The sequence below is a fragment of the Physcomitrium patens genome, chromosome 7 (assembly GCF_059467195.1).
Source record: "Physcomitrium patens ecotype Gransden chromosome 7, ASM5946719v1, whole genome shotgun sequence".
Lineage (NCBI taxonomy): Eukaryota > Viridiplantae > Streptophyta > Bryopsida > Funariales > Funariaceae > Physcomitrium > Physcomitrium patens.
In genome coordinates, this window is record NC_143416.1 from 9618933 (window position 1) to 9672458 (window position 53526).

The following is a 53526-nucleotide window of genomic DNA, read 5'->3' on the forward strand; positions in this document are numbered from 1 at the left end:
GCACGGCGCCGTCTCCACTGTGCACTGCATCATCACTTGCCAGCTCGTCGCCACAAGTCATGTCGACCACCTCACCCACCTCCCCGCCGTCTCCATGGCTGCCTTGCGTTTCAGCCACAGCGGCTTCAAGCAAGCTATTCACTGTCGCGACGAAGACCCCTAAAGGCACGGCGTCATCATCATCCGCATCACATGAGTAACTGAGCTCATGTGCTAGAAGGAACAACTCATCATACGCCCGAGGGAGACAGACACTCTCCTCTAGCGAATTCACCTCGAAATCGGCGAGATTAGGGTTGACGAACACATCCACTGCAAACCTCTTGCACTTGCCTCTGCGATTCGGCAGCGACTTCTCCACCGGGGCTTCACGACAGCTTCTACATCGGGTTTTGCCAGCTCTGCACCTCCCGGTCACTCGGCTCCTGCTGGTGGGCTTGCCTCGAACACGCCCCTCCCGCCTCATGGCACCAAGCTATGCCTCAATCCAGACACCCTAAGCAACAAAAAGCACACTTGGGGCGATGAACTCACACGACGAGAAGCTCTAGACCCACGAATTGCTACCACTGCCGCTGCTGCTCCACGAGACTGAGGAGGCACGGAGACAAAATGGAAGTTAAGTAGATGGAGGGGGGTTTATGTTGCTTGCGGGGCACTTCTCGACGCGCGTTGTTGCTGTTCTGCAGAGTCTGCGTGTGTGTGATGCCCAAGCAACGAATTCTGGGGCGAGCCTCGATTCTGCAGACACGGCGCCATTCACTGGAATTCTTTCCCAGTCGACGCTTTCTCGATGTCTCACTCGCTCTCGTTTCGGACGCGGACGACAGGTGACGGACGCCGACGGAATTCGCTCCTTCGCTTCTTTCTTCAATCTTCCTGCTCTTAAGAGCCACCGACGGGATAAGATTGTTAGTTGTTGCTACTTAATGTGATATCCTTTGAGCAATTATACACATGGGTCTTTATATGGTTTTACTTCTTCTTGTAAGCTATGCATACGCTCCTGATGAAGCTTTCAAATGTTGTGAAAAATGAAAAAAAAATAAGATGGAGATGAATGCATCACATTTATGTGCAACAATGCTGAATATTTTTAACAAACATTTGACGGTTCTTTTGAGAAAGCAATGTGTTATTCTCTAATGATTTCACTGTAATTTTTGAATGAAACAAAATTTAATCTCGGTACAGATGAAAATCTTACTCCTTTACAGCTTTCTCATAATATGCACTTGACTTGAACATGCATAACAATTCATGAATTTATTTTATCAACTTAATATTTTAATTCAATAAGTGATTCATACGTTTGCTTTACTTAAAACCATTGAAATTGGCCTCTATTGCTTCTATGGCTTTGTTTTTTTAACACATATATTCCAAAGAACTCAGTAGATAGGATGATTATATATATATATATATATATATATATAAATGTATAGGGAAATGTTAAAATGACCAACTCATTTACTGTATCACGCTATCATAACCATCATTAGGAAAATGGATCAACTCCAAAAATAATTGTTACAATCACCCCCTCCATTCCCCTCCCCACTCTCTCCGTTCTTAATCTTCATTCGATCCCCTTCGTTCCCAACCACCATTCCGTAACTGAGGAAGGCGGGAGACTTGAGGTTTGCAATGTAATTTGCGTTTGTTGCCCAATACTGGGGACGGCGAGGGCCGTCAGGAGTTGCAAGATGACATCAAGTTTGCGTTCATAGACGATGCTCGGAAGGTGTCATTGTTAAACCTCTGCAGTAGTTGACGTGGCATGAATTTCGACTGAATTCACATATCAATCTGGCGAGGTGCCGCTGAAGTTAACCCTGGTTTGAGAAATGGACTGCAAGGATGTACACGTAAGTAATAGATTTGTTGCCAAGTTGCACTTGGAACATGATCATGGCTTCTACCTCAGTTTGCGACCCTATCGAGGACTCTTCGCAGGAGAATTGTTACCCAAATGTTCACATTACGCCTTAAGGATTCTATACTACAAACACTAATCATGAGCACATATTTAAGCATTGGTGAGAGATAATTGTGAATATACATTGAGATGTCGTGACGCTGGAGCAGAAGCTGACTACAGGATGGAGGAAGTGGAGGCGTCGCCTATGGAGGAGGACGAGGTACTGGGAGTTCGACATTCGTTTGAATGTGATGTGGGATTTTGTGGTGGTTGGTAGAATGTGAATCACATTCACAGCCAAAAATGCAGGGCCAGTACTAGTGAATTGGATAGAGTTGATAGTCCTTCAGGTAGCAACGATGGTAAGCTGGACTCTACAACCATCTCTCTTGGACACTTTTAGTTGTTTTGCTGCCAATATCCGATTCACTGTTTTTAATTTTGGGTCTTGTGACATTCACGACTACGTTCTCGATAAACAGGTGGGTGGATGTATTTGTTCTTCTCACATATTTGATCATGCTCAACTTTTTCATAAATTTACAGGTACTATTGAGTGTGTGTGTCGTTCCAATTTGAATTCATGAGTAAGATGTATTCAACTTAGTAAGTCTGCGATTTAAGTTTGATCGAGTTTTTGTATTTTCACCTGTGCAAAAGTTTGCAGCCGCACAGCCGAATGTTTTGAAGGCACCGATGGTTGTGTTGCAAAAGCTAGTGGGAGGGATATTCCTGCGAAGCTTTATTACTCCCGAACCGTTGTTGGTGACGACGATGGTATGCCACTTCAGATTGCGAAGTATAACACTGGCCACGAATGTCGCCTCACCTCGGATTGCCAAGTATAACAATGGCTTCAGCATTACCTTCACACTTAATCAAAAACCTCTGTATCTGCCTACAACGACGGCACTCCTGAGAGCAAAAATGTACAGGATTAGACCTGCACTCCAGATGTCGGATTTGGGTCCACACTTCCTTCTCAATACCTCTGGTGCAACATAGAATGCACGTCCTACCACATCTTTGCACACTACACCAGGTTTGAAAAACGTCGACAACCCGAAGATTGTTGCCTTCAGAGGTGAATTATCCCAGAAGAAATTCTCAAAGGAAATTCTCAAGCTTCAAATCGCAATGTGTGACACCCAAAATGTGGCAAGTTTCTATCACGCTGACGATGGTTCTCATCGCAGAAGCTGCCTCACTGTAATGCCCCTTCTCAGTGATGCAAGTGAAGAGTTAGATATCAACGCATAACTTCATGACGAAGTGCACAGAACAGGGGAAGCGGGGGTCCATATGAGGGCTAGGAACGATGGTTGGGAATGAGGGGTCTGATGAAGACTGGGAATGGAGAGAGCAGGGTTGGGAATGATGGGGATCAAATGAAGACTAGGAATGGAGAGAGCAGGCCTGGGAATGTATTCGTAGTTTTTTTTACATTTTTTTCATATTAATACTTATTTTCAGAATAAACATATTGGGGATATATGAATTATAGCTCATTGGATTAGTATAATATGGGCGCCATTGATTTTTTTAACATACTTGTAGATCTAAAATTGCTGAATATAAATTGATATACATCCCATTAATCAAATTGTAAACACATAAACATATATATATATATATATATATACATACATACATATATAACATGTCTAGATTATAAATTTTTTAATTTGTTCAAAATTGTGAACCAAAAATAAAATTATCATGATAAAAAAACAGTATTGGAAGTTTAGAAATTAAAATTTAATGATTATAAACATTTTTCAGATTTCTCAAAAAAACATGAAATACTAATATATATGTATATATGTATATATGTATATATATATAACAAAAAAATAATGAAGAAATCAAAAAATCTAATTAAAAAAGACTACAAATATTTATAATAAAATTGTAATAGTTTTTTATTTTTATTTTTTATTATTAACTATATACTATGCCGAAGATGAAATATTTTTTAAAAAATAATCAAAAATATTTTCATAGTAAACATGTAGTGAAAATTGAGCTTTTCAACATGGTTGTGTTTTTTAAATTTATTGTTATAAATTCATGAACCTCATTTTCATATTCATGAATTTCTCCATATCAAAATCCTTCTCAACAATGGCTCTACAAAACTGCACATGCCAACAAAGACCAACTCAAAATCCAAGTTCGCTCACTGACTAGTCTTAGCAACGAGGCATTCCTACTACAGTGCAGTGGAGATTAACAAAAACAAACCATTACAAGTACAGCGTCATTAAACATGATACCCATGCTCAACAACCGATAAAAATACACATTTGAAGCAATTTTGAAGATCCACTAACGAACTTGTATCAACTGGAAAAATCCTTCAAATGTATACTTCTTTTGATAATAAGATCCATTGGTGCAAAAACAAATGATTCTCAAGCACCATAAAACAACAACCCTGCAAACAATTTCTTCACTACCTCCGCTCCATAAAGTTCAGTGTTTAATGCAACATAGAGTGTGTGTAAAGGACAAGGACGAAGTTACTGCAAGCTCAACATTCGTAAAAGAACAAACACGACAACAAAACAAATCATAATTCCCTTGCTCAGCCAATGAAGCAAAACGGCAGTGATTCATGAATTGCCAACCCAACCGACGTTTAATGAGATCTCACCAAAGTATCCACCAAAGAAAAATAGGAAAAACATGAACAGAAAAAGCACAAGTTGATAGAAATCCCTCCAGGTTTTAGGGTTCAGTTGTGTAAAGAAGTAGAGTTTGGATGAAATGGGCGAAAAGGTGAAGTGCAATTAGAGAATGTGACGAGGTGCAGGGTGTAAGGAAATTGATACAGTGCGGCGTTAACGAGACAATGAACACAATGCAGTCAAGAAGCGCAGCAAGAAGAGGGTAGAGCATCTGTATTTTATGTGGACAAACGAAGAACTAGCAACAGAAAGGGAAGAAGAGGACAAAAGGAGCTTAATCAACAAGTGTAGAATCATTGTGAAAAGAAAATTTAAAACGAGCAGTGACAGTGCAAGCTGAAAAGTACAGTAAGTGAGGAGGTTGGTGATATAAACAAAACAGGTGAATGTGGCAGCAACGCAGTAGGATCTAAACAAGTGGTGCAAAGTGAGTGTTGGGCAGCAACAAAGAGTGACTTGGTGGTAGAATCGGAGGCAGTGGTGGAGATCAACAGCTACTGCCGGAAAGGGGAGTGTGCACAATATCAACAACAGCAGCGTTGGAAGAACAGTGGCAAAATAGAAGTGTAGTACAAAGAAAGGTGAGAGTGAAGCCATATGGGTGTTTAAAAGGCCGAGGCGGGACATAGATCTGAAGTGAGAAACATCACTAGAATTGAGGTACATGGCAACAATGCATTTAAGAAAAGAGGAGGTTTTGAGCAATTGATCCAGAAGGACGAAGAAATAAAACAAGAAGTGTCGAGATGGGGAATTAGATGAGACCGCAAAAGGATGGAACTGCAGTTCATTGTTTTGGTAAGAGACAAAACAATCAACATCGTGTGAGGGCAAAAGAACAAGCCAGTATCATTAGGTTTAGGGTAAAGTGAATAATCAATGCAACTAGGTATTGTATTGCATAGAAAGGATCCACCACTAGAACAAGTGAGGAGAATCAAATAATTTGTAGCAAGGAAGAAGTAATTTCAAAGGAGTGCTTTCATTGTGAGAGTCAGTGAAGCCTATTGAAGCCTAAATAGCAAGAAGAAGCATTTGCATCAATAGAATTCCAGAAAAATAATTTAATGGCACTAAATTATCTAATTTAGAAAATTTTCTTTCTTTGTCCTATATAGGAGTATTAATTCTTGCCATTAGAATATAAAATAAAGATCTATTTTAAATCAAATAAGTTACTAATCCATTATAATTAAATGTTGTATTATTAAAGCATCAAAATATTGAAATATATTACATTATCAAAATTAAGATTATTTAAGATTATATATATGTATATATATATATATATATATATATATATTCTAATTGATGTTAAATTTAGATATTAAACATTATCAAGAAAATATTTTAAGATGTATTTGGAGTTTTTATTTTTATTTTTATCTTAAAATTTTTGATTTCTATTACATATATGGATATAAAGATTTTTTTATTTTATTTAAGTTTTTTGATAAATTAATATATATTTTTTTTTCATAGATTATATTTTTTGAACTTATAAAAATTAAATAAAATATATAATCAATAAATGATTGAATAATAGTACATATTTTATCTTACAGTTTAAAATATTTTCTTTAGATAGGTAACAAATTTATATAAAATCTATCTAATACAATTAAAAATCCATCATTTTTATTCCTATTTAGATTAATCACAAATATTGAACCCACTACTAGATAGTTATATCTTGTAAAAACAAATAATTTTCTTGAAAGCATCTTGTCTTTGTACTACAAAATTTAAATTATATCAATATTAATGTATTGCATCTAAGTTACAAATAACAAATATAATTCTTAAAATTAATAATTTTTCTATGGTCATTTAAACTTCTAACATTATAAGATAATACATATACTTTTATTGATTTTTTTTAGAAATTAAATTATTAATATAGTATCTTTGAGTTATTAAATTGATACCTCAAAAAATATTTTAGTAGCTTCTATCTCTCTCTCCTTCAATCCTTTAGTACCTTCTTTCAATAATTGAATAATACATCATATGAGATGTAGTTTTATTTTTTTAGAAGATAAAAATGGAATTTATTACAAGTTATCACGAACATATATATTTACCTCAATAGTTACTTATATGATTAAGTAGAAGTAGGTAAATATAAAATAATTTCATAAAGTCTTCTAAAGAAGCTTTCTAGAAGCTTCATTGATGCGATTTTGACTTTAGATGTGTTTGTAGGTTAGAAACTTGGCCAAAAAGCTAAGCATGTATTAGTAGCTTGTGGAACAAGTTATCTCTGTGTAATAGCTTGTGGAACAAGCCAACTATGTGGCACATACATAGATAACTTGCCTTGCAAGATAAGACATTTGGCTAGCAAAGTCAACACATGTTAGAGGTCCTATAGGACATTGTCACGTAGCTCTTAGTTAGATAGTATATATGGAGGCAAGAGTGAAGCCTTTTTCACTCTTGTCAACGCCTTTCTAGTCTTAGTCTTGTTTCAAGACTTTCTAGTCTTCTTGTTTTTGGCAATAGCCATTCTAGTTAATATTACATCATCTTTTGAGAGACTTTCTTGTTTTCTTTAGTGATAGAAGAGTGTATTGAGGATTCTCTTTCTTCAAGATTCATGTCCTTGATAGTTTGACAAGAGTGCTAACATATTGTTTCTGTCTTGTTCTAGAAGTGAGTAGATTACCCCACTTCTATTGTTGTATTTTGAAGGTTGGGGACTACCCACCTTTAAACAAAAAATCTTGTTTTCCAACACTGATCTTTTCTTTAAAAAGAGTGGATGCTACTCTCAACGGAAGTGATAATAGATTTGTAACTATGGCAAATCTTCATGAGCTTGTTAACACTCTAAGAGTAAAAATCTCATTTATTTCCAACGTGAATCATGGAAGTACTATGCCTATGCCTATAGAAGAAGTTCAGAGTCTGCACCAAGAAGTTGTGCAGTTGAAAGAAGCAAGTAGATCAACGTCACAATCAAATCCTTAGAGTTTTGCTTCTACAAGTATGACAGGGACAAGGATTAGTATGCTTGAGAAGTTTGATGGAATAAGATCAAAATTTCGAGGATTTTTACAACAAATCAAGCTCTATCTAAAGTTGCATCTTTTTCAATATTCCGATGGATTTACCCAAGTTGGATTCATAGGCCCACTACTATCAGGAAGTGCTCTCTCTTGGTTTGCACCTTTAATGGAAAAAGATTCATGACTCTTTTATGATTTGAATTCATTCCTAGAAGTGTTTATGGCTACATTCAAAGAAAGTGATCGAGAATGAGTAGCAAAGACCAAGCTTATGGCAAAAATCAAGATCAGCCACTATATATAGTACCAAATTCAAAAACCTTGCTTGTAACATGGACTGGAACGACAAAGCACTTATAAACCAATTTTGATATAGGTTGAAGGATAGCATCAAAGATTTGTTATTAACAATGCCAAAAGTAAAATCTTTAGAATAATTTATTATTGAAGTCATTCCATATGACAATTGTTTATTTGAAAGGCATCAAGAACAAAGATTTGATTAGAGAGGAATAAGTCAAGTAATGGCGGCAGCTCCTAAGTTTTCTAAAACATATTTGTCATAGCTAGAACCAATGCAAATTCATATGATACATTTTAAACTTGTCACAAAGCATGAAAAGACTTGACGTCACTAAGAGAGGTTGTATTTATATTGTGGAGAAGCTAAGCACACTACTCAATATTGTCCAAAGAAGTAACGCAATTACAAAATGAGGAGCACAATTACCAAAGAAGATAATGTATTAGAAAACGAGTTTTTCTAGCTACAATAGGAACCGTGTGGCTAGAATCATGTGCAACACCTAATAAAGGTCTTATCCTCTCTTTAGACCCCTTACCTTGTTTTATAATAGAAGTATATTTAGGACCTAATAATCACAAAGTCTTTGTCTTGTTAGATTCAGGAGTCTCAGCATGTTTTATAGACGAAGATTTTGCCAAAAATCAAAAAATACCTTTAGTAAAGAAAGTTAAATCCGTACATGTAGAAGTCATAGATGGTCGTTTGTTGTCTTTTGGAAATGTTACCTATGAAACTATTCCTTTAGATGTAGCAATTAAAGATCATAACAATGTAGTAGTATTTAATGTAATAAAATCTCTCTCTAATCTAGTTATTTTAGGATTATCATGGCTAAAAAAATATAACCTTTAAATAGATTAGATTTCTGGTAACCTTAACTTTTCTAATAATATAATCCAAGTTCGCGTTAGTAAAGTAGAAGTACGTAAGTTGAGTACATCCAAACCTTTAATAGTAGGTACAAAAGCTTTCATGCATGCTGCAAAAGAAGGATCATCTTTTACTATATATGCTACATCTATTTCTAATGGTGAAATAACGTCGAGTGGTATTCCTAATCAATATCAAGAATTCCAAGATATTTTTGAAAAGAAGAATACAAATATTCTCTCCAAGCATCGACCTTATGATTGTTCAATTGATCTGCAAGAAGGAGCTCAACTACCATTTGGACCAATCTATAGCTTATTGTAGAATGAGTTGGTTGCATTTTACGAGTATATTGATGAGAATTTGGCAAAGAACTTCATATGCCATTTTAAATCTCTAGCCAAGGCTCCTATCTTATTTATAAAGAAGAAAGATGGATCTTTGTGAATGTGTGTGGATTATCGAGGACTTAACAAGATCACTATCAAAAATAAGTATTCATTGCCTTTGATTTCAGGACTTCTTGACCCACTCAATTAAGCAAAGATTTATATCAAAATAGATCTACGAGGAGCATATAACTTAGTTTGTATCAAAGAAGGAGATGAATGGAAGACTGCTATTCGAATTAGGTATGGACATTTTGAATATAATGTCATGCCTTTTAGACTCATGAATACACTGATCACTTTTCAACATCTTATGAATGATATTTTTTATGAGTTTTTAGATGATTTTGTTGTTTTTTTATTTAGATGATATTTTAATCTACTCTAAGAACACAAAAAAACATGAATTTTATATTCGTCGCGTGTTACAAAAACTTAAAGATGCAAGATTATATGCCAAGTTGAAAAAGTATATATTCCACATTATTCAAGTTAACTTTTTAGGATACATCATTTCCAACAAAGGCCTTATGATGGATCCTAAGAAAGTTCAAACTATTATAGATTGGAAGATTCCTAAAACAATACAAGATATGAAATATTTTTTGAACTTTGTTAATTACTATCGAATCTTCATGAAGAATTTTTCAAGTTACAGCTTCACTTCCATGTTTGACTTGTAAAGACAAACTTGAGTGGAATAAAGAAGCAAAAGCATCATTTGATGCCTTAAAGAAGGAATTTACTTCTGTACCAATGTTATATTGCATTGACTTCTCAAGGCATTTTTTACGGAAACAGATGCATCAGATTTTGCTATAAGTACCATGTTGTCACAAATGAGAATAGATGAAAAACTCCACTCAATAGCTTTCCATTCAAAGAAATTTTCAACAGCCGAGATTAATTATGAGTTCCATGACAAAGAGCTCCTTGCAATCATGGATTCATTTCAAAAATGGCATCATTATCTAGAAGGCTTCTCAAGTCCAATTACCGTATATACAGACTACAAGAACCTCAAGTATTTCATGTTAGCACGTGTCTTGAATCGTCGTCAAGCCTGTTAGAGCATGTCTTTATCTAGATTCAATTTCAAGATCACTTATCGACTCAAAAAATAACAAGGTCTATCGGACGCTCTTTCTAGATGTTCTTATCTTGCACCAAAAGAAGGAGATGCATCTTTTCATCAACAAAGATCAATTCTCTTGAAGCCCAAGAATTTTCATCTTTGAGCTATAAAATCAACATTGATTCTTAATTCAACATTTGTGAAGCAAATTCAATCAAGCATGTCTTTTGATCCTCTTATTCACGATATCAATGATACTTCCTCTAAGTCCTATAATACTTCCGAATTTGAATTCAAGAATAATCTATTATATTTCAAAGGATGCCTATATGTTCCAAAAGGTGAAGCTCAATTACGTGTTTTTTAAGCTCGTCATGACTTTCTAGCAGCATGACATTTTGGATACAATAAGACTTTGGAACTAATATGTAGGGATTTTTGGTGGCCCCAAATGTGGAAGGCAGTCAAAGATTTTGTACAAACTTGTGATGTTTGCTCAAGATCAAAAACTCTTCATCAACAACTTTACGGACTTCTTCAACTGTTATCCATTCCAAAACAACCATGGTCTTTTGTTTCTATGGATTTCATCATGGATCTTTCAATCTTAGGTTCTTATAACTCTATATTTGTGATAGTAGATCGTTTTGCAAAGATGGCACATTTTGTACCATGTATAAAATCTATCACATGTGAAGAAACAACTAAGCTTTTTATTGACAATATCTATTGTTATTATGGATTGCCAAAGGATATTATATCGGATAAGGGGACTCAATTTGTATCAAGATTTTAAAGGTGGATATAAAGCTTTCTTCAGCTTTTCATCCTCAAACTGAATAGATAAATCACGTTCTGCAGTAGTATTTGAGATATACCATCAACTATCATCAAGATGATTAGACAACTCTTTTACCATTGGTACAATTTGCATATAATACTTTAGTACATTCTTCAACTCAACAAACACATTTCTTTGCCAATTAAGGTTATCATCCACATCTTGATACTTTTGACTTTTCAAAAGTTGATAATCCTCTGGCAAAAGATTTAACAAATTATTTGTCAGAGCTACATACAAGAATGAAGATACAATTAAAAGAAGCTCAAAAATGATAAAAGACCAATGGAGATGCCTATTGCAAGAAGCAACCACAATATAATATGGGTGATAAGGTATGGTTACTTTGTCGTAATATCAAGACTACTTGTCTTTGTGATAAATTAGATTATCATAGGCTGGGACCTTTTCTTATTTGTGAACAAATCAATCATATTTCCTATCGATTACATCTATCAGAGTCTATAAAGATCCACTCTATCTTTCACGTATCTCTTTTGGAGCCGTATAAGATAGTGAATATCTTGGGAAGAAGACAAATGCCACCTCTTCCTATAGAAGTGGATAATAACTAAGAGTTTGAGGTAGAAGAAGTCTTAGACTCAAGGTGGTGCCAAAATAGGTTGGAATATCTTGTTCATTGGCATGGATATGATATTAGTGAATACATATAGGAGCTATCAAAGAATCTTGCAAATGTAGCAAAGAAAGTTGAAGTCTTTCATTAATGATATCCATCAAAACTAAGATGAAGAATAGCAAACCTTTGCTATAAAAGAAAAAAGATCAAGAAAAAATAACATTCTACTTTCTGTCTTTCATTGTAGCTTCTCTGTATTTGTGATGCGATGGAGTATCAACAACCAACAGATTCAATTCAAGAGCTTTCATTTGTGGACTTATCAGATGAGACATTGCGATTGTCATAACCTTCAAGATGACAAAATTGAGATGAAGATCCTTAAGAACGACATGTCCTTCTTTGAATAGATAGCGAGATACAACGTATTTGGTATCACAACCTTGGAAGAGACTCCTAATGTTTAGTGATTTTATTAGAAGATAGTCTTCTCGCCTTGGTATGGGACACTATAGATGGTTGAGAGGACCTATCAACCATCTTCAAAGAGAGCAAAGATTTGACTATGTAGCAAATACAATTTGCTGCATCTTAGACTTCCTCAACATATGAAGACCACTCCTCGTAGAACTCGTCCCTAGAAGGGGGGGTAATGTCACGGACATATATATTTACTTCAATAGTTACTTATATGATTAAGTAGAAGTAGGTAAATATAAAATAATTTCATAAAGTCTTCTAAAGAAGCTTCATAGAAACTTTATAGATGCGGTTTTGACTTTAGATGTATTTGTAGATTAGAAACTTGGCCAAAAAGCTAACCATGTATTAGTAGCTTGTGGAACAAGTTATCTTTGTGTAATAGCTTGTGGAACAAGCCAACTATGTGGCTCATATATATATATATATATATATATATATATATATAACTTGTCTTGTAAGATAAGACAAGTGGCTAGCAAAGTCAATACATGTTGGAGGTCCTATAGGACATCGCCACGTATTAGATAGTATATATGGAGGCGAGAGTGAAGCCTTCTTCACTCTTGTCAACGCCTTTCTAGTCTTAGTCTTGTTTCAAGACTTTCTAGTCTTCTTGTTTCTGGCAATAGCCATTCTAGTTAATATTATATCACCTTTTGAGTGACTTTCTAGTTTTCTTCAGTGATAGAAGAGTATATTGAGGATTCTCTTTCTTCGAGATTCATGTCCTTGACACAAGTATATCACATATATATTTTAACAAGTGATGATGTAAGATACATGTCTATGTTTTTTTTGAAGAGAAGAACAATTTAAGAGTATGAAGAGAAGTTTATTAAGGATATGAATCACAAACCATCAAAGAATCAATACACTCTTGTATCACTAAAAAAGAAAAAATATTGTCTTAGTGATAGTTATAGTATAAAAACTACAATGGTTATTATCAAATTTGAAAAGACCAATGACTTTTGAAATAAGGCTAAGAAGATCTTCCGGATCTTGGTAAAACTGAGACAGTTCATGTATGTCCAATACTATCACAGTGATGTTCTCTACATGTGCTAGAATGCTTCTATTCAGGACTGTGCCATTCTGGCTAGCATGTCGCTGCTCGGCATCGAAATATGTGAACTCATAGCCTTTCCTGGACTATGCTGTTGATGAAGAATTTGGAGGTCCTTCAGGTTGCATTGGATGGTAGTAGTAGGTCTCCAATATAGTATGTATTTTACTTTGATTCAGTTTGCTCACCCTATTCGAGCTCGTGCTGATGATGCAATGACATTGTGACTTTTGAGATGAAAATTATGTGTTGTATCTTGCTTGTTGGTCCCTGTATTATCATATGTTCGTTTGGGTTAGTGGTGTGAGTAACTTGTGATTCGAGATATCACTGATTTTTTTGTTTATGCCGTTACTGTATATTCTTGTTTTGTGACTTGGATCGATACGCTTGTTGCTGCACCGTTTTTGCACTTATCAACCGAGCAGGAATCCAATCAATTGATGACATTGATAAAGGGTTACATTCATTGACTTGTGATGGGATCGCCGTTTCTAAAGACGGTGTTGTTTCTTGATGTAAGTGCTTTTGAAGGAGACATCAAACCAAGGATATTGTTCACACCAGTTGTTAGTCTTAATGCTGAGACATCGCTTGATTGATCGTGTAAGATTGTTCCACCTCCATGTCTCCGTGGAGTTGATTTTTCCAAGTTGATTATTTGGTACATGCAAGACAAAGATGGATGAAGGCTCCAAAGTGTAGATCTGCATGTCACACATTTCTTTGTCCCCTATGTGTTCCTTTGTCTCTGGTATTGTTACTTGTCTTTCTTATGACCATGCGTTGATATCTTTAGCTGTTTCTTGTGCTCCTTTCAACAACTACGAGAAGAAGAAAAAAAGTACTGCGGGAAGGAGTGAAGACAGTTTTCCAGTTACGTATCAATCATGACCACAGAGTAGACGATTGGAACTTTCATCCTGGAGCCTGGCTGGAACGTGGATGCACCTCCTGCTTGTCTAGAGTTGCATCTAGTCTGGTTGGTTCCAATCCAATTGCTGGGAGTACTTCGGAAACGCGGTGCAGAGAATCTTAGACATGAATTACGGTTGGGATTGTAGAGCTTTTGAACGTGTCTCAAATGGGACTCTCAATGATCCAGAGTGCGTTGTAGATTGTTCATCCTTCTACTTGTTTCGGAAATGATCATTGGGGCTGAAAAGCTAGTGGTGATGATGCCCAGATTTTACGCCTCAGGACACGTTGCATAACATGTTACCTTTCTTTTCGTCAACTCAGCTAATGTTGATGTTTTGTATTTGTCGATAACCGGTATGGGGGAAGAGTTTCGGAGGCCACTGGTTGCTCCTGTGTAGCGATTTTACACATCAGTGCAGCGTCTGAAAGGAGCTCCAGCGGCAGCTGAGCTGGCTCCTAATGTGGCCCGACCACCGCCAGCATTTCTAGCCGGAGCTCCAGGCACTTCGATGCTGCGCCATCCTAAGCAGATGGTTCTGTTGGCAGACCGAGCAAAGTGCATCTAGATTTTTTCTTTTTTCTTTTTCTATGGATACACCAGAACGTCTTCCTTGTCACAGATCTGAAGATTCAACTTATCGTTCACGAAAATATTGTCTGCTTGCAGTCACTGAATCATGGTCGGTTAAATTTGTGAAAGTAACCAGCTGATGCAAAATCTGGGTACCATCAGGTGGTGACGGAGCTTTACGGTCATATTGTCTACCATGCACATCATGATTGTGGTCCCTCCCTCTTGTTTGCAGTGGTTCGATAAGTATTGTCTGGCAGTTTCAAGCTTTGAGGATAATTTCTTCAAGGCTATCCCCAAACTCAATACGTTAGTATCATTATTTTTATTAATAATTACTTTGTGAAGACCTCAAATAGACTTGCGGCGGGTAGATTATTGTTTGAAATATGAGGAGGTTGGTCATTCTCTAGCTTCTGCAATGTTTTTTTTAGTTCCCATGTCAGAGTTCAAGATTTTGGTATTTGGGTCGTAGCCTATGTTTTGGGAGTTGGATGAGCAGAATCAAGGTCTTCTACACATAATCAATATCGAACAGGGTAAGTTGCTTACTGGTATCAATTAAATCTGTGGTGGAGAGTAAGCTACAGGGGTCACACTTCTGCAGTACATACTTTTGGTGTGAAAACGAGAGTAACAATGTTGGTGACCCTCAGCTTTGATCTTGAACGATAAGAGCCCCAAAGTTTCACAACATTAGGTTATTGTGGAGTGTAAACCCAATGAACAACCAGTTGGCTTCTGTCTTATATATTGTTCTGAACCTGATGTTAAAATACTTCGAGAATTTTACGCAAAAATCAAACGTAGTCTTCAACTAGTTAACGTGATGGTCTGCTAAGAACTGGCAAAATTATTGCGTCGAATTAGATCGTTAGCGTTGTGCTTGGCATTGAATGTAACAACTGCTGAGATATCATAGAGTAACTTGTATCAACAGTGCCGCAATCCAGAAAATTTCAAACAAGAAGGAGACGCTGTTGGAGCGGGCCTGTAATGCTGTGTTCAACAGAATAACTTTGATTCTCAATCTCCGAGGTGACTTGGTCGGTGCTCAGGGAAGAAGGAATTAGCCCCTAACCTGTGCTGTAACAGCATAATGTCAGTGTAGGCACCATGTGGTCTGTACGAAGCCACAAAGTCTGTTACCTCAGCGGATCTAAGAGGCTTCAGTGAGCGATTATTCTGCGTTAGATAGTGATAACTAGCTGCCGGTTTATCTGATGATTCACTACAGTTGTTTCAGAATAAACTTTCATACCCCTGCACCCAATTACCAATTTCAATCTGGAATCATCTGGAATAACATAGAATCTTACAGTTTTCCAACAACCTTTGAAGTGATCAGTACACTTTCGGATCCATGGTTGGTGTGGCACTATCAGTTTGGATGGAACGGACTCGGTAGATGTTCAGCATCAATTCCGAGCTCCTCTATCTAAACCATTGCTCTAGATTATATACATATCTAAAAGGGTGACATCTTATCAGATAGCACTACATCCCGAGGATACTAGTCCACCAGAATGACAGAAACGAAGCTGGAAAGTCTAGAGGAGTTCCATCATTGGGGGTAAGGGCCCTACGATCGAGACCAAAACATACACACAACCATTTCTTCAACTGGAAATCGTAAAAATCCCCCAATCTATCATTCAACATGTCTGCACCCAAAATCGGGACCGCGGATTATCTCACTTGGGTACATCATAGAAACACGGTGCATTATTGTCAACACGATCATGAACGAAGTAGATGGGGGAAAACTCCGTGCGATCTGGTCCGTTGGACCAGAGAACGAGGCCAACGAATTCGTATTACTGATATCGATGGATAAACACTCTTGGCTGCAGACTGATAACACTGGCAAGACTTGTTCGGCAGACTTTCTAAGTAAGGCAATCACGGTGCGCCTGCTTTGGGGACATGCGGTGCATGAGTGATTGAGGCTGCGCTGCCCCACTTTCTAAATCCGCGAAACTTCCAAATCGCTGCATCCTAGGCGCCACGCAAACCCAGCAGGGAACACCTTTTAGTCGACTTTTCTTTTTGATGCCGCAAATTTAGAGTAAATCACGGAATGGGAATGTATTAGTTTCTACATGTGTTAGTCTAAAATTACTCTTTTTTTAGGTTTTACTTTCTAAGGAAGTTATTGAACTGTAAAAGAAGAATGTACGGGTGATTATGTGCGTGTGTTATTTCTGCACTTGTTTTTCAACAGGTTGTTATTTATGAGCATTGTTTATGTTCCTGGTGGCCAAGGGTAGGGTGACTGTTCGTTTTGAAAGATAATACCCTTGTGTGTGAAGCATTAGGAATTTTTATCACAAAAGACATAAAATTCTATGTTTTATATTTTGTAATTTTAAAAAAACAACATGGTATTTTTTTTCTCTGTAATTTGCTTCTAATACATCTTTCTATTTACAACAATAAAAAAATGGACATAATTCAATGTGAAACATATAATGAAATTTAAAAAATGTAATGTAGAGGTGAGAAATATAAAGTTTTTATTGTGGAAGATTTTATTCTTTTGATGGGTGTCGCAGCACAAAAATTCATGCTATTCTATTTATGTCCTTAAAATCTTTTATCCCATAATATTAGAATATCATATTAAAAATGGTACAATAAATTAATTTTTCAAAGAACTTGTAAAAATTCCTAATGTGTAGATTATGTACATATATACTTGTTTCATAGTATTTTTTTTATTTAAATGTAGAACAAAGAATAGCCCCAATATTTTAAAAAGATGCTGACTCAATAAATATATATATATATATATATATATATATATAAAGCTGATTAAGGTTATTTTGATTTTTTTAAGTAATAACTAGTGTTATCTATTAAATTAGTTATAACTATTATTTCTACTTGCATTGTATGCAAATAGAAGAATCTCATGACATCTATTTTGCAAGTTGTATTTTTCTTCAAAGTATCTTTAAAATTACGTAATTAATACTATTAAATGTGTTTTTTATTTACAAAAAAAATACATAATATAATGCATAATTTAAGTTAATTGAATTCAATATTTAGCTACACATTCATCTTGTTACATCAAATCAATCTTGACAATTTATTTCAAAAAGATCTATTCATGTTTCATATTTCTATGTGTATAAAAATTTATGATTTCTTATACAATTTACACATGCATGCACAGAGATACTTCCATGATCCATGTGCTTTTTCTTCTTTTGACAAATGAGTGTGAGTTTTGGGGGAATATTTTTATACTTGATTATTCTCATAAAAACATCTAAACTCCAAAAATCATATAAGAAATTTTTTCTTCTACAACTTTTTGACTAGACTATAAAACAATAGTAAAGAACAAACCTCAAAAAGCTCTATTTTATTTTTTCTTCTACCTGTTCTTTGGGTGCTTATTGTGAACATATTGAACAACCTTTTAAAGTTCTATCAATTTTATAATGAAAGTTTTTTTTTTTTTTTTTTTTTTTTTTTTGTTATGGAGGAAAGTGGTCCTTCTCCACTCATCTTATGTAAAGGTCAGAATATCCCTTTGAGTTGCCTCTTACTTGCATCTTTTGATAGATTTTTGTAGAGATAATTCAAGTTGAATTTAAAGTTTGTTGGATTGAATTTTCAGGGTTGGAACACAACGATTGGTGGAAAGTCATTGCAATGATCCTGGTTGTCGTCATTTGGTAGGCCACTGCACAAAAAAATGGTGCTTATCCAGTTGCACATATTATATTTTAGTTTTAAAAATTAACAGAAGTGAGTGCACAATAGCTTGAAGATGATCCAAATTCTTCAATAGTTGAATACACTAAAACGAACTTTTGCAACATGCGGTATTTCTTCCATCCCACTTTATTTATGAATAAATTAAATGCAGCTGAAATCAATCTTATGGAGTCAAGTTAAATTGACTTCAAGAAGAATCATATGGTTTTGACTTATTAGTCACATTTCATGATACTTTAGGAGATTTAAATTATTAATAAAATTACTATTATTACCATTCATGACTCAAAGTACTTCTAAATTGAATGAATATCCTCATTATTAATTGGATTAATAATTTTATGGTGCTTCTAATGCTGCTTCTTCAATTATATATATATATATATATATCTATATACATACATGCATATGTATATTAGTCAAAATAATATATATATATATATATATATACATACATATGTATGTATATTAGTCAAAACAATAAGGATTTTGGCAATATCTCAAGATCCGTAATGAATTTGCAGTTGAAATTTGTTTTAGTAGTTGTTGAAAGTATATTAGTACGTTATGTAAAATTTTAGTTTGTTTGAATGGTTAGATCATGAGATATGAACTATTGAAGTTTGGAAAAAAAATCTCATAAAGATATATAAGGTTTTAAGATATTTTATCATATATTTGGGTATTGTTTTATACTTAACCTTATGTTTTGATGTAATTTCCCTAAAGGGAAAATATTGTATATATAAACTTGGAACTTTAATATTTTAGACATGATTTAGCATTTGGTGGCAACCAAAAATCCATCACTTTCTTAAAGCAAACTCTCTCTATCCCAATAGCAGTGTTTTGATATAACATGGCTAATAGGTTAAAGAATAAAGAAAATATTATATTTTAGAAGATCTTATCTCAAAATATTATAGCAAATTATCTTAGAAATATAGATAATAGTCAAAGGATATTAAATTAAAAGTAAAAATACTATCTTTTTGCAAAGTAGGCTCTATTTACTTTATAGGAGGGAATTATGAGTTGATTTTAGCAAACATTATCTCAAGAAGACAAAAATTGATACCTAGAAAAGACTGATTGTTAATCTAAGTTGAAATCTGATCCCAAGGCACAAAACTGCATACCTATGAGGATTCTAAGGATTTTTTGTAAATCAAAAAAATGATTTGGAAGAAGATTTTATATAATTTTTTAGAACATTGATTTTAAGTAATTTGATTTTGTAATGACTTTGTAAGAGCTTCGCAAAGTTAAGGTTGTTTTGGATGATTCTGGATTTTATAAAATAAAATGGGATTTATAATTTGGATAATTTTGTAAGTTTTGGTAGAGATCTATAAGTGAAGTTTTGTAGAATTATGAGTATAGTTTTGTCAAATGTGTGTTGTAAATTTGAGCTTAATTAGACAATTGGATTGGAGGTTATAGAAATTCAAGTGGGTTAAGATCTTGGAAATTGGATATTTAGGTCTAATAGGATTATCTAAGATTTGCAATAATGTACCAATTGGATTGAGATGATTTTTAAAACAACTAATAGTTGACTTAACTTCCAACTCTTATGCATAATTTGAGAGTAAGTTAATAGTTCAATTAGGAATTATTTTTACTAGAAGATCAATATTAAGATCAATGATAGAGGCTAATCTACACTTGAGTCAATTATGACATTTTTTTTCCATTTTTTAATTTAAATTCTCTTCAAATTTGTTATACTTATTGTTAACTAAGAAATTAAGAAGTGTGTAAAATTTTAAAGAAGATCAATGATTTAATCAATAGATATTGAGGTTTTGAGACTGCCCTAAAGTTAGTTTAAATTGGTTAGGATTTGTTTTAAGATTGATTAAGATTTGATTTAGGATTTAGGATCTGATTAGCATTGATTTATGATTTAGGATTTAATTAAAGTTGATTTAGAGTTTAGGATTTCTTAAGGATTTCTTTAAGATTCTTATGGATTTTTTTTTTTAGATTTCTTTAGGCTTTCATAAGGATTTCATTTGGATTTCTTTAGGACTTTTTTATTATTTTTTATGATTTTTTTAGAAGTTCTTTATGATTTTTTTATATTTCTTTTATAATTAATTTGAAAATTTAATTGGACTTGCTCAATGTTTGATTATGTTTGTTAAGCTTTAATTGCAATTTATATATGATTCTATTAGAGTTTTTAAGACTTCTTGTTGCAAATTTCTTTTACCTTCCATAGCCAAGTGTTTGGATTATTCTCAAGTAGAACTTCATGTAATACAACAACAATTGTGTTTAGCATGGAGTTTTTGTTGTTGGTAGAGGTGCAAGGCAAGCTGAGCTAGGTTGAGCTTATCCTGTGCATCTTGATAATTCTAGTTGGTCTGTAAGGCCAATTCAACTTCAAAGATTGGTGCAAATTATGTCTTGAATGTGTCATGATGTTGGACTTTGCAAGCTGAAATCTTCACATCACTATATTGTTTAATTGCCTTTAGAACCTCCACAAAGTGGACATTCCAAGATTTGGAGGAATTTTCCTCTATCAACTTTTGTCATTTGGTCAATAGAAGTTTTTCTATGTTGGTTGTAAGTAGTCCAACATCTACCACCATTCTTGTAGTTAATCCAATGTCGCACTTAGTCAGATTCAAAGCCATATCCAAGCATGCATGCATGAATGCTTCATCACTCTGCTCCCAAGCTTGATTCGCTGGAGCTACAGTGGAATCAAGGCATGCGAATCTCACAACATGACCAAGGCCCTGCAGAAGATAACTCTGTTCGTTTATTAGTTCATCCAAATTCAAATCCATCGAGCCAGTCATCCATCCATTCCGGCCCAAGTGCAGGTATTGGGGCTGTGCGGCTTCCGGTAGGGTGAACCCAGGTGGGTCGCAAGCACCGCTTGAGGGGCAGATAATATTCTAGAGTTGGATGCTAGTCCAGCACATAACTGGAGATTAGAGCCAGATACACTCTCTCTCTCCCTCGCACACAGTAAGAGAGGCAGGCAGCTAGATGGCCCCTCTGTAACGTCACTGAAACGTCTTCACCGGGCAACGACTTAGCCCCCAGATGCGGCTTTTCTCCCCCACGCTTCCGGATGAGAGAGAGAGTGTATTGTAGCAGCAGTAGCTGCCGGTTCTAGGGTGGGAATCTCTAGGTGCCTTAACCTGGCGATCGATCGATCGCCGGATGGCCCATATAAGCAGGAGGACATGCTGCAGTGCTCCTCCAGTGCTCATCTCTGCCAGTGTTCCTCCGCTCCCCTTCGTCACACCCTCGCTGCTTCTATTCCGTTTCTGGCCTTGGTCCACGATTCCTGCGTCCTGCACACCAGGCACCGGTAGTGAGTGCGCGTTGGGAGCCTAATTAACAGACCGATTAGTCTCCGAAGTAGAGGATAGCATGTACCCTTGTGTGTCGATCCTCTGTAAGAGGTTGGAGGTGTCCTGGATGGGAGAGGAGGGAGGGAGAGAAAGAGAAAAAAAGAACCTGTCCTGTGAGCATGGTGGACTTTCTACGCAGGTCTGTGGTTGCGATGCGGATTTCGTGATCAAGTCTGCTGCTCACGGTGCTCGGTTCATGATGACCTGTAGATCCATTGTACTGATTCCGAAGGAGAAGACAGTCTCTGACTTCTCGCAGAGTGAGCCTGTTTCTGCAGTACTGGAACGATTGGTTGAGACCACTGGCACTAGGCAAAAACCTTGTTTCTGGTGACTTGGTCTGGGATCGTACAGAGCTGCAGAACGCTTGACATGCGGGAAATCAGAGACAGTCGCTTCCTTTGGTTTCTAATTGTCACCATCAGGCTACGAAGTAACTCGATCAGCTGGTATTCGGAGCTTGACAACCAATTGAAATTATTGTAAGACACGGATGGTGATGGCTTTTTCTGGTTGGCTCTCGCCGTGATGCACAAACTGCAGAGTTGTTGAACTCTGGATTTGTTGAACACCTCGCCCCTGAGATTAGATTTGAGTTAGTAGTCAGGATGCTGGTTAATTTTGCATTGCTCGCTGTCAGACAGGAAGTCCACACACAGATTGTATCCACGAAGCGTCAGCATTTCAAAACAAATTATTCTCATACTGATCTCCTTTTGTGTGACTTTACGATTAATTGCACACAGGTATTTTGTACTTTCTTCGTGCAACTCACTCAGGCCGTTCCAATCTACGCAGGTTTTTCTGACCCACGAATAATTGTTAGGTTTGGTAGGTGAGCAACAGTAAAAATGAATGGAGATAGGTTAATACCGTACCGCTGGCAACCACCACTTCAGGCTTATTCGATTCAGATATGGTGTGGCTGGCTTGCTAAGTACGCCAGCTTGCGGTTTGTTTTGATCAGCCATGGACTTCGTCACACGTATCAATTTAACATCGTGCGGGAAGCAGCTTTTACCGCAAATTAGGAAGAAGAAAATGTTAGGTTTATCGAAACTATCTAGTTGTAGAGTCATGAATGTTCTGCTGCTGAAAGAATAAATTTTCAGGGAACTTTTTTCATACCTAAGAATCATTCCTGTGTTGTGTGGTCTGAACAAGAGTATTTCTGAAAGTACGCTGCCTTCCGAATGTCACATTGATGGATTGCAAACTACCGAATCTGTCAGTTGCAAGTCTTAAATTCACAGAAAAAAACACTGCTGATATATTTTAGTGCCTCCTCAAATTATCGCCTAAATTTCTGATATCTGATGACGTACTGGGACTGGTAATATCATTTCCAAATTGTAGATTATCAGCAGATTGTCGGAATATAGTGTGATCATCTGTCCTCCGTACTACCTCGTATGGCCTTGCAATGTTCCTGATTCAATAAGACTCATCATGATTCTTGCTGTGATCATGGTTTCAGATCTCTCTGGCGATTAGTACCCAACATGTCGAAAAAAATTCATGTGCTGATAACAGTCATCCTTTCGGGGTCCAAATAGCACACAAGGGAAAAACCCTCCACACGCAAGCAAAGGATCTCGTCCAATCATAATCATCATTTGACCTCGAGGAGGCCCAGCTACAACTATCTAGTTAAACCTACTCTGATGGGGAGGTGCTCTCAGTTAAGCAGGAGAGCCAGTGGTGTCCCTCTTCGACAGTAGTCATCGTCACAAGTAGTTTGTGAAAAGATGGAATATGACTGTTCCCCGATGTAACAGTTTTCGCTTCGTCCAGCTAGAGAAGTTCTGAAGCTGAGTTGGCTTCTCACATCAAAGAGGACAATAGTAGCCATACTAGTGGGCTGATACAGTACCAGGAAAGTCATAACAAACGTTGAATGCACACCACATGCAGATTCTGCTGCCTAACAGTTAACACTCAACAACTAGACGAGTACTGACACAACTTTTAACCCTTTTGGATTTTCAATTGCAAGAGATAAAAATTCCTATTTCACTGTTGTGCATGCAAAACAGTTGTGTAAGAAATGGGATACGCAGACACTTATCACTATTGTTGTGGAAGCTGTATTCTTAGCTACTGACGGTAAGTAAAGAATATTTGTTCCAACAAGCCACGCCATTCAAGCTACTGAATATTGTGCTTGTCAATAGATTTCTATTTGAAGAATTAAATTGGCTAGTTCCTACAGCAGCTCATCAAACTTGATTGATCAGCATTTTACTAAACCCGATGAAAGAGAAATGGGAAAGGTTCACCATTCTTTGTCGAAATTTTTTACTGGTATTAAAATAGTATTTTATTTCCACCGACAAATTCCGACTGACGAACTTAACACACCAGCGTACTGTTTGTCGTAGATTTCTTCAAACTTTCTTTTGAATAGTATAGAAAGCCTTGTAAAGTAACGTTGCTTCTGATGAACCTCGAATTGGAGTCACCTAAGTTTGTCCTCCTTGAAGTAACTAAAATGGATACTTCCAGGAATGGTTTGACAAAGACGACACTCCACAACCCAATAAGAGAACAATTCAAGGAATCTTAGTGGCACAAGGAAAATCCAGGTCCACACCTGCGGCGTGGCAAAGCCACGCACCGTGGATGCACACAAGCGGCTCGAGACCATCACGAGATCTACATCGGGAGGAAACGTGCACTTGAGTTCAGTCCTGACATGAGTGACTTGACGGAATTCCAATGATCGCTGTTTCTAGAAAGGAGAGCAGAGTTTGATTAGGCACCAGTTTGCGATGCGAATCCCCCTTCAATCTGACGACAACGGTAACGGAAACGCATCGGCACAACTTCCCAGAGCGTTGAGGACGCGCTACGCTGCACATATTCAATCAATGTTTTGCATCAGCGTAAAACATAAAACGAGGTTTGCATCAGCTACAATAATTCGTGGCGACACGACGATCGGAGCTACAAATAAGTTACTTCAATGCATAAATTCAAGCACATTAGTCGGCTCTATCGCAGTTCTGATAGTTACAATATCGTCTGGACTCCGCAGTCCTCACGACATAGGAGAAGTTACAATCATGCAGACATTTTGAAATTGTTCTTGAAAACTGATAAACTCGCAACTTGTGGAATAGCACAGTAGAATGAGCCTCGGCGCTACAAACTGTGTTTGCCAGTTTGATGCCAATTACAGTGCACGCACCGCTTGGTGTATGTGTCATATTTGGGCACCACGCACCTGAGCAACCTCGAGCATAATGCCCATCTCAGACTAATTGCTATAGCCCGCTGGTGCTCTAAAGAAATAACCTTCACCTCACAGTTTTTCCATGTACAAAGCAAAACCTTTAATCTTCTCTAATTGGAGGTCATTCTTCTCTCCTTTGCCATGCTGCTACAAATTTGCAGATTGAAAATTAGACAAATTGTTGCAATGAAAGTTTTACACTGAGCTTTATCTAAGTATGCATTCTTTTAAGATTGCATTCTTTTCAATACCTTGATGGATTTAGTCAAGTAGGATTCATAAGTACAATTCTATCTAGAAGTACTTTCTCTTGGTTTGTGCCTTTGATGGAAAAAGATTCATGACTTTTTTATGATTTGATTTCATTTTAAAAAGTGTTTATGGTTACATTCAAAAAAAGTGATTGAAAAAGAGTAGCAAAGATAAAGTTTTTATCTTTACAATAAAGATCATGGTTAACCACTATATATGTTAGTAAATTCCAAAATCTTATTTAAAACATAAACTAAAATTACAAAGTCTTTATCAATCAATTTTGATATAATTTAAAGATAACATCAAATATTTGTTATTGATAATGTTGAAAGCAAAATCTTTAGAATAATTTACTATTCAAGCCATTGCATGGAATAATTGATTATTTAAAAAGCATCAAGAACAAAGATTTGGTTATAGAAGAATAAGTCAAGTAATGACAACAACTTCTAAGTTTTCAAAAACTTATTTATTAAGGCTAAAACTAATGCAAATTGATATGGTACGTTTTAAAACATTTACTAAGCAAAAAAAGATTCATTATCATCAAAAAGATTTATGCCTATATTATGGAGAATCCAAATACATTGCTCAATATTTTCTAATAAAACAATGTAATTACAAAATGAAAAGCATAGTTGCCAAAAAAGATGATGTATTGGAAAACAAGTTTCTCCAACTAGAATAGAAATTATGCAGCTATAATCATATGCAACACCTAGTAAAGATGTTATTTTCTCCTTATATCATACTTTTTTAGTAGGTCTAAAATCTCGTTAGATAAGTAAAAATATATAAGATTAATGCATCCAAATCCTTATTAGTAGATATGAGAGCTTTTATGCATGCTGCAAAAGAAGGGTCATATTTTGTTATATATGACAAGCCCATTTCTGATTGTAGAAAGATACTAAGTAGTATTCTTAGCCAATATCAAGATTTTTAAGATATTTTTTTTATAAAAAAATGTAGATATTCTTCTAAAGCATCGACCTTATGATTATTCAATTGATTTATAAGAAAGAATTCAACTACCATTTAGATTAATATATAACTTATTACAAAATAAATTGACTCCACTAAAAGAATATATTCACAAGAATTTAGCTAAAAACTTCATACGCCATTCTTAATTTCTTACAAGAGCTATTATTTTATTTGTGAAGAAAAAAAATAATTTTTGTAAATATATATAGATTATTAGAAACTTAAAAAGATTACTATCAAAAATAAGTATCTCCTACCTTTGACTTTAGGACTTTTTGGCCAAAGCAATGAAGCAAATATCTACACAAAAATAGATCTACAAGAAGCATACAACTTAGTCTGCATCAAAAAAAGAGATAAGTAGAAGATTACTTTTTAAGTTAGGTATAGATATTTTGAATATAATGTCATGCCTTTTGGACTCACAAATGCATCAACTATTTTTCAACATTCTATGAATAATATTTTTTGTGAATTTCTTGATAATTTTCTTATTTTTTTATTTATATGATATTCTAATCTATTCTAAAAATATAAAAGAATATGAACTTCATATTCATTGTGTATTACAAAAACTTAAAAATACACAATTGTATACTAAGATGAAAAAATATATATTCTATACTTCTCAAATTGACTTTTTAGGATACATTATTTCCAACAAAGGGCTAATAATGGATCTAAAGAAAGTCCAGACTATCATAGATTGGAAGATTCTAAAAATAATTAGAGATGTATAATATTTTTTAAAATTTACCAATTTATACTAGATCTTCATCATGAATTTTTTTAAAATTGTGACTCTTCTTATATGCTTGACATATAAAAACAAACTTAAGTAGAACAAAGAAGTTGAAGCATTTTTTGAAATCTTAAAGATAGCATTTATTTTTATACCAATCTTATATTGTGTTGACTTTTTAAAGGTATTTTTTGTGAAAATAGATGCATCAAACTTTAACATGGATGTTGTTTGTCACAAATAAGAACAAATGATAAGCTTTATTTGATAGCTTTTCATTCTAAGAAATTTTGGTTCTCTTATAAATTTTGGTCTTCTTATTTATGATATCAAGAATAATTCTTCTAAATCTCATGATACTTCTAAATTCAAATTTAAGAATAATCTATTCTATTTTAAAGAATAATTAAATTTTTTAAAAAGCAAAGCACAATTACATGTTCTTCAAGCTTTTGATGAGTATCAAATACTCAAATATTTTAGATACAATAAGATTTAGGAACTAATATTAAAAAAAAAATTGGTGATCTCAAATGTGAAAGGAAATTAAAGACTTTGTACAATCATGTGATATTTATTCAAGATCAAAAATTCCTTGTCATCAACCTTATAGACTTCTTCAGCCATTACCTATTTCGAAACAATCATAGTCTTCTCTTTCTAAAGATTTTATTATGCATCTTTCAATCTTATATTTGTATGATTCTAAATTTGTGATAGTAGATTGTTTTATCAAGATGGTATATTTTTTACTATACAAAAAATCTATCTCAAGTCAAAAAATAGCTAAGCTTTTTTTTGATAACATCTATTGTTATTATGGATTGCCTAAAGATATTATATTAAATAAAATATTTTAATTTACATCAAGATTTTAGAAAATTATTTTTAAGATTCTAAAGGTAGATACAAAGCTTTTTTTGACTTTCTATCTTTAAATTAATAGGCAAATGGAATACGTAAATCATATTTTGGAGAAATATTTAAGGTGTACCATCAATTATCATTAAGATAATTAGACAATTCTTTTGGTAGAATTTGTGTATAATAATTTGATATATTTTTTACTTAATAAATATCTTTTTTTATTAATTATAATTATCATCTATGACTTGATATTTTTGACTTTCAAAAAGTGATAATCTTATAACAAAAAATTTAGCAAATTATTTATGAAAGCTATATGTAACAATGAAAGTGTAATTAAAGGAAGCTCAAAAATAACAAAAGTTCAATGTGAATGCTTATTGCAAGAAACAACCATAATTCAATGAAGCTCAAAATTTATAGCCACTTTGTTGTAATATCAAGATTACTTGTCTTTATGATAAGTTTAACTATCATAGGCTTAGACCAATTTCTATTTTCAAATACGTCAATTTTGTTGCTTATTAATTACATCTAGCAGAATTTATGAAGATTCATTTTGTATCTTATGTATTTTTTCTTAAGCCATATAAGATAATGAATATCTCGAAAAGAAAGCAAATGCTACCTCTTTTTATAAAACTAGATAATAATCAAGAGTTTAAGGCAAAAGAAGTTTTAGATTTAAGGCAACACTAAAATAGGTTAGAATATTTTATTCATTAATTTAGATATGATATTAGTAAATACACATAAAAGCCAACAAAGAATCTTGCAAATGCAGCAAAGAAGGTTGAGGCTTATCATTGATGACATCCATCAAAATTAAGATAAAGAATAACAAGTCTTTGATATAAAAGAAACAAGATCCAAAGAAAATAGCATTCTATCTTCTATTCTTATTTCTAACTTTTGTATCTTTGTGATGCTAAAGAAATGGAGAACTAAAAACTAATAGATTTAATTCAAGACCTATCAGTTGCTCATTTATCAAATAAGATATTACGATTGTCACAACTTTCAAGATGACATAATCGAGATGAAGATTATCAAGAATAATATGTCTTTCTTTAAATAGATGGTAAGATACAATATATTTGGTATCATGACCTTGGAAGAAACTTCCAATGTTTGGTGATTTTATTAAAAATAAGAACAACTCTTGATAGTATTTCAAATATTTTATTTGAATGGAGCTATGAAGGCCTGAACAAAAATCAAATAATAGGGTGGTCTTTTCATTCTAATATGGATTACTACCAATGACTAAGAAGATCTATCAACCATCTTCAAAGAAAACAAAGATTAGAGTATGTGACAAGCACAATTTATGACATCTTGAATTTCTTCAACATATGATGACTGCTCTTCATGGAACTTGTTCTTAGAATGGGAGGTAATATCACAAATATACATATTTTCTTTAATATTTATCTATATAATTAAGTAGAAATAGATAAAAATAAATTTATTTTATAATATTTTTTTATATATAATATTTTATAATATTTTTATATATTTTATAATATAGATGTACATAAAGCAAAGATGGCATATAACAACAATTTATCACTTTTATAAAAATTATGAGGACTATCTTCCTATTTAGCAATCAAAGAAAATAATGGAAATATTTTGGGTAACAACAAATCATTTTCTAGCAACAAGACACTTGATCTAATTAATGTATCTAGCGATGTTGTATTATGTGAAGCCTTGCTTGAAAATACATTGAATATCTAGTTGTAGAAGGTAGAAGGAGTATTGCAACAACAAGATTCTAATTCTAATAGAATCTTAAAGAACTCTAATTAAACCTTAACAATACTAATCAAGCTTTAATAAAATCCAAAGAATCTTTAAAAAATTATGAAAGAAGTATGAAGAAATCCTAAAGAATTTCAAAGTATTAAAGTAAAATCCAAAATATATCTTAAATAAATTTCAATCAAATCTAAATTTGATCTTAGTTGAAATCCTAATAGTTTTTATTTTAATCCTAAGTCAAAATCTAATTAGATCTTAAAAAAATCCTAAATCTCAACCAATTCCTAAATCCTAAATCAAACCTTAATAAAATTAACTTAATCTTGGAGCTGTTTAGAACCTCAATATTTATTGATTATACCATTGATCTTTCTTAAGATTTTATACATCCTTCAAAAACTAAATTAACAATAAGCATATAAAATTTGAAGAAGTTCAAACTTACCAAATAGAAGATCAAACCTCAATTCTACTTGGGTACTCATTGATCTCTTATTCCAACCTGAATGTTAAACTTCTGGTACCAATATCTCCTTCTTGAACTATTGAATTACCTCCAAAATATATTTAAATTGTAGAAAATCAAATCTAATCTTCATGTAAAAAGTTCACTTCAATCTAATTAATAAATTACTAAAGATCTTAAAAATACTCACTAACCCTCAAATTCCAATTTTAAAAACTTCAATCTGCAAAAACCTTCACATATTTCAATCTAATTGTTTGATTGACTTCAAAAATATTTTCTACACTAATACCTAGAACAAAAACACATTTCCCAAAATTTATCCATACAAATACCACAAAACTCAAGAAATCTTGAATTTTATAAACATAATTTTATTTTTCAAAATCTAATCCAACGAAGAACATCACTAACTTTGAAAATCTCCCAAAACCTATTTATTAACTTTATTGACATAAAACCAATGCTAAAAAATCTCTTTTCAAGTTTTCTCTCAAATTTCATTCTTTGAGCTCTCAAAAAAGCCCTAGAGTTGCTGTAGGTATGTAGTTTTGTGACTCTGAATCTGATTTCGATCTATGTTGAGAATTGGTCCTATTAAGGTATCAATATTTAGTAATTTGAGGTAATTTTTGCTTGAACCTGTTGGTGACTCCCTTTTAAATCTGTCTATATTAATTACTTATTTCATTTACTTTAATTTGAAGCATTTATGCCTTTACAAAGCAAATAGAAGTCTCCTCTCTAAAACATAGTATTAAGACTAAATTTTTTATTACCTTCCTATTATTTATCCTTGTTTTTTTACCACACCTTCCTACTAGGATCTTCTATAATAATATCCATGTTTTCATTCTTCATGATATAGTCGTATTACTATACAACAGTTCTTCATAAAAAAAACCTTACTTATTAAAAACATCCGAGAATAAGATTTTAGAAATATTCTTAAAATATTCTATTAGATTTTAGAAGATTCTAAAAGATTTTTAAAATATTCTTATAAAGTTCTAAAAGGTTTTTAAAATATTCCAATAAATACTAAAAAATTATAAGAAATTAAAGAAGTTATTCAAGAAGATTTTTAAGCTTGCTTTGTCTTCAAGCAATATATAAAATTTTCAAGAAGCTTCCTAATACCTAATATATATTGGAATCAAGGTTGAATAATCTTCAATTTTGACAATACATCCCTTGAAGCTCTAGCTTGCCTCTTTTGGTGTTAATCTTGTATTCATTTGATTTAATTAAGCTCTTATTAGTTTTTTTATTGAAACTCTTCTATTCAACTTTTTTTTTGGCCTCTTATATATTGTATATGTGATATTTTGTTGAAATTTCCTTCTTATCAATACTAGAGCTTAATTTTTCTTGATAGAGAGTGGATTATTTCTCTTTTTAAAAAAACCTAAGTACTTTAGAGGTTATAGAGTATCTTCTTTTAAATAGATATTATTTAAAATAAAATAAAAAAATCTTTTAGGATGGATGGAAGTAAAATTTTTAGTATGGTTGAGTCTTTTGAGTCCAAGTTAGATGTTATTGTAAATAAATTAAATTCTTTATCTTATAGAACTGATGAAATTGAGAAATTTTTAGTAAGATTTCATAGTGATGGAAGACTTGGAAAAATTTAGCTTGTGATGCAATGACTTTTTTAAGCTTCTATATCCAACAAGATAGTGGGACGTGTACTTTAACAAAAAAATTAACCTATTCAACAATGTAAGGAGCCTCAAATAAGACTTCTAAAATTATTTGATAATACATACTCTAAGTTTCAAATTTTTATTAACTAAATTTGATGGATGACTTTTCTACAATCTAAGCACTATCAAACAAAGAAATTGTGACTTGGTTTAGTTAAAATCTTGCTTATAAGATAAGCATTATATTAGTTTGTTCCTTTATTTGAGAATAGATCTTTAATCTTGAGCAAGTTTGAAGCTTTTTTAGAAGCATTTGCAGAGGCATTTGGAGAACATGATAAGGCTTGATGTACAACAATAAAAAATTTCTCATTATATCTAAGATCTTCATCTGCATCAATTTATATATTTAATTTTAAGCAATTGGTTTGTGACATCATATAGAATGAACAAACTCTTTTAAGCCATTTCTATTAAAAACCAAAAAAATAAAGTAAAAGACCTATTATTATTATTATTACTTGATTGTCAGACATTCAATGAATCTATCAATATAGTTATGGAGGGCAATAATCAATTATTTCAATGCCATCAAGTTCAACATTCATAAACTTTGACAAAACAATACATTAGAATTTTGTACTCTATTGGTTCAACAAATATTTTACTTCTATATTTCGAAGCTGAAGATATGCAAATTGATGTTGTATGATTTAAACTTCTTATAGCAAAAAAAAAGAAGTATTGATTTGAATAAAGTCTATACTTGTATTGTGGTAAAAAATTCTACAACTCTTATAATTATCCAAAGAAACAACATTCAATCAAGATTAGGAGTACAATCATTTAAAAAAATGAAAAAACTTAGTCACAATAGGAACCATGCAATTGGACATTTCAACACTTCAAATTCATCAAGATCTCTCTTTTTTGTCCAACATACCCATTATTTTATTATATCTTTATTTCTTGATCTATAAAAAATTTTAAAAAATGCCTTATTAGATTCAAGAGCATCTACTTATTTTTTAGATGAAGAATTTTTTAACTTTATGAAATTTCTTTAAATCAAAAGTCAAAACTTATATATGTAGAAATAATAGATGGTCAACCTTATCTTTATGTAATATTATTCATGAAACTATATTACTAAAAATATTATTTGAGAGCTATAATAATAAAATAATAGTAAATATTATTAGATCTTTATCTAATCTTATCATTTTAAAACTTTTATGGTTGAAAAGTTATAATCCATCTATAGACTGGAGGTTTTATAAAGCTCAATTTTTCATAGAATTCTTTTGGATAAAATCTATCAAGTAGTCATTAATAGTAAAGTCTTTATTTCTTAGAGCAAGGTCTTTTATGAAAACAACTAAGAAAGAAATACCATCTATCATTTATGCAACTCCAACTTATGAAGAAATAAGCTTATTAGTAAGTATCCTAAAACAATATGAGGAGTTTCAAGTTGTTTTCAAAAAAAAATATTAATATATTGCCAGAGCATCAATTGCATGATTATGCCATCGATCTTCAAAAAAGGGCTCAACCACCATTTGGTACAATCTACAACCTATTACAAAATGAGATTTTGGCATTGAAGAATTACATCAATAAAAATCTTGTAAAGAACTTTATTTGGTATTCCAAATTTCTAGAAGTGCACCAATATTTTTTGTGAAGAAAAAAGATGAAACTTTATAAATGTGTATTAATTATCATGGCCTCAATAAAATAACATTGAAGAATTGTTATCCATTACTATTGATATTAAGGCTTTTGGAGCAACACAATCAAGGTAAGATCTATATTAAAATAGATCTCCATAGAGCGTATAATTTGATATAAATTAAAAAAGAGGATGAATGAAAGACAAAATTTTTATTGAAATATGGACATTTTGAATATAATGTCATGCCTTTTGGATTGCAAAATGCTCTAGCTATATTTCAACATTTGATGAATGATATTTTTTATAATTTATAGACAAGTTTATTGTTTATTAACTTGATGATATTTTAATCTATTCTAAGATTCTTGAAGAATATCAAGAATATATAAGATTAATCTTACAACAATTATGAAATATATGATTATATGCCAAATTTAAAAAATATTTATTCTATCAACCAAAGTAGAATTTTTTGGATATATTATATCTAATGAAAGCTTTTGATAGACTAAAAGAAAGTTGAAGTTGTAATAGAATAGACAATTCTAAAGACAATATAAGATGTACAATATTTTCTTAGATTTGATAATTTTTATCAAATATTTATCAAAAATTATTCTTAAGTTGTTGCTTTTTTCATTCAATTGACATCCAAAGACAAATTAAAATAGAGATCTTATACACAAAAGATTTTTCAAAATTTGAAAGTATTTTTTATTATAGCTCTAATTTTAATGCATCTAGATTTCACAAAAGTCTTTTATTTGAAAATTGATGTTTTTGACTTTGTATTAGAAGATGTACTATCACAAATAAGAAAGGATGAAAAGTTCTATCTAATTGCATTCTATTCTAAAAAGTTTTCAACTACAGAGATTAATTATGAGATTTACAATAAAAAACTTAGTATGATTATAGATACTTTTCAAAAATGACATTATTTGCTAGAAGGCACTACATATCCTATGATTATATATATAAATTATAAAAACTTAGAATATTTCATGTCAAATTGAATTTTGAATTATTGCCAACCTTATTGGAATATGTCATTATTTTATTTTGATTTTGTAATTACATATCAACTAAAGAAGCAACAAGGACTATCATACATTTTATTAAAGAGATCATATCTTGCTCCAAAGATCAAAGAAGCAGCATTTTATCAACAATATACCACTCTCTTGAAGCCAGAATAATTTTATCTTTATGCTACTTCTATAATTACACTTATTGATTTAAGTTTTCTTGAATAAATTCTTACAGTGTCAACAAAGGAATCATTAGTTTGTAATATTAAAGAGTGCCTTGACAACAACAAGTTTAAGTTTGTGAAAGATCTTTTATATTACAAAGATTGTTTATATATTCAAAAAGAGCTAATGAATTCATGTTCTTCAATCTCATCATGATTTTTCAGCTACAAAATATTTTGGGTTTAAAAAAAAATTAACACTTATCTCTTAAGATTTTTAGTGACCTCAAATGTAGAAGACTGTAAAAGACTTTGTCATCTCGTGTGATATATATTGAAGAACCAAGAATTCTTGTCATAGTCTTTATAGACTTTTACAACCATTGCCAATTTCAAAGTAACCATGGTCTTTAGTATCAATGGATTTCATCAATAATTTGCTCCCATCAATTACATTTGATACCATCTATATTGTTGTGAATTGACTTAAAAAGATGGCACATTTTGTCTCATACAAAAGAATAATTTTTGGAGAAGAAACAGCAAGGCTTTTTTTTTATAATATATATATATATATATATATATATATATATATATATATATATTATGACCTACTTAATGACATCATTTTTGATTGAGGATCTCAATTCATATCAAAGTTTTAAAAATTCTTTTTTGAAATATTGAAGGTAGATATCAAACTTTTTTTTGCCTTCCACCTTCAAATCAATGGTCAAACAAAAGAAGTCAATCAATTTTTGAAGCAATATTTGTGATGTACTATCAACTATCAATAAGATGATTGGACTTCATATTTATTTTTAATAAAGTTTACTCATAATAATATTCTTTATGCTTCAATTCAATAAACACTATTTTAAACCAATTATGGTTACCATTTAAAGCTTTATTTGTTAAATATACTTTAGGATGAAAATCGAGTAGTTGAAGATCTTGCAAAATAATAGTCACAACTCTAGATAACTTTGAAGCTCTATTTACAAGTAGCTCAAGATTCTTACAAAACATCTTCAGATAAATTTAGAAAAGAATTTCTTATTTTTTAAGTTGGAAATAAAGTATGGTTTCTTTGACAAAATATTAAGATTAATCAACCTTGCAATAAGTTAGACTACCAAAGATAGGAGCCATTTTATATTAAAAAGTAAATCAATCTAGTAGCATATTAGTTGGAACTACCCACATCCATAAAAGTACATCTAGTCTTTCATGTTTCTCTCTTAGAAGTTTATTTAGAATGAACTATTGTAAGAAGAATCCAACCATCACTACCTTACATTGAAATACATAATCATGTAGAAGATGAAGTAGAAAAGGTCAATGATTCTTGGCAAAGAAGAAGCAAATTGGAATATTTTTTTTCTTGGTGCAGCTATGATATCAATGAGTATACATGGGAATTAGCAACAAATCTAGTTAATACACTACAAAAGATTCAAGAGTTTTATCAACACTATTCTCAAAAATCTAAACCTATTTTAAGATGACTTCTCTATGAAGCTATTATTAGAATATTATATATAACAAAGAGAATAAGTATTGCTCATAGCAATCTTAGAGTTTAGTGTATCCAATTTATGATCCAATATGTTGAATTAGAAAGTGTTTAGACAATCTTTAGATTATGAATCTCAAAATAGAATTAGAATTGGAACTTTTCATATCACTACTATCAGATCAACCTTTTCAACTCTTACAACATTTGCAAGATTATCCTTAAGATAAAATTGGACCCTCTCAAAGAAGAAAATGTCCATGCTACAGTCAACTCAAACAAGAAAACCTTGAAGATGATGCTTGAGCTTTGGTCATTCCATTGCAAATATGAAATTGATGCTCTTTATAGAGCTTAGAATTAAAAAGGGAATTGATGTTATAGACATCTAATAAGAAGATTTTTAAAATATCCTTAAAATATCTTAATAAGTTTTAAAAGATTCTAAAAGATTTCTAAAATATTCTAATAGATTCTAGAAAATTCTTGGAGAATTAAGGAAGTTGTCTAAGAAGCTTTTTAGAGTTGCTTCATCTTCAAGCAACTTTCTAAGATTGCTTTGTCTTCAAGCAACATAGAAACTTCTTAAGAATCTTTCTAAAGTTGCTTCATCTTCAAGCAACATGGAAACTTCTCGAGGAGCTTTCTAATACCTAGTATATATTAGAGCCAAGGTTGAAGAGATCTTCAATCTCAACAATATATGTTTTAGAGCTTTAGTTTACTTTTCTTAGTATTAATCTTGTACTCATCTAATTTAATCAAGTTCTTGTTAGTTTTTTTGTTGAAATTCTTCTATTCAAATTCTTGTTTGGTCTCCTATACAATGTATCCTTGACAATACCATTCTAGTAGATAAAATATTAACTACACATTATGTATATTATGGAAATATCACCATATTGTGTTAAATCTAGCATAAAAACATAGCCAATGTTACATATTTCTACTAGTATATATATATATATATATATATATATATATATATATATATATATATATATATAAGTATAAATATATATATATATATATATATATATATATAAGTATAAATATATTCATATTTAAAATAGATAAAAATTATTTTTAAAAGTTTAAAATATTAAAATAAAATCTATCAAAATGAAATGATATTAATCATTTTAAATATAAAAATTAATCAATTTTTTATAGTAATTATTTTAAAATGTTGTAAATGACTTGCATATATAATTAAAATAAGCAATCAAATAATAAATGATAAATAATAAAAAATAAAAATAAAAATAAAAATTTAGAATAAAATAATTTAAATTAAAAAATTAAATATAAATATTTTAAAAAATCACCAAATATGATATTTTTAAGGATTTTTTTATTCCAAATTAGATATTTGAATTTCAAAGATTTTATAAAAACAAAAAAAAACGAATTATATCTATAATAATTTTAAAGAAAAATCTCAAAAGAAATTCATGGTTTGTTTGTCAAAGTATCTAGTACATTCTTTTCTAATTTAAATATTTCTTTCTAACTTAGATATTAAATATTATCACTAACATCATTTCTTATCAAAAAGCTCCAAATACTCCAAATCCAATATTTCTTTCACTTAGGAAAGCATCAAAGAGAATAAATGGATGAAAAGAACTAACTTTAAAACCTGCTACAAGTAAGAAGAAAATTGCTCTAAAATCTTCATAAAATGCAACCAAGTAATGTGCTAGGAGGAAAAAAAAAAAAAAAAAAAAAAAAAAACTTAAAAAAAGACAATTAAATCTCATGCAAGAAATGGCCGTATTACATTCATTTTCACAAATAGGAGGATTATAAATAAAGCTACAAAATTCAATCTAGGTGAACAAAATGTAGAAGAGTAACCCACCGTATCCCTCAAACTATGGTTTTCTATTTACTTTTGTATACCTAAAACACAAAAAAAAAATATATATATACAAAAGTGGGGGGACATACATTCAGGATAACTCACAGACACATGCAAACCTCGCAATGTGGGTGGATTTGGTGGATTCCTCAGGATTGAAGCCACAAGAAGGAGCAATCCACCTCCACAAGATCTGCAACGCGAGAGGCGCTGGCTGGTGGGAGAGAGCGGGATTCCGGCGCTTGTAAGTGTGATTGCGGAGCGACCCAGTTGAGAAATTGCTGGCTTTTGGTGATTGTTGGAGCTGTTTCTGTGCAATTCGAGGTACCCAATTTTGCAAAAGCTTGATTGGTTGAGAGGGGAAATGGGTGCAGGAGTGGGTGGAAAGGGTTGCAGCAGCAGCAGCAGGAGCAGCGATGATGGCCAGAGCGGAGAGCGTCGCAGTGCAAGCTCTGCGAAATGTGATGCAGCGCGTGAGTCAAGCCAGCGAGCGTGCTAATCGGCCCGCCTCCCAGGTGCCGTCTCGTTACTGCGCGAGATTGCCCTCCTGCTTCTCTGAATTCCAACGGCAACCCCAAGTGTGACGGTTAGTTTTGCTCTGTAACGACCTCGTGTTCCAGTGCAGGTGCGACTTGTGGCGGTGAGCAAAACGAAGCCGGTGGAACTGGTTCAGGAGGTTTACGATGCTGGGCATCGACACTTCGGAGAGAATTATGTGCAAGAACTTATTGACAAAGCCCCTCAGGTATTCTTGGTTTGGGACCTCTTCGTAAATTTCGCTGATTTCTGTTCTTATTTTTACGATCTCTTCATGGGTTGTGCCTGTAAATAAGTTTAGGTTTCACTATCCCGCTAGACCTAATTGATTCTTCGGCATGGTGTGGTGCATTTCTCCGTGGAAAATCCGTGTGACTCAATAATAACCTTGCATGCGCAATCCCCGTGGAAAATTGTTGCGAATCGTGTTCTGGACATTGTTCTGCTGGTTAGGATTTCTGATATCTTTACTATTGAGCCTGAAGTTGGAAAGTATGTGTCTGTGTATGTGTATGTGTGTTGTATAAGTTTTCTAGGTTGGTTTAGAGATTATGAACGTTCTGATCACATATTGAACTCACGGTTGTTGGTCTGAGTAGTTACCCCAGGACATCAAGTGGCACTTCATCGGACATCTTCAAAGTAACAAAGCGAAAGCTCTTATCAGTAAGATCCTCTTTCTACATTCAGCGAAGGGTTTCATGATCCCCAGAGGGGCATTCTCTACATTTCCAATGCATACTATTGAAGGACAACGCGCATGTCACCGATTGTGCACATTGTTTAGCAAAGTCTCTCTTTCCAGTGGTTGTGTGTCTTAGAAAGCATGATTAGCGGTGAAATATTTTCCCAGAATACAGTGGCTTTTCTCAGGTTGCTGATTCGCACTTTTGAGGCTGATGTTTCTGTTCCTGAACTTCAGCCAGCGTTCCGAACCTGTACATGGTAGAAGGCGTTGACAGCCAGAAGGTACGTTTTTGCCTCTTAAATTATTTGTTTATCATTTATTATCGATTTGACTTTTATTTAACTTCAAATGGTAAAGAGATCCGAGAATCGTTCATACTAAGACCAAAGCACCGGATAAGACATATTTACACATGAATGTATGTGCTGTGAAGTTTAGTGTTGAACAAACTGTCATATGCTTGATACGATGTATATGTGAACTACATTTTTGCAGGTAGCAAATCACTTGAATCGAGCGGTGAGTGGACTTGGAAGACCACCTTTGAGTGTCCTTGTGCAAGTGAACACCAGTAGGGAGGAATGTAAGCATCATCATTTTCCTCGTTTTTTCTTGGGAATCCTCAGAAAGATCAGGTTCTAAGATGGCGTATTTGTCTGACAGTGTTACAACTTTGGTTCCAAAATTTAACTAGGTTCAAAAAAAAAACTAATTAGCGTCGTAAGAGAGGGCTGTTTCTAAGATGGCGTGTTTGTCTGACAGTGTTGATTGTTCTTGTTTGTGACGGCAGCTAAATCAGGAGTGAATCCTTCGGAGTGTGTGGATCTGGCAAAACACTTGAAGGAAGAGTGCCCAAATCTGAGATTCTCAGGATTGATGACCATCGGCATGCTTGGTTACTCATCCACTGCTGAATTTTTCAAGGTAGTTGTTCGCTTGCACTTGAAAAACATTTGGTGATTACATTTGTTTCTTGCTGAAGCCCTACATGCCTGCATTTTTGTAAATCTGAAGTTGTCATTTCTGAGTCCCCTTTTCCAAGAAGCCCCTGTCTGATTGGCCTACTACCAGGGTCATGTCTAAGTAATTTCGTGCTGGACACAGACTCTGGTGAATTGCAGGGAAAAAGTGTGTAAAGAGCTTGAGATTCCAGTGGAGGAATGTGAGCTATCCATGGGCATGTCGGGGGACTTTGAACTTGCCGTAAGTCCTCTTACAAAACCTGGCTCTCTCATTCATCTTAAGCTGTTGCACCTGGCAAGGTCAGAACCGTCATTCACACTGCCGATAACATGTCCGTGGCTGCGTTTAGCTTACTACTGTTACTTGGATTTCAGATTGAGATGGGAAGTACGAACGTGAGAGTTGGATCTACTATATTTGGAGCACGATCATATCCAGGGAGACAGTAATCCTGAGCTCGACCGCTACTAGCACTATTGGCAATTTTGTTTGCCCAATATTGTTTCTGGATAAGATTCTTATCATCAGATTCTTATCATATTAAACATTATCAAGCGTTCATTTTCTCACCGTACCCAAAAAGTATTTGAAAATAAAATTTGGAATTCCGGACATATCTTTTGATTTTTTGAAATCCGATTCTGCCAATTGAATGGGAGAAAGTGCTTTTCTTGATTAGCACTCTACTTGATGTAGCATTGGCTGTGAATTTTCTTAATGAATCCATGCCGAGGCTTCAATAAGCTCATTGCTAAGCTCTGGTAGCAATTCTCCGACACCATTGGAATAAATGCTTAGCTTTCTAGGCAAGAGTAACCGCTGCTATTTGTGCGTCGTTGGGGGCAACAGATTCGACTGATGATCCCCATGGTTGGTACCTCAGTGGCGAAATTCATTCCCAAGCCAGGCTCGACGCAAACCATCTTATATTGTTTGTATCATGCCCATTTCCTCGCAAGTGCTTCGTATCTGACCTGCTTATAAACGGCTACCGGTGCTAAGAATGTGTGTATTCTGATGTTGCGTGGGTGCTTGCACCAACACAGTGAATTGATCACTAAGCAAAGCATCCTAGATCAGTAAAGAAAATCGCTTGGAAAATTAGAGTTTTATCGTCGCTGGAGCCTCATACGACCAACTGGGAAAAAATAAAAGAAACAAAGTTGGGCCAGGCAGTTCGGTGACAGCAAATTGGGGGCTCAACTGATTCGGAATCCAGTTATTTTCTTGATTGCAGCGACAGAATCAACAACTAGAATTCGAGTGTCGGCAGCTCTGATCAAGGAATCACTACTTGTCTTATTCCTTTCTGTAGAGTTTGGAAAACACTTCAATTTGTACAAGAACTGAAACTTGTTGCAATTTAAGAAGAACAATGATTCTTTGTAAAAGTATTGGATTTTTGTTTGATTGTACATTTATTCATTTTTGTTGTTGTTGGATGTGGTTAGTATCCAAGTTGTATTGTGGATTTTAAAGACTTTCTAGTTAAGATATAGTTTTATCTTTATTTTTTAAATTTGGAAAAGTGTTGTAGTATTTGGGTACAACACTTGTAATAAAAAGTGTCACAAAAATCTAGGCTATTAAGATAAATAAAAGTAGGTAGGAACATCATGTGAAAGATTATATGTTTCTCAAGAAACATCATGTGAGCTTTTAAGATGTAGATTAGATTTTAAGATAGCCTTGGAGGTAACATGAAATTTTAGAAACTTTGAGGAGGAGTTATCTGCAATTTTGACACTTGGCACATCCTTAGGAAGCTTCTATATGGCCTTCTAAATAGCAAGAGGCATGATTTAGGCTTTCCTTAATCTTCTTGACAATTTTTTGATCTTCTCTTTAAATTTAAGTTTTTCTAGTTTCTTTGTATTTAGAAAATACTACTCTAATACCTTACAAAATATATATATATATATATATATATATATATTTGCTTTATATATAAACATATTATACCACATAAAATCTATCTAGACTTATGTCTTTGACAAATAATGTCTACTATAGATAGATATTTTTTATTCAAAAATTTTATTTTTATTTTTAGATATTATGTCTTTTCTATCTAAATTACTTAAGCAATTTTTAATTTAAGTATTATATTTATTTTTGGACTCCAATTTATATATAATTAAATTTTATAATAGTGATACATTAAATATATCATTGGTTCATTTAAAAAGTTTGAAACGAAATAAATAGTGTCTATTTATTTCACGAATTTAAGTAAAACAAAATTTAAGTAAAACTTAACAAAAAAAAAAAAAAAAAAAAAAAAAAAAAAAGAATTACCATTGCTACTTTTTTAGACATAGTAAATTCTTCAATTATATGTGTTTATATATATATATATATATATATATATAGATCTTTATATAACCTCTTAAATCCTTCAGATTCTCTAATAACCTCTTAAACCCATCTATATTCATTTATGACCATCTAAAAGTGTGTAAAATTTTATCAAATTTTCTTATTTAAATTAAAAATTTATATATATTCCAACTTTCAAAATCTCCTCTAGAAGATTCTATAGAATATATATATAGTAAGATAAGAAATATCTTAAGCTTACTAGTATAAGTTTTAGAACAATTAAAGTGGTAAGTTATTTGAAGCCTTCTATATAGTTTTGTTTATAACCTAATCTTTTATTTTTTATTCTACCCCTTGATTTCTTGGTTTTCTATTCTTCAAATTTTGAAAATGATGATATTATTACTAAAAATGCTATATCTTCTTAAAACAAATGGATCTTCTTATTTCTTAAAAGATAATAATCTATTTTAAAGAATATAAATTAATTACTTTTAGAGTATATTTTTTCTTTTAAAATTATATATTTAGAATATATATATATATATATATATATATATATATATATACATATATAGTTAAAAAAATTACTTAAATCTTTAAAAATTATTCTTTCTATATAAAAATTCTTGAATTAATAATATAAAAATAAAAAATTATTTTCTTAAAAACACTAGAATATTGTAAAAGAACAAGATTTTTGTTAAATAATATTTTTAAAAGAGTTTAATATTTATAATACTTTATTCATATTTATCAAAATAGAAATATCTTAAAATTATTTGTAGTATTACATAACATATAAATATTAATAAAAAAAAATTGAAATATCCAATTTCATATTCTTTGATAAAAGCTATTCAATGTGTTGTAAATAGGATAAAAAGATAATTTTAAAATCCTTCATCAAATATCAAAAGAAGAAGATTTGAAATATATATATATATATATGTGTGTGTGTGTATGTGTGTGTGTGTGTGTATAATATTAAAGTTTTTTTCTTACAAAAAAAATATCAAAAAATACTATTTTATATACTATTAATACCATATAAAATTTAAAAGATCTTTTAATAAGATAATTTAATTATTTCTTCTATTATTTAAGCTAATTTAGTAAATATAAATCATATATAAATTTTTTACTTGCACAATTTTAGCTTGAATTTTATCATATTAAAAATCTTCTTAATATATATATTAAGAAGACTAAAATGTCCAAAATTATGTATATTTAAAATTACCTAATGAAACTTTATTTTCATGTATTCTTATTATTATAAAAAGCTATCTAGATTTTTTGTTTCAGACTTGGTAGTATATTACAAGATAAATATTCTTAAAAAAGCTATTGTCAAAGACAAGAACTTAATAAAAATAAATAAACACGTGAGACTTCTCTCAAAGAAAGATGAAAAAATAGAAATAACTCAATATATATATTAAGAAAGAAACTGTAATGGCTATTGCCAAAAGACAAGAAAACTAGAAATCCTTGAAAGTAGACTAGAAGCAAGAAAGGAATTGACAAGAGTGAAGAAGACTTCACTCTTGTCTCTATATATACTATCTAATTAGGAGCTACATGGCAATGTTCTATAGGACCTCCAATATATATTGACTTTGTAGGACACATGCCTTGACTTACAAGGCAAGTTTTTCTATGTGGGGGCCATATAGTTAGCTTGGTCTTCAAGCTAACATGTGTAGCACATGCCCAACTTGTTGACCACGTTTCTAATCCAAAAAATCAATTAAAGACACCTATAAAGTCAAAGCAGTGTCTAGGAAGCTTCTAAAAAGCTTTCATAGCAAATATTATAGAATTAACTTACTTTTACCTACTTTTACTTACTTCAACCTATTTATACATGTAATTACTGGCTTACATGCGTATGTCTATAATAGCTATCTACCAACAACTTAATTTTTAAAAATTCATATCTATATATATATATATATCTATATATATATATATATATATATATATATATATATTAAAGCTTATAAAATCATTTATATATAATTTAAATGTTTATATTTATAATTTTATAGTTGTAATATTATATATATATATATATATATATATATTTATATTCACTCACATTATTTTTACTAAATATATAGTCTATTATATAATCTAATCAACACACTAATAGAAGTTTGTGAATAATTTAACATCTTTATAAATCAAAAAATATGTATCTGTAGAAAAGTAAATGTCATATTATTCAAATGAATTGTCTTTAAATTAAAGCCTTCTATTATGACGTGTATAAGAAGGATATATATCCGTACATATTGTCACGGACATACTTAAGTAAGCTAGTAATTACATATACAAATAGATAAAAGTAAGTAAAAGTAGATAAAAGTAAGTTAATTCTATAATATTTGATATGGAAGCTTTTTAGAAGCTTTATAGATGCTGCTTTGACTTCATAGATGTCTTTAATTGACTTTTTGGATTAGAAACGTGGTCAACAAGTTGGCCATGTACCACACATGTTAGCTTGAAGACCAAGCTAACTATGTGGCCCACACATAGAAAAACTTACCTTGTAAGTCAAGGCATGTGTCCTACAAAGTCAACACATATTGGAGGTCCTATAGAACGTCGCCACATAGCCTCTAGTTAGATAGTATATATAGAGACAAGAGGGAAGCCTTCTTCACTCTGGTCAACTCCTTTCTTGCTTCCAGTCTAGTTTCAAGGGTCTCTAGTTTTCTTGTCTTTTGGCAATAGCCATTCCAATTTCTCTTTCAATATACATACTTGTTTATTTATATTTTGCTACCTTTCTTTGAGTGAAGGCTCACTTGTCTGAATTGCTTTTTCATCGAGTTCTTGTCCTTGAAAGATTGATAAGAGTACACCTATAATATCTGAGCTTTGTCTAATCTTGATTAAGAATGGATTACCTCTTTTTTTTTATAAGATATAAGCATATTAGAAGTTGCGGATTACCCTCTTCTAAACTGGTATTGTTTTTAGTATTTTCTTTGTTCTCAAGTCCTCTCCTCCATTTGTCTTGAGTGATAATAGATATCTTCTCTTTTTTAAGTGTTATCATGGCAGAACTTGTTGAAATCAAGAGTGCAATGGCACAAATGCAAGAGCAATTGAGGGAGTTAATGCTTGTGATGTATCAACTCAATTTACCACCACAAGGAGCAACAAGATTGGCAGGTGTCAAGGACAAGAACTCGATGAAAAAATAGTTCAGACAAGTAAGCCTTCACTCAAAGAAAAGTAACAAAATATGAATAATAAGTATATATATTGAAAAGAGAAACTAGAATGGCTATTGCCAAAAGACAAGAAAACTAGAGACCCTTGAAACTAGACTAGAAGCAAGAAAGGAGTTGACAAGAGTGAAGAAGCCTTCACTCTTGTCTCTATATATACTATCTAACAAGAGGCTACGTGGCGACGTTCTATAGGACCTCCAATATGTGTTGACTTTGTAGGACACATGCCTTGACTTACAAGGCAAGTTTTTCTACGTGTAGGCCACATAGTTAGCTTGATCTTCAAGCTAACAACATGTGTGGCACATGGCCAACTTGTTGACCACGTTTCTAATTCAAAAAGTCAATTAAAGACACCTATGAAGTCAAAGCAGCGTCTAGGAAGTTTTTAGGAAGCTTCTATATTAAATATTATAGAATTAACTTACTTTTATCTACTTTTACTTACTTCTACCTATTTCTATATGTAATTATTAGCTTACATGATTATGGCCGTGACATTACCCCCCCTTCTAGAGACGAGTTCCACGAGGAGCGGTCATCATATGTTGAGGAAATCTATGATGCAACGAATTGTATTCGCCACATACTCTGATCTCTGTTCTCTTCGAAGATGATTGATAGGGCCTCTCAACCATCGGTAGTGTCCCATACCAGGGCAGGAAGACCACGCAGTTATTTGATCATTGTTGAGGCCTTCGTAACTTCCTTCGAATAGAATATTTGGAACACCATCAGGAGTTGTTCCTACCTCTAGCAAAATCACCAAACATCGGGAGTCCCTTCCCAAATCGTGATACCAAACGCGTTGTATCTCACCATCTATTCGAGGAAGAACATGTCGTTCTTGAAGATCTTCATCTCGATTGCGTCGTCTTGAAGGTTGTGACAATCGTAATGTCTCGTCCGAGAGGTCAGCAAACGAAGGTTCTTAAGTTGAATCCGTTGGTTGTTGGCTCTCCATCTAATTAGCGTCACAAATGCAAAGAAGTTACAAACAAGGATAGGAAATTGAATGTTATCTTGCCTCAATCTTGTCTCTTTTATAAGAGAGATTTTCATCTTGGTTTCGATGGATGTCGTTGATGAAAAACTTTGACTTTAGCTGATGCATTTGCTAGATTCCTGGATGGCTCCCATGTGCATTCACTAATATCATATCCGCGCCAATGAACAAGATATTCCAGCTTATTTCGACGCCGCCTTGAGTCTAATATCTCTTCCACCTCAAATTCTTCATTATTATCTACTTCTATAGGAGGCGGTGGCATTTGTCTTCTTCCTTGTATATCCACTGTCTTATATGGTTCAAGAAGAGACACATGGAATACAGGATGGATCTTTATTGACTCCGGTAGATGTAACCGATATGCAACTGGGTTGATCTGTTCAAAAACAGAAAAGGGGCTAAGCCTACGATAGTCCAACTTGTCACAAGGTCGAGTAGTCTTGATATTGCGACGAAGTAGCCATACCTTATCACCCACGTTGAGTTGTGGTTGCTCCTTACGATATAGATCTGCATTTATCTTTTGTCGTTCTTGAGCTTCTTTCAATTGTGTCTTCATTATTGCATGTAACTCTGACAACCGATTTGCCATATCTTCTGCTGCAGGATTATCAACTTTTGAAAAATCAAAAGTATCAAGTCGTGGATGATAGCCATAATTGGCAAAGAAAGGTGTTTGTTGTGTGGAAGAATGTACCGTATTATTATAAGCAAACTCTGCCAATGGCAGAAGGGTTGTCCAATCATCTTGTTGGTAGTTGATAGTACACCTTAAATATTGCTCCAAGACTTGGTTTACGTGCTCTGTTTGTCCATCAGTTTGAGGATGGAAAGCCGAAGATAGCTTTATGTCCACTTTTAAAATCTTGAAAAGGGTCCTCCAAAATCTTGACACAAATTGAGTTCCCCTATCCGATATGATATCTTTAGGTAATCCATGATAGCGATAGATATTATCAATGAAAAGCTTAGCTGTTTCTTCACCTGTGATAGATTTTGTACAAGGCACAAAGTGTACCATCTTGGTGAAACGATCTACTATCACAAATATAGAATCATAAGATCTTGAGCTTGGAAGATCTGTGATGAAATCCATAGAAACAGAAGACCATGGTTGTTCTGGTATAGGTAATGGCTGAAGAAGTCCGTAAGGTCGATGACAAGGAATTTTTGATCTTGAACAAATATCACATGATTGTACAAAGTCTTTGACTGACTTCCACATTTGTGGCCACCAAAAATCTCTTGATATGAGTTCCCAAGTCTTATTATATCCAAAGTGCCCTGCTGCTGGAAAGTCATGACGTGCTTGAAGAACACGTAAACGTGCTTCTCCTTCTAGAACATATAGGCGTCCTTCAAAATATAATAGATTATTCTTGAACTCGAACTTAGAAGGATCATGAGACTTGGAAGAATTATTTTCAATATCATGAACAAGAGGGTCTGAGGACATACTGGACTGGATTTGCTTGAGAAAAGTTAAATCAACAGTCAATGTTGATATCATTGCTCGGAGATGAAATTGCTCCGGTTTCAAGAGGACCGTTCTTTGTTGCTCAAAAGCTGCATCTCCTTCTTTTGGTGCAAAATAAGAACGTCTAGATAGGGCATCAGACAAACCTTGTTGTTTTCCTGGCCGATAAGTGATAATGAACTCGAATCTTGACAAAGACATACTCCAACGAGCTTGACGACGATTCAACACGCGTGCTGACATGAAATACTCGAGGTTCTTGTGATCTGTATACACAGTGACTGGACTAGAAGCGCCTTCTAGATAATGACGCCATTCTTGAAAGGAATCTACGATCGCAAGAAGTTCTTTATCGTGGATCTCATAATTGATCTCGGCTGCTGAGAATTTTCTTGAATGAAAAGCTATCGGATGAAGTTTGTCATCTGTTCCCATTTGTGATAAAACTGCACCCAAGGCAAAATCTGATGCATCTGTTTCCATAAAAAATGCCTTGGAAAAGTCAACACGATATAAGACTGGTGTAGAGACAAACGATGTCTTCAAGGCTTCAAATGCTGCTTCCGCTTCTTGATTCCATTGGAATTTATCTTTACTAGTCAAGCGTGTAAGTGGAGCTGCAACTCGTGAGAAATCTTTGATGAAGATCTGATAGTAATTGGCAAATCCCAAGAAACATTGGACATCTCTTACTGTCCTTGGAATCTTCCAATCTATGATTGTTTGGACTTTCTTAGAATCCATCATGAGACCATCATTTGAAATGATGTATCCTAAAAAATCAACTTGAGTAGTGTGAAATACACACTTTTCCATCTTGGCGTACAATCTTGCATCTCTAAGTTTTTGTAATACTTGACGAACATGTATTTCATGTTCTTCGACGTTCTTAGAATAGATCAAGATATCGTCTTGATAGCAGACGACAAAATTGTCTAAAAATTCATGAAATACATCATTCATGAGATGTTGAAAAGCAGCTGATGCATTCGTGAGTCCAAAGGGCATGACATTATATTCGAAATGTCCATACCTGGTTCGAAACGCAGTCTTCCATTCATCTCCTTCTTTGATCCGTACTAGATTATATGCTCCTCTTAGATCTATTTTTGTATAGATCTTAGCTTGATTCAACTAGTCAAGGAGTCCTGATATCAAAGGTAATGGATACCTGTTCTTGATTGTGATCTTATTGAGTCCTCGATAATCAACACACATTCGTAAAGATCCATCTTTTTTCTTTACGAATAGAATTGGAGCTCTTGCTGGAGATTTTGAATGGCGTATGAAATTCTTCGCTAAATTCTCGTCAATATATGTCTTGAGTTCAGCCATCTCATCTTGCGATAAACTGTAAATTGGTCCAAATGGTCGCTGAGTTCCTTCCTTGAGGTCGATTGAACAATCATATGGGCGATGCTCAGAGAGAATATCTGCATTCTTTTTCTCAAAAATGTCTTGATACTCCTGATATTGACTTGGAATGCCACTTGAAGTCTTTATGTTTTCAGAAATAGGTGCAGCATAAATAACAAAAGTTGATCCTTCTTTTGCTGCGTATATAAATGCTTTTGCACCTATCAGTACGGGTTTTACTATACTAGACTTATAATTTTTTACTTGGTTGGTAGAACTATTAATAACGCTCTGGGAAGAGTCAAGTTTACGTGAATTCCAATCTATTCGAGGGTTATATTTTTTTAGCCAAGATAAACCTAAAATAACTGGATTGGACGGGGATTTAATTATGTTAAAAGCTATGTAGCTATCATGACCGTCTATTGTTACTTTTATAGGATGAGTTTCATGAGTGACATCTCCAGAAGACAAGGGACGACCATCTCTGACTTCTACATGTACTGGTTTAGGTTTCTGTATAAAGGATATTTTACGACTTTTAACAAATTGTTCATCTAAAAAACATGTTGAGGCTCCCGAATCTACTAAAGCAGAGGCTTTGTAATTCTTAGGTCCTAAATATAAGTCTATTATAAAACAAGGAGAGGGTTCTGAGGAGAGGATAGGACCTTCATTAGGAATTGTACAAGGTTCCAACTGCACGGTCCCTATTATAACTGGACGAATCCATTTTCCGACATGTTGTCTTCTTTGACCGTCGTACCCCTCATTTTATAGTTGCATCGTTTCTTTGGACAATGTTGAGCAGTGTGCTTAGGTTCTCCGCAATATAAACATAATCCTTCTTGACGACGACGAATCTTTTCTTGCTCAGTTAGGGATTTAAAACGTACCGCGTCAATTTGCATGTCTTCTACTTTCGAATGTACGTTTGGCAAAGATGTTGATGTTGCCATTGAGTAATAACGTTGAGGTTTCCGTGAATGATTTTCGGATCGAAATTCAAAAAGTTGATTATCACATTTTACCGCAAAATCAATTGCTTGACTCAAAGTTTGAGGATCAGGTAAGTTGAGCATCAATTTCTTTACTTCGTATTGCAATCCATAAAGATATTGTCTGATGAGTGCAGCATCATCCCACTTGATGTCAATTCCAAGTTGTCGAAATTGTGAAGCATACACTATTACTGAACGCTTTCCTTGTCGCAGAATTCGGATCTTATTTGTTGCAACACGAGTTACATCGTGTTCACCATACATAGATCGAAACTCTGCCAAAAAAGCTTCCAAATTGTCCAATATTAGATTTCGTTGTTCAAAAAAAGACGAAAACCACGATAATGCAGAACCAGAAAGTAGAGTGCCAATAAACCTGACTTGTGATCCTGGAGTTGGATAGCTTTACAATTGAAGTTCAATTGCCAATTGTACTTGATTGATGAACCCTCGAAACTTTGATCTCGTACCATCAAATTTCTTGAGTAAGGTAATTCTTGGTTCTCTAGTGCTTATAGGGTGTTGTACAATTGGAGAAGGAACGTGATTTGTTGTAGATATTGAAGCAGCTCCGATCATCTCTATATCCCCACTTTCTGCTATTCTTGTTCTTTCCTGTGTTGGTGAATTGAGTTGATGCATTGCAAGCATTAACTCCCTCATTTGTTCTTGCATTTGTGCCATTGCACTCTTCATTTCAACAAGCTCTGTCATAATGACACTAAGAAGAAAAATTTGTTTGATACTGCTCAAGACAAAAGAAAAGAAAGACTTGATAACAAAGAAGATACTAAGAACAATATCAGTTTAGAAGTGAGTAATCCGCAAACTTCTAATACGCTTATGCCTTGTCAAGAGAAAGGGGTAATCCACTCTTACTCAAGAAAAATAAAGCTCTGATATTGTAAGTGCACTCTTGTCAATCTGTCAAGGACAAGAACTCGATGAAAAAATAGTTCAGACAAGTAAGCCTTCACTCAAAGAAAAGTAACAAAATATGAATAATAAGTATGTATATTGAAAAGAGAAACTAGAATGGCTATTGCCAAAAGACAAGAAAACTAGAGACCCTTGAAACTAGACTAGAAGCAAGAAAGGAGTTGACAAGAGTGAAGAAGCCTTCACTCTTGTCTCTATATATACTATCTAACTAGGGGCTACGTGGCGACGTTCTATAGGACTTCCAATATGTATTGACTTTGTAAGACACATGCCTTGACTTACAAGGCAAGTTTTTCTACGTGTAAGCCACATAGTTAGCTTGATCTTCAAGCTAACAACATGTGTGGCACATGGCCAACTTGTTGACCACGTTTCTAATCCAAAAAGTCAATTAAAGACACCTATGAAGTCAAAGCAGCATCTAGGAAGTTTCTAGGAAGCTTCTATATTAAATATTATAGAATTAACTTACTTTTATCTACTTTTACTTACTTCTACCTATTTCTATATGTAATTATTAGCTTACATGATTATGGCCGTGACAGTAGGAAGTGAAGATATAGAAATGGTTGGATCTGTATCAATATCTGTACCAAATCATGTCCTTTCTCCTATGGTGGAATGCCCTTCCAGTATTAGAGAACTAAGAATTGCCCTACTCGAGAAGTTTGATGACACGAGATCTAAGTTTCGAGGATTTATCAATCAAGTACAACTTGTGATTGAACTTTAACTCCAAAGCTATCCAACTCCAAGGTTGTAAGTTAGATTCATTGATACGCTTCTTTCAGGTTTAGCACTATCGTGGTTTTCATCTTTTTTTAAATGACGAGATCCAATATTGGATAATCTAGAGGCTTTTTTGACGAAGTTTTGATCTATGTATAGAGAACATGATATAATTTGTATTGCAACCAATAAGATCTGTATTTTACGATAAGGCAATCGATCAGTAATGTTGTATGCTTCACAATGTTGACAACTTGCAACTGATATCAAGTGGGATGATGTTGCACTTATTAACCAATTTTTCTATGGATTACAATATGAGGTAAAAAAATTAATGCTTAACTTACCTGATCCTCAAACATTAAGTCAAGCAATTGACTTTGCTATAAAGTGCCACAATTACCTTTTTGAATTTCAATCTGAGAACCGTATAAGTGGACCTCAACGTTACTATAATTCAATGGCAACACCAATATCTCTTCAATACATACATTTGGAAGTAGAGGATATGTAAATTGATGCAGTAGGTTTCAAACCTCTTACTGAGCAAGAAAAGACTCGTCATCATCAAGAAGGATTATGTTTATATTGTGGAGAACCAAAACACATTGCTCAACATTGTCCAAAGTAACGATATAACCACAAAAAAAGGAGTATGGCTGTCAAAGAAGACAATATATCACAAAACGAGTTTGTCCAGCTACAATAGGGACCGTGCGGCTAGAACCTTACACAACATCTAGTAAAGGTCTTATTCTCTACTCAGAGCCTTCTCCTTGTTTTACATTAAATGTTATTTTAGGACTTAAACATTACAAAGCCTCTGCCTTATTAGATTCAGGAGCCTCAGCATGTTTCTTAGATGAAGAATTTACTAAAAGACATATCATTTCTTTAGTAAAGAAAACTAAACCTGTTCATGTAGAAGTCATAGATGGTCGTCTATTATCTTTTGGAGATATTACTCACAAAACCCTTCTTATAGAATTAATAATCAATGTAGTATTTAATATCATTAGATCTCCTTCTAATCCAGTCATTTTAGGTTTATCGTGGTTAGAAAAATACAACCCTCAAATAGATTGGATTTTCTGAACTCTTAATTTCTCTAAAAGTATAACTAACAATGTAGTTAATCAAGTAGAGAGTCATAAGTCCAGTTCAATTAAACCCATGTTTATAGGTCCAAAAGC

General features: G+C 33.1%; 1 protein-coding gene and 1 long non-coding RNA gene across 3 annotated transcripts; both read left to right on the forward strand.

Annotated features, from left to right (window-relative positions):
• The first annotated feature begins 21858 nt into the window (after positions 1 to 21858).
• On the forward strand, positions 21859 to 22962 carry LOC149988550 (uncharacterized). Its single transcript, XR_016504175.1, has 2 exons — positions 21859 to 22319; positions 22584 to 22962. It is a non-coding gene; the product is annotated as an uncharacterized LOC149988550 (long non-coding RNA).
• Positions 22963 to 38265: 15303 nt separating this feature from the next.
• Positions 38266 to 40860, forward strand: LOC112284334 (uncharacterized). Of its 2 annotated transcripts, none has more exons than XM_024524048.3 (9): positions 38266 to 38327; positions 38433 to 38573; positions 38684 to 38803; positions 39195 to 39261; positions 39518 to 39564; positions 39779 to 39866; positions 40074 to 40207; positions 40388 to 40486; positions 40621 to 40860. In XM_024524048.3, the coding sequence occupies exons 2-9, from the start codon at positions 38475 to 38477 to the stop codon at positions 40693 to 40695; spliced, it is 729 nt and encodes a 242-aa protein (XP_024379816.1). In that variant the 5' UTR covers positions 38266 to 38327; positions 38433 to 38474; the 3' UTR covers positions 40696 to 40860. The 2 variants fall into 2 exon arrangements, with proteins under 2 accessions (XP_024379816.1, XP_024379815.1); XM_024524047.3 differs by having other exon boundaries at positions 38266 to 38302.
• The last annotated feature ends 12666 nt before the right edge of the window (positions 40861 to 53526 follow it).

Excerpts from the sequence above, each read along its gene's own strand:
- LOC112284334 (XM_024524048.3), top strand. The coding sequence starts at position 38,475 with ATGATGGCCAGAGCGGAGAGCGTCGCAGTGCAAGCTCTGCGAAATGTG. Across the intron at positions 38,574-38,683 it reads CTAATCGGCCCGCCTCCCAG|GTGCGACTTGTGGCGGTGAG; the intron begins GTGCCGTCTCGT and ends GTTCCAGTGCAG. Across the intron at positions 40,487-40,620 it reads CGGGGGACTTTGAACTTGCC|ATTGAGATGGGAAGTACGAA; the intron begins GTAAGTCCTCTT and ends CTTGGATTTCAG.